The sequence below is a fragment of the Esox lucius genome, chromosome 2, assembly GCF_011004845.1.
Source record: "Esox lucius isolate fEsoLuc1 chromosome 2, fEsoLuc1.pri, whole genome shotgun sequence".
Taxonomy (NCBI): Eukaryota; Metazoa; Chordata; class Actinopteri; order Esociformes; family Esocidae; genus Esox; species Esox lucius.
Window position 1 is genome coordinate 11,347,003 of NC_047570.1, and position 72,089 is coordinate 11,419,091.

The window sequence follows — 72,089 nt, forward strand, 5'->3', positions numbered from 1 at the left end:
AGAGATTTTGTGTTTTACTTTAATCAGCTATGTAGAGCGAGATCACATACTAGTCCAGAATGACATATTAATGAAGCTTGTGACTGCTTTGATAAACTTGTAGATGTTATCAGATAAATTCAATGTATATTTCAGTCTATGTTAGTCAAACAAAATTGTAGTTTGTCATTGGATTCATCTGAAGTCTTCCTTTTTGGGTGAATGACTGGTACTTCTTTTTTGAGTTTTTTTTTCATAGGCAGGAAGCAGGAAAATATTGCCAAAGGGAAGGAGGGGGGTGGACTTATATTGGTTTTTATGAATGTAGTAAAAGGGATTTAGACTTTTGTTGCCTCAAGTTGCACAATTCACATGTTGGTAATAATGTGGTAAAATCCATTTATTTTTTATTAAAGTCAGCCACAAGGAACTTTGCTTTTGTTTCTATTTGCATAAATATTTTCAGGCACACAAGGATCTTTAGTTACTATTTAAGTTACTTAGCAGACACTCATCCAAAGCATGTTAAGTGCATACATTTTCATACTTTTGCTACAGGCTCCATTTTGGAATCAAACCTATAACCCTGGCATTGTGGTCCATCTGAGCAACACAGGAGCTTCAGGAAATGTTTTGCGTGGAAGATGTTAACTAGCTTGGTTGCTAATCTTTTTTACTTACAATTCACACCATGTACTACATGTAATGACAATTTGTGCAACAAGGAGTGGAATGTTAGTGTAAATAAACTGCTATTCCGACTACAGGGATGGAGCCCTGCGCACTCTAACTCCGTTCTTGGAGTGTTACTGTCCAGTAGGCTTTCACTCCAACTTCAGTCCAGCACGACAGATTCTAATTGGCCTGCTGAGTTAACTGAATCTGGTTAGTTGAAAACCTAGGGTTAGAGTGAAAACCTACAGTAGAGTATACTGACCATAACAAAGTTGGAGAGAAACCGAGGAAACTGTAAGGAATGTAATTTTCTTCTTACCCGACTATTCATTTTAGAAAATCCTCCAATCCACATATTATTTACTGGAACACTTTTGAAAAGATGGTTTACATGCATGTTAGATCCATTTGTTATGTTCTTTGTAGACAATGTGCATGGATTGGGTCCATCAAAGATGGGAGCAGACCAAGTATTGGTTCCAGTGTGTTGTCACCTCCAAAAAGTCAGTCAGTAATAAAAAAAAATCTTACCCGGTAGCATGGACCTCTCCAAACCCATTCTTTTCTCCACCCTCCTGGCAATGACCAGGAAATCAATGTACTATGTGTAAAAGTAAGTTAATCAAAATGTTTAAATAACAGAAAAGTGTATTTTCTTCTGTCAATAGTAAACAGCATTTGTATCGATCATGTTCAATATCAATACATAACATTGTTGATAAGCATCAAGAGTATACGTGAAATGAATTTTCTGCACAGGGCATGGAAAATACATTTTAGATTATCACACCATTTAAAGAGGCTAACAGATATGTGTTTTTCTATAGTGAAGTGGTTCTCAAACCTCCCCAGAAATCTAACAGTTGGGTTTATTCTAGAAATGATTGGTCTTGAGTTCTACCAAGGTCTTTTATTCTTTACATGCATGGGAAAACATAAAAATTACAGTCAAACATAATTTTGTTCAAATTATCTAGGTACAACAGGCTGATTTTGTATGCCTTACATGGAAAAAGCATACATAATCTACTCACAGTCTATTCCCCCTATTCCCATTCCTTCATAAAGAATTACAAACTCAAAGTATAGTATATGCTAACTATATAGGGAACCAATAACGGAAAACAATACAAAAGAAAGCCACCACTGCCAACTTCCTATTGAGCATTGTCAATAGCAACAGAATGTCAGACTTTGGTTCTCATGTTCAACTTTCCACCACAGCTTGTAGCCCTGAACTAGCTCAACCTAATTTAGTATCTAAAGGCTCCATAATTAATTGCCAGTTCATTCAGACGTGCTAGCTCAGGAATTTATCTAATACATAGAATAGCCAGGGGTCCCTAGGAACTGCCATAGTTCACTTTAATGGAGCAAAACTTTCATCATACATGTATAATGTTTGAAGTTGACTTGTGTTACCTGTTGACTTACTGTAGCCTTGTTTCTCAAAAGAAGCTTGTGACACAATAGTTTTGTAATACCAGAGACACGTCAGCAATTATGAGGCTCGAGGGGGTGTGGTATATGGCTCAGTGGGTGTGGTATATGGCTCAGGGGGTGTGGTATATGGCTCAGGGCTATCCTTAGGTATCATAATACTGGAGGTATAATGTTTTTGTTGATACAACAAAGCGTTCAGTCCATCAGAATCTAAGACCCTCCTACCCAGTTTATAAAAAACGTTTTCAAAAGGATGGTTCAAGCCTTGAATGATGATTGGCGGAAATTCCTGATAGATCAAATTGTCATACCTTGGGTATGATAAACATTAAAACAGTGCCCTCTACAAATATTGGGATAGTGCTATTTTCTTCTTCTTTTGGCTCTATATTCTACCCAGTTTTTGTTATTTCAAATGGCTATGTTCCTAACAACCAGTTACTGTTCTTTATTTAATGTTTTTTTGCCCCTACTGGTTTATCATTTAAAAAATATACCAAAACCATTGGGACAGATTAATATAACGTCCAAATCAAAACTGCAGTTTGCAATATCTGAAAATGTTTTATAATGACATGTATGTGCCAATAAATCCCTGCACTTTTAAACTTTGAATGTTATGGCGAAATGAGTTATAATAGGTATTCTTATAGATAATGCACATATAAACAAGATATTACACATCCAGCCCTAAAGGTCCAAAAAAATAATTGTTTGTCACAAAATCCCCACACTGCATCTTTCAGCATATATGTTCGGTGTTTGGCAGAATCGCCTTTACATGCAATGATTTGCGACCCAATTACCCCACAGTATGCTGAGTTTCTTCTCTAGTGATGTTCTGCCAGGCCTGTAGTGAAGGCATCATCAGATGTTTGTTTGAAAATCGTTTTGACTAAATCCCATCAGCAAATTAAAACTACTTAGTTGCTATGGGGTATGTTTGGGGTCATTGTCTTGCTGTATTATGAAACGCTCCCATGGGTTTAGAGGCATTTGTTTGTACTTCTGCAGACAAGATGTTTCTGTAAACTTCAGAATTCATATTGCTCCTACTTTCTAAACTAAGACAAGTAAAACAGTTCCAGTGGCAGTCTTACATACATTATATAACACCCTTTGAACCATATTTTACAGATAAGTATGGTTGGCAGTTCAAAAAACCTTCTTCACAACTCTCCACTTTCTTTTGTTCTGGTAAAAAAAATATTCTCTGCAATCTTCAGTCATCCATTATAGAGGCCTCACTTGACCAAGTAGGCCATTTGTGATTGCTGACCTCACCATGAAGTTCTTTCTTTTCTAACTTCATAAAAACACCTGTGAAGCATATATCATTATTTTGTTTTGATTCCTCAAAATAGAAAGACTATGTATAAAAAGTTTATTATTATCTGAATGTTGAAATCATTACACTATAGTTACACCAATAACCATTAAATAAAAGCTGAGAATCTCTGTGAAGGCCAGTATGCCAGGGCTAACGACCAAAGTTGGGTAAGTTACTTTTTAAATGTAATCCGTTACAGTTACAAGTTACCTGTCCACATTTGTAATCAGTAATGTAACTTTTTGATTACTCAAACTCAGTAAGAAAATATGATTACTTTTAGACATTTTAAGAGGCATTACCAGTGATTATTATGGCCACTGATGGATTTTCTAAACTCAAATTAAAGAAATAAACTGTGATTGAAAACCTGAACTATTAGCTTAAAGTAAATGACGTCAGCAGCCAAGGATAACCAATGTACACAATTTTCAGAGACGAAAAGCAAGCAGAACCACATGGCCTACCTGTATGGACAGAGTTGATGTGGCCGCGTCAAATACAAATAATCATCCTTTGGCAGAGTGCTTCCCAACACACCTTTTCTCCTCAAATGTCATGGTGAATTCTATGTTTTGTCTTGAAGGCAGCACCATGTTACAGCTATCTAACAAATAGTTGCCTAATCTATTAAATGATTCCTTTAAAAGTTCTTGCTTTGTTGTTCGGTGCATTTGACAAATACACCTTGAAACTTGAAAAAGATATAACACCAGGTAGGCCTATTGCCTAGCATTGTTCTGAGAATTATTCGTTGTATAGATAACTAAATAACATTTTATATGACTTGGCTACTATTATCGAAGATATACTCTGTTTTTACCAGCCATCAAACCAACCAAAACCGGAGAAATCTAAACTAGCGCCTCCTCAGTCACTAAACTGGTTATGCGTGTCCACCTATGCACACATGATGATCACACACACAAATGAAGAGCGCAATTTATATTTTGGTTCAAATAACAATGTTTTATAACATTAAATAATAAACTCAAACATACAACGTCTCATAATTATTTTGCGTGCCAATTCTTTTCCAATTGAAGTAATCCAAAAGTAATAATATTTTTTTTCAAAAGTATCTGTAATCTGATTATAATATTTGTGTTCAGTGGCGTTTTTATATGTAAAGAATTGGTGGGGCACAAACCATTTCAAAATATATGATACATACCAGTAAAGCTACAAAACTCCTTCTGGCTACTGATGTGTTTATTTAACACATCAACAAACAGCGTGGCTCCACCAAACACTTTTAACAAAAGCACGGCTTGCTTCTACCAGGTGTTGTAGTACACATACTGGAGAGAAAGAGAGAGAGACCTTGTGTAATTGCTCTCCTTCTCCCTTACACACATGTAAAATCACCACTGTCACATTTACAAACCTAAATTAGGAATGCAACCAAGCTCAGAACCAATGTGCCTACAGGGCCATACGAGAACAGCAATGAGCTCAACACCACTGAAGGCCACAACGAAGCGGAAAGACAACTTTTTAGGGATACAGATCCATTCTATGACAACAACCTTAATAGATAAGCATGAACACACTGACACTCGTCACCATCTATATCAATCAATCCAGCATAAAAACATGACCAATGCACAGATCAGCACCACAAAGGCAGGATGATAAAATATGCTTTGACTCACCAAGGCTGAGAGCACACTTGAAGAGAAAGGTGGCACGGCGGTTCTTCCTCTGGGCAAACTTTTTGATGACTTTGGGAATTAAGTAATGTATCTGCTGAATCAGCTGGCTTTCTATGGACAACATGGCGACCGCGTTGAGTCACGGCTGTCCCATGGTATTGTGAGTGAAGGTTTTTACCCCCTTTAAGTTGGAACAGTTCCTCTCTGACTCGGATGTCATCATAGGTGTTATGATAATTTTCAGCGGAGTGACAGTCTCAGCAAAATCCTCCTCTAGGTTGTTTTCATGGATGTACTGTCTTACCAGTGTGAAACTCAGTGTGGCAGTACAGAGTAGTCAGCTCAGACTTCAACTATTCCTTGTTTCCTAGAGGCAATAGTTTCACGACACAGTCAAGCTCAGATGCAGGGAATGACAGGACAAATTGTGGGAAGAGCGAGCTGTCAACCAGCTTGGCAGCGATCAGGTGGTCACTTGGTGAAAACCTCTGCTCCACATGGGAGATGACTGTGTCACATGCCTTCTTCATCACCGGCGCTGTGTTCGTTACTCGTCGGCCTGGCTCGTCTGTTCCATCGTGAATGGTGGCAGCCCATTCATCAGTTTGCTTTGGCATATTCTGGACATTCTCCTTGAAATGGGTGAGCGCACTGCTAATCCCAGATGCACCAATGCTCAGTTTTTGCAGAGTGTTGTATAAAAGAACAACTTCTTTCCGGCAGTATTTTTGCAAGGTCAGGTTCAGCTGGTGAGCATAGCAGGGCACAAACTGGGCATGTGGGTATGTCTCTTTTATTAGTGTCTGTACCCCTCAGACGGTTCCACTCATTACAGCCGCACCATCATAAATCAGAGTGAACAGCTTTTCTCCCAGCTTCAGTGGTTCCAGCACACCCTTGATGCAATTAGAGAGGCCGAGTCCAGTTTTATCTTTGAATGTCACAAACTCTAAAAACCTCTCTGTCACTGTATTGTCAGGCAACATGTATCACAACACAACCACCATTTGTGATTTACAGGAGAAATCAGTTGTCTCATCTGCCTGCATGGCAACAAATGATGTCTTGTCCACTTGCTTGGCTATCTCCTCCCTGTACACTTCATACATACAGTCACAAATCACCCTCACACATAGTCTCGAAAATGCATCTGAATATTCCAGGATTCAGGGGAGGCCACCGACTCGTTGTGCCCCCACAGTGCGGTTTCACATTTTGCACACAGTTTAATACGTTATGATCCGACTGAGAACGTACATGTTTTCCTCCACCTGTTTGTTATGCTGCTCAATGGAGCACCTGTATGCACTGTCAACTTGGGCTGCGACATTTACCCTTCCAAGTAAGCCCAATTACACAGCATTATCCAGATGACTCCCGCAGCTCTCATGTTTTGCAATCCTCTCAGAAAGATGTTTCAAATCATTGTAACCCATCCTCGACCAAGTACCATCTCCACCAAATAGTAGACATGGAAAACAGAAGAGTGCCTTCTTTTGTATGCTAACTGTTAGCCACTTTTTCTTCAAAAACCACTCCACGTTAAACCTGCGGTTACTTTTACCAGCAGTTGAGTAATGACAATATCCCAAGTCCCTTTACTTGAAGTTTCTCCTCCAAATTAAGGGTTTCAAACAGGTGCTCGAGTATGAAATCCACTTTATTCATCTACATTGATCACACTAACATTATGAGCATGCGTATTCATATTTTCACACGTACAATGTACATTGCATTGTGAGAGAGGGTCTAGCCCCACATTCACGCTTAGCCTATGGCTTACTACTGCAAACTCGATTCGGCAGAACACAGTCTGAAACAGCAATGCAGGGACCAATGAACATGAAATAAAATCCTAACACAAATGATATGCAATTTAGGAAGATGCTATATTCATAGATAATAAATTATAGGAAGTATTCTTCGAGAAATATAAAGAACATAATTTTGTTGCAGTTCTTTCTGTTGACAACAGGTGGGGCTGTGCTTGGATCGAGGGATGATAAGGAGGCCAGCAGTGTCAGAGCAAAGTGACCTGGAGTACTGGAATTGGGGAATAAGATCCGAGAGATTTGTGTTTGTGTTGGTAAGGTAACGGATTACAATTACGCCAGGCCCGGGGTTGGGGCTCGTATGCGAGTGCCTGGTGGCCGGGCCATTCCCCACGGGGTCCGGCCGGGTAATACCAACCCCTCTGGCTACAATAAAAACACATAAAAACAGACTTCTGGGTCACTATTTATAAAACTCATCTGTTTGAAAGGCAAAAAAATTGTTTTCAGGAAACATTTCTGCCATTCAGCATCAAGATTTTTTTTTTAAAGCATTATGAGATTTTGTGTCAATGGTATTTCCTCATACTTTCGTGCCTTTACTATCAAATTACACTGTAATTGGGTTGAAAATAATTATATAATAGAAGGTAAAAAATATAGGCACCCCCAAAAAATTTGGTTCTTCAACCTAGAAATGAAACACTATAAAATGAAAGATTATAAAGGAATATAAGGTTCCTTTAGGTGTAATGACAAAAAACGGCCAGCAGGTGGCTAGCAATTGATCGCTAGTTGCGTTTTGGACTTATATATTTTATAAACTCAGAAAAATTACCAACTTCTTCCCAAAAACTCAAGAACATCCCCATACTATTTTGACTAAATATTTATTTTTGTATCTTATATATAATACAAATGATGTTTTATGGTTCAAAACATCATATAAAGTGATGTACACGCTTGTAATATTTATTCTGGTGTACACATGAGCCTTTCTAAGATGCATTGGCAATGTCGTTGCCTGGTGAAAAGTTCTCATAGCAACCCAAACTATACAACTATACAACCCATATTATACATGGACAACCCCAATTATACACGGAACGCTTCAGGAAAGTGGCTACAAATAATATACAATTGGAATCGGACGATTATGGCGAATCTATTTTTCGAAATATTTATGCAAATGAGCACTGTCCGCGGTATCGCGGATGTCGACTATGGATGGTTAACCACATCAATAAGTTTGTAATAACAAGAATCCTTATAAAGTAGTGAACTTCTAGCCTTAAGTAAAACCATTTTTGCAGCCGGGGCCCCAACCTGGAGCCAGGCCCGGGGTTGGGGCTCGTATGCGAGTGCCTGGTGGCCGGGCCTTTCCCCACGGGGTCCGGCCGGGCTCAGCCCGAAGGAGCGACGTGGGGCCGCCTTCCCGTGGGCTCACCATCTGCAGGAGGGACCATAAGGGGTCGGTGCGTAGAGGATCGGGCAGCAGTCGAAGGCGGGGGCCTCGACAACCTGATCCCTGGACACGGAAACTAGTTCTAGGGATGTGGAACGTCACCTCGCTGGAGGGGAAGGAGCCTGAGATTGGGCGTGAGGTTGAGAGGTTCCGACTAGAGATAGTCAAGATCACCTCTATGCACGGCTTGGGCTCTGGAACCACACTCCTTGAGAGAAGATGGACTCTTCACCACTCTGGAATTGCCCATGGTGAGAGGCGGCGGGCTGGTGTGGGTTTGCTTATAGCCCCCCAGCTCTGCCGCCATGTGTCAGAGTTTACCCCGGTGAACGAGAGGGTCGCTTCCCTGCGCCTACGGGTCGGGATAGGTCTCTCACTGTTGTTTGTGCCTACGGGCCGAACGGCAGTGCAGAGTACCCGACCTTCTTGGAGTCTCTGGGAGGGGTGCTGGAAAGTGCTCCGACTGGGGACTCCATCGTTCTACTGGGGGACTTCAACGCCCACGTGGGCAACGACAGTGACATCTGGAGGGCCGTGAGGAACGGCCCCCCTGATCTGAACCCGAGCGGTGTTCAGTTATTGGACTTCTGTGCTAGTCACAGTTTGTCCATAATGAACACCATGTTCAAGCATAAGGGTGTCCATCAGTGCATGTGGCACCAGGACAACCTAGGCCGTAGGTCGATGATCAACTTTGTTGTCGTTTCATCTGACCTGCGGCTGTATGTCTTAGACACTCGGGTGAAGAGAGGGGCGGAGCTGTCAACTGATCACCACCTGGTGGTGAGTTGGATCCGATGGCGGGGGACTCCCACCTCCGGCAGAGCTTCGACTGGATCCCGAGGGAGGCTGGAGATATTGCGTCCGAGTGGACCTCCATTGTCGAAACTGCCACTCGGAGCTGTGGCCGTAAGGACTCCGGTGCCTGTCGAGGCGGCAATCCCTGAACCCGGTGGTGGATACCGGAAGTAAGGGATGCCGTCAAGCTGAAGAAGAAGTCCTATCAGGCCTGGTTGGCTTGTGGGACTCCTGAGGCAGCTGACGGGTACCGGCAGGCCAAGCAGACTGCAGCCCGGGTGGTTGTGGAGGCAAAAACTCGGGCCTGGGAGGAGTTCAGTGAGGCCATGGAGAAGGACTATCGGCTGGCCTCGAAGAGATTCTGGCAAACCGTCCGGCGCCTCAGGAGAGGGAAAGAGTGCCCTTCCAACGCTGTTTACAGTGGATGTGGGCAGCTATTGACCTCAACTGGGGATGTCGTCAGGCGGTGGAAGGAGTACTTCAAGGATCTACTCAATCCCACCGTCATGTCTTCCATTGAGAAGTAAAGGATGAGGGCTCAGAGGTGGACTCGTCCATCACCCAGGCTGAAGTTACTGAGGTAGTCAAGAAACTCCTCAGTGGCAAGGCACCGGGGGTGGATGAGATCCGCCCTGAGTACCTCAAGTCTCTGGATGTTGTGGGGCTGTCTTGGTTGACACGGTCGGGGACAGTGCCTCTGGGATTGCAGACCGGGGTGGTGGTCCCTCTTTTTAAGAAGGGGACCGGAGGGTATGTTTCAACTACAGGGGGTACTGGAGAGGAGAATACGGCCGATAGTAGAACCTCGGATTCAGGAGGAACAGTGCGGTTTTCATCCGGGCCGTGGAACACTGGACCAGCTCTATACCCTCTACAGGGTGATGGAGGGTTCATGGGAGTTTGCCCAACCAATTTGTTTTGTGAATTTGGAGAAGGCATTCGACTGTGTCCCTCGCGGCATCCTGTGGAGGGTGCTTCGGGAGTATGGGGTCCTGGGTCGTTTGCTAAGGGCTGTCAGGTCCCTGTACGACCGAAGCAGGAGCTTGGTTCGCATTGCCGTCAGCAAGTCAGACATGTTCCCAGTGCATGTTGGACTCCGGCAGGGCTGCCCTTTGTCGCCGGTTCTGTTCGTAATTTCTAGGCGCAGCCAGGGGCCAGATGGTGTCAGGATTGGGGACCACACGATTTCGTCTCTGCTCTTTGCGAATGATGTTGTCGTGTTGGCCCCTTTAAACCAGGACCTTCAGCATGCACTGGGACGGTTTGCAGCCGAGTGTGAAGTGGTTGGGATGAAAATCAGTACTTCCAAATCCGAGGCCATGGTCCTCAGTCGGAAAAGGGTGGCTTGCCCACTTCAGGTTGGTGGAGAGTTCCTGCCTAAAGTGGGGGAGTTTAAGTATCTAGAGGTCTTGTTCATGAGTGAGGGAAGGATGGAACGGGTGATTGACAGACGGATCGGTGCAGCTTCTGCAGTAATGCTGTCGATGCATCGGTCTGTCATGGTGAAGAAAGAGCTGAGCCGCAAGGCGAAGCTCTCCATTTACCGGTCAATCTACGTCCTTACTCTCACCTATGGCCATGAGCTTTGGATCCCGGATACAAAATAATAAAGAAGAGCAACGCTAAAAACTATCGACAGCTGTCTCTAATTGCGGACAATCAAAATGGCAGCACAGAAATGCCAAGAGGCACCACCGTGATCAGGCCCTGACTTTGGCCTCCAGGCACATAGAGATTCCTAGAGGCCCCCAGACAGGACCGGTGGGGGGAGTGCGCCAGGTGGCGGCTCCGGCCGCGGAGCAGGACATAGTGCTGGGACCGGTGGAGTCTCCACCCCTGCAGCAGGATGTGGCGCTGGGAATGGCAGTAGGAGACCCCCGTCATGCCACTACGGAGGCGGTGGCGGCAGTGGCTCATCGTATCACCCCTCAGGGGGTGGTGTCGTCGACTCTGGGGTCCTCGTGCGTGCAGCCGGCACTGGTAGTGGTACTGTCGACTTGGGGTCTTTGCCGCTTGGCACCGGTACTGAGGTTGTTCCGGAGAGGGGCATCGAAACCCGGTCACGAGGAGCCAGCACCGACTGTCGGCAGTGGAGCCCTAGTACTCGGGGCATGAACTGGTTTCACCAGCCCATACTTCGCCACCAGATACTTCACCCCTTCCATCGGCAGTGAAGCCCGCATGCGTGGAGCTGGAACCGGTTTTACCGGTCAGTGATCCAGACCCCAATGCCAAACTTCAAAAACGTTGTAGATCTTCTCTGCCGTTGTTTGCTGCTCTATCCTGTGATCGGTCTTTCTGTCACGGTCGTAGGTAGGCCGGATGCGTGGAGCAGGGCGATCTTGAAACATTCCTTTATTATTGTTAAATCTCACTTTGTAGCAAAATAATAAAGAAGAGCAACAAAGGTGAACTGAAGCAAAACGCAAACAATGACTGACAAAGAGAAGGCAAAGCAGCGTAACTTAAATAGAGTCCCCAATTAAAGGCAACACGGGACAGCTGCCTCTAATTGGAGACAATCAAAACGGCAGTGCAGAGTTGCCAAGAGGCACCTTTGGGATCAGGCCCTGACTGTGGCCCCCAGGTACATAGAGATGCCTAAAGGCCCCCAGACAGGACCTGACATCAACTGGATCATAAACTCTATCAAGTACAAAGATGTCTCAGGTAAAAACCTGATTGCCTTAGCCAGGAGGACAAAATGTCTAAGTGGATCTCCCAGCAAGAAAACGTAGTCTTTCCACATACTGTATATATTATTGAGGCCTGGTATTGGCTAAAATGTCAAACGTTTCAATATTAATAATTTAATTTAATAATTAAATGCTTCAAGATTAGATGATTTGGTGAAGGGCTGAGAGAGAAATGTGACCACAAACAACAAATAAAAACAACAAAGGCTTTTAAATGTTTCTACAAGATGAGATTGCCTTAAAAATACTTCTGAATGTTGCGGTGCAGAAAGGCTTTTGGCATTGTTCGCAAACATCAATCCAATTTAATTCCATAACATTTCATTGCATTTTGAATGTCTACTGCATAGATTAACAATAAATAAAATAAGTGCTCCTTTCATGTGTCTGCACCTGAAATAGTACTTCAACCCAGGTCTGATTTGTAAAAAAATTGGTAAAGCTTCATATGACACAAATGTTTTCTTGGTAGCATATTATGTATTTATTATTGGGGCATGGGTACGGCAAAACATCACAAATGTTTGTTCAATTACACTGCTCAAAGAAATAAAGAGAACACAAATCACAAATCGGGTCTCGATGAACAAAATATATTAAAGATCAAAATCTTTACTGTGCATTGTGTAATTCGTTGAGTACAAAATGACATAACAATGGTCAATGGAAATCAAAATCACCAATCGATTGAGGGCTGGATTCAAACTCACACCGAAAATCTAAGTAAACAATTGAAATCACAGGCAGAAGTGAGTATGGCCCCCATATGCCTGTTTCCACTCCAGACAATGTCTGGGCATGCTCCTGACGAGACGGTGGATGTTGTCCTGGGGGATCTCCTCTCAGACCTGGATCAGGGCATCAGTGAGCTCCTGGACAGTCATTGGCATCAACGCCTTCGTCATCCAGGAATTGTCTACACATTCTGGCCACATGAGGCCAAGCATTGTCCTGCACCACGAGGAACCCAGGGCTCACTGCACCAGCACAAGATCTGACGATGGCTCTGAGACTCCGTCATGTCTGTCACATGTGCTCAGTGTGAACCAGTTGTCTTCTGTGAAGAGAATGGAGAGCCAGGGGCGGACCTGCCAATTCTGGTGTTCACTGGCGAATGCCAATTGAGCTGCACGGTGCTGGGCTCTGAGCACAGGTCCCACTAGAGAATGCTGGCCCCTCATGGCCACCCTCATGGAGTTGTTTTCAGACAGTTTGTTTGGAAACATACACACCAGTAGCCCACTGAAGGTCAATGTGTGCTCCTCCTTTTCCTCCTTGCACAAAGGAGCAGATACCGGTCCTGCTGCTGGGTAGATGCCCTTCTACGGCCCTATCCAGCTCTCCTCGTGTAACGGCACGTCTCCTGGTATCTCCTCCATGCACTTAAGACTATATTGGGAGACATAGCAAACGTTCTTGCGACGGCACGTATGGATGTGCCATCCTGGAGGAGCTGGACTGCCTGTGCAACCTGAATGGGCTGCAGGTACTGCCTCATGCTACCAGTAGTGACAAGGACACTAGAAAAATGCAAAACTAGAGAAGAATCAGTCAGGAAGGATAAGGCCACTACCTGCAAAACCATTCCCATTTTGGGTTGTCACTTTCATTTGCTTCAAAATAGGTGACATTGATTCACAATCCCTTATGCTTCCTTACTGGACTGATTGATGTCCCTGAAGTTTAATTGACTTGGTGATATACTGTGATGATTGCATGTTCTGTTCATTTTTTTTAACAGTGTATTTCTCAATGCTTTAGGGGGTTAATGTTGCAACTGCTCTATTTGCCTATATTTCTCTCATGTGATGCATACGAGTGTTTCTCCATTTAACTGGTAGCAATGGGCCATCTACATTCTGTGGTTAAAAACAAATCAAAATATACAGAATTCATTGTGGTTTTACAGTGATTTTGAATCCTCAGAAGCGGTCATTGTTTTACAAATTCAAAAAGACAAGCCACGTAGCAAGCTCCCAAATGTGTAAAAGCAAATATCATCCCTGTGATGTAATTGGTTGAACTTTCCTTAGACAAAAATTCAAAAATGCTGCTGTTTATTATTATGTCTGAAACAACACCACAAAATTTACAGTAAATTTATCCTTAAACATAATTTTTTTTCACCACGTTCAAAATCCTTCTTCCATGTTAACAATGTCCCACAAATCACAAAAGCATGGTACTATGTTGTTGTAGTTTTCAAATAAATCTCCCATATTTTTGACTTAGTCTACATCAGCTCTAGCTCCATCAGCATTTGGCAAAAATCTAAAGCACAGGACTGACTCTGAAAAAGCCATTATTTCCATTGATGGTCTATGTGCTATGTGCTATGACACCCATGGCTGTTGAATCTTCCCCTCAGGAAGGAATTGTTTAAGACTCCATAACAAGGTGAGAAAATGTGATTTCCAGAGCCAGTCCAGTGGCCCTATTAAAGGTACTAAGGGGCCCATTGCTCAGATGTCCCTAGTCCGTCCTCCATCAACACAAGTTGACAGTGGAGCCTTGAATTTTGAGATATGCCCTTTCACACAGGTCCGGCTATGGAGGGGTCCAAGGATTGGCACATTTTCCTGGTTACATGAAGGTCACTACAAGCCTTTCTGCTCTCTCTTGGGAAAAAGCAGAAACATGATTGAGCTGTTTGTCATTTCCATTCCTCACATCAATTCCAGCTGACGTGCCTTGGAAATGGGTGTGTGGTGTTTATGTGCTGTGATTGAGAGAGGGAGTGAGAGAGAGTGGTATAGAGAATGTCAGAGCTACAAAGAAAGAGAGAAACAAAGAATGAGAGGGAAGCAAGCTGTTGATGGTTTTTGTGTGTAGGGGTCAGCCTGGAGCGTACTGTTTCTACTTGAGTGCCATGGAGAAACAGGCCGATCTAGGCCTCACTAAGGAGAGGGACAGGGTTCTTGTTTGCCAGATCACTGCAGTGAAGGTGGCACAGCACTCTGAGTCATTATAGAGAGCCATCCTCAGGGCTACAGCAAGGAGACAGATGGCCGCTGAAGCCATGTCCAAGCCAGCCTGAAACCTGCTTAAATTAGTTCTGGAACATAAATGTAATATGTCCTAAAAATCCATGCAAAGGCTTGAAAATTATTTAGAAATACAACATACTTTCTGTGATTTTCTTTGTCTAAAGTAATGTCTTAGCTTCACTGTGATTGTATAAAGTCAATGAACTTGAAGGTACTACTTTGTTGTGAACATTTAAATGATTTGGAAGTTATTGCATTTTTGAAGACTCACATTGATCAGCTACCCATAAATAGAGTAGGTAACATTTAAAATAACTACATGTAAACAAAATAATTACATAAAACAGATTTTAGGTGTGTGATGTCAGAGGACCCAGGCAGTTGGCTTATATTCCCTACAATGTAAACAAATACTGTAAAAAATCTATAATGGCAATAACCCAATGGTGTTCTGCCAACTTTCAATTAAAGAGATTATGCATTTACTTTTACAAATCAGTATGCAAAATCGCTATCCAACTAGCATGCTAAATCTGTATGTTAGTTATGTAGCTATGACTTAGCCAGTGGCAATCAACACATGGCTAGCAAGCTCCTTAGTAATGAATAGCTTTGACAGAAACACGGAACCCCAAGTAAGAATGTTATGCAGTCAACTTAGTCAGACAGCTATTGTTATTTTTGCCAGACCGCGTAAGGGGAGCTGGCCAAAAAGAGCAAATGTCTCTTACTGAGTTAGTGAGTGAGCGACTGACCGACCGACCGTCAGTCCACCCCTTGTTAAATAATGTAGTGGTTAGAGAAGCGGACTTGTGAGCTATAAGTCCCGTGTTCATATCTCCTCGCGGGCAAAGCAAAGTACGCATTATGAATTATTCTGTATAGACAAAAACTTCACTGGCTAAAACCGTCTGTGTCTTAGCGTTAAACAGTTTACGGTTATATTGCGACTGTTTATGGTGGATTTTCGAAGTACGCATCCGTGCATGCATTTTGGGTCATGATAGACGAACACATTTGCTGGCTACAGCACACAGTAGTTACGTTATAGTAAGACTTAACTGAAACTGTATACGGTTATATTACGACTGTTTCTGGCATGGAAAAGTTAATCTTCAGTCTTGCTAGCAATTGCTCAATTCTTATAATTATTCCTAGGAAGTTAGTAGATACTAGTAAGCCTATTACTGGCTAATGAGCTGTTAAAACGGCCAGTGGCAAAAGCAATAAAGTTCAGAGAAACTATGGTGAAGGTAAACTTAGAAGAAACGTTAGTCAGTTTAACACAATCCTCAATGGAGTCTAGCGACTGCTGTTGCGTAGTGGTTAAAGACAGTGTCTCACATGTGGAAGACCTAAGGTCGAATCTATTGAAAGCGAAGACATTTATTAATTATTTCTGGTAGATTCCACGATTCTCTCATCTTTTCACTTGATGAAAAAGTTGGTTATCGTCGACTTTATTGATAGTTATTGTGTAAACGTTATTCATGAATGAAAAAATATGTTGTTTTGCCATGAAAGAAAAAATATATATTCTTATGCCATGAAATGAAATAGCTTTGGCAGACTCGCTAGCAATTGATAAATTCTTATGGCTATTGTAATAAGTTAGTAGATACCGGTAAAGCTTATTACTGGCTAATACGCTGTCAAAACGGCCAGTGGCAAAACGCCATACATAGACGCTATTTGTGGTGGAGGTAACCTTAGTGAAAAATGTTCAATGTCATTCATGAGTGTCCAATTAACTGTTAAAACGGCCAGTGGCAAAAGAGGATTGGTACAGGATAGACACTAGAGGCCATACTGTCACCCAGTAAAAGTACAACGCTGTGGTGTAGTGGTTAACGAAACAGCTTTTCATGTGGGTGACCTGGGTTTGAATCTTGAGAGGGCAGCACTTTCTATTGGGAGGCCAGCTGAACTAGGCTTGCCTGATTACTTTTTTTAACCTATCCTGTTGTTAGCCTAGCAAATCACAACAGACAGTGTAAAACCAAGTTCCTCCCTCTAGTGTCTACTAGGGGAATTGCAAAACGCTAAACAGCTTTCTGTCTGGCTACAACGTTTGCTTTGGAATTACTGTTTTCACATATCCTCTCTATGGTATAATGATTATAGAGCAAACATTTTTGTGAACTTTTCCCAAGCTTCAGTACTATATCACCGCATAGGGATATATTATGGATAGCTTACAACTACTAGGTAGCTAGCTTGAAACTCATGTAGAACCTGGAAGGGCCAACAGCTTTATTTTCAGTTCCATACCCTGTGTATTCCACCATTGCTTTCACATCATTGCAATTTTACCTTGCACAAATCATGCACAAAAAGTCTAATGGTCAAAATGTTTATACATTTTTTCACATTAGGTTGTTTTTGATTACATTTCCATTTGCTACTTTCATGTGATATTAATTAGAACAGTTTAAGCCGCTTTGTACATTGGCTAAAATGTAGGTTTTGCTTTGAGATTTCAATTTAATTAATAACTCTTAATACATTTAGCATTGGAATTCAGAAGCATTTCAGAAGCATCTTGATGTTTCAAAACTCTGTTATAGAACAATATTTTCTCTTTAGGATATTGTCACTTTTGCTGGAGAGTCTGAAAATGTTTATTATTTTCAAGTTGTAGGGAACCAGACTGTGTCTATAACTGAGTTTATGTGTTTGACCACACTGCGTTGCTTTGGTGGCGGATTTGGTGAGTAAAATGTCATGCCACCTACCCTCTAAGGAAACTAAACCCAGTGGTTCTTTGGCAATGTTAACTGCTTTTACTTTATCAAAATGCCAACAATAGAGGTAGTAGCCCAATGTTAAATAAGAAAAGTCAAGAGACTCATAATGAAAAAAGTATTGGGAAAAAAGTTCCAAATTAATTAAAATGGATTCGGTTAAACAAGGCAAAGCTGATAGTTCAATTCTCTGTCCCTTTTCCCTATCCAGTTGGAGAGACATTGGGATGTTTTGGAGCATGAAATTAAATATTAGAGACTGCCATCATTGATTTCTTTTTCATTCTTTGGGAAAACCATGACGACTTATACAGGAAACGGGCAGGAAGGATTAACAGTTGAAGTCTTATTTACAGGAAGGCAAAAATAGTTATAAAACACCTTTATCTCTGATGGGTTTGCATTTACAAAAGTTGATTTCCCTGATTTCATATAAGTCCTATCCCAACTAAATGATAGGTAACCAACCCCAAAAAATTACCAGCTGCAGGCTAAAAATACATCTATATCTCTATAAACTATGTGCAGTGTAGGATTAGGAAGGTGAAGTCCAGGGCATTAAAAAAATATGTATAAAGTGGCTCTAGAAGTATTCACCCCCTTGGACTTCATCTGATTTCATGTTACAACAACATTTTTAATTGATTTAATTACTGTATGGCATTTTGCCAAATATTTTTTATTATTTTATTTTATCAACTTGAAGGTTTTATTTTATTACTTTCACATGTTTTGTGTTGATCTGTGGCAAAAACCTTGATGAAATCCATGTAGTTTTCATGTTGTTACGAAGTTAAATATGGAAAGGTCAAAGGGGAGGGGATCTTTATAGTGCCTTACAAAATAATGACAAATGATATGTAAAAATGTTGTCCTGTTTGATATTTTTGATATAAGCACTGACACTCAATATAATTCATTGTGAGGTGACATTGGTTTTATATATTTTTTTTTAAATCCTACCATATATACAGCTCTGGAAAAAATTAAGAAACCACTCCAAATTTTTCATAAATTAGCATCTCTACATGTATGGCAGCCATTCAATTCCAGTGTCTGTTCAATTCCAACACAGGCACACCTCATTTTACTTAATGAGGTACTGATTATGTGATTACCTGAACCAAATCTAATTTAATGAGGAAAAGTATGTGAACCATTGCTGTGGTCATCACTATCATCTTGCAATAGTACCAGCTGAATGGCAAAAACAGTCCAAGTAGAACCTCGAAGGTAATTGGAATGAAATAAAAAACTATTCAGCATGATAAAATAGTTGATAATAAAAGCTTTGAGTGAGGAAGGAAGGGTTAAATTCTGGCTTTACTGGAAGAGGGATACAGCGAGTGTCAGGTTGCTTCCATCCTGAAAATTTCAAAGACGGCGGTTCATAAGAACAAGGTCAAGCAACAAACATTGGGGACCACAAAACAACAGACTGGCAGAATTTGAAAATGACTGTCCACTGACCGAGATGACCGTCAACACATTTCGAATGTCACTCAACGACCCATAGGATGACATCAAGTGACCTACAAAAAGAATGGCAAACAGCAGCTGGGTGAAGTGTACGGCAAGGACGGTTTGAAGGCTCCTAAGGGAAGGGCTGAAGTTGTGCAAAGCTAGAAAAAAGCCCTTCATCAGTGAGAAGCAAAGAAGAGCCAGGCTGAAGTTCGTAAAAGACCGTAATGATTGAACCGTAAAGGAATATAGTAAGGTCATCTTCTCTGACGAGTCACATTTTCAGCTTTGCCCAACACCTGGTCATCTAATGGTTAGGTGGGGAGACCTGGAGAGGCCTACAAGCCATCGTGTTACGAACCCACTGTGAAATTTGGTGGAGGATCGGTGTTGCTCTGGGGATGCTTCAGCAAGGCAGGAATCGGGCAGATTTGTCTTTGTGAAGGACGCATGAATCAACCCAAGTACAAGGTTATCCTGGAAGAACACCTGCTTCCTTCTGCTCTGACAATGTTCACCAACTCTGAGAATCGTATTTTCCAGCAGGACAATGCTCCATGCCACACCGCCAGGTCAATCAAGGTGTGGTCAAAAAGAAGATGGATGGCCACAAGGCATCAAACAAAGCTAAGCTACTTAAATTTTTGTGCCAGGAGTGGCATAAAGTCACCCAACAGCTATGTGACAGACTGGTGGAGAGCATGCCAAGATGCATGAAAGCTGTGATAAAAAGTCAGGGTAATTCCACCTAATATTGATTTATGAACTCTTCCTAAGTTAAAACATCTGTATTTTTTTGTTGAAAAATGAATATGAATTTGTTTTTTTTGCATTATTTGAGGTCTGAAAACAATGCATATTTTTTGGGTTATTTAGACCAGTTGTTATTTTCAAAGAAAAAATACTTTAAATGCCATTTTATTCGGAATTGTATTTTATTCTGAATTTGGGATGTCACGGTACGGTGAGCAGCAGCGCCACCGTTCCGTGCACCCTCAGTTCCCGTCACTCATGATCATATCCCTGACTTGTTTTGTGTCACATGTCTTTAATCATGCACACCAGGTCCCTATCATATCGTTTGTAAGTGTTTAAATGTTTCCCCTCTGCTCCCCGCATTCGTGGATCATTGTTGTGTTTGATGTCATCGTGTGTGTTGCGGTTACATATACGTTTTCTTAGAACATTTGTGTACAGTCGTTTTTGTTGCATGAGACAGCCCTTTTCTTTTGTTGTTTGGTTGTGCTTGCTATTTGTTTATTAAAAGCCAAAATCGACCGCATTCCGCCTGCGCCTGGTTCCTTACTCCCGCAACCCGTGACATGGGAGTAATATTGTCAGTAGTTTATAGAATAAAACTAAACTGTTCATTTGACTCAAACACATACCTATGCATTTTAAAACCTGAGAAACAGACTTCTTAATTTTTTCCAGAGCTGTATATTGTTGTGTGATGGCTGAAAAGTACCAAATGGATAAATACTTCGGGGAGGCAAAAATTGGAACACCTGAGAGGGGAATCCCCCCAGGTCAAAATAATGAAGGCTGGGGAGATTCCAACAAGATCACAGGGGTTTTGATATAGGATTACCACAAAAAGCATGCACTGAGTCATACTTTGGATATATTCCAGTAATAGTAACAATTGAAACTTAAACAGTTTTATTTTAGGCTTACTATAATTTAGATGGATCATTTTGATTACCTGTGTTTACCTGTATAGCTTCTCGACATTAGATCATTTTGTCACGCATTAACATCATGCCAAGTTGGAATATTTCGTTAGACACTGTTAAGTATTGTGTTAAATAGTCGCAATATAATCATAAACAGTTTTATTTTGGGCTTACTTCAACATATTTACTTTATTTTGTAGCCAGCAAGGATTTTGTCTATCCTGAGCATATACTGTACCTATGATTAGTAAAACCAGAGAAACTGATGATTTTGCAATGGTCTCTTATTTCTTTCCAGTGCTGTTTATATGTAATGTTGGGTAGGATCCTTTATAAGTAGCTATAATCCGTTACAGTTACAAGTTACCCTGTTTAATCTGTGTGCTTTCATTTTTGTTGGTGACTTGAATAGGGCAAATATGAGGAAAGTTTTGCTGAAATAGCACCAGCACATTAACTTTCCTACCCATGGGGATCAGACTCATGACCAGTGTTATTCACAAATACGGAACCGCTACAAACCTCTCCAACACCCGGCCTTTGGTAAGGCGGAACATATCTCCAATCTTCTCCTCCCAAACTACAGACATTGTCTAAAACAGGAAGAAACGTTTTTCCGGGCCGTTCAATGCTGGAATGAGAAATCCATTACCACTTTCCAGGACTGCTTTGAAACAACAGATTAGCAGAAGTTCTGTGTAGCAACCAGTGGGGACACTGATGAATACACAGACTCTGTCTCAGCATATATCTCTAAGTGCATCGATGATATTCAACCTCTCCCTGTCTCTGCTTGCAGTCTTCACCTGCTTCAAACAGACCACCATTGTCCCTATACCAAAGAAACCTACCATCACCTGCCTGAATGACAACCACCCTGTAGCACTGACCTCCACCATCATGAAGTGCTTTGAGCGGCTGGTCAGAACTCACATCTGCTCCACCCTTCCTGACACCTTGGACCCCTTCCAATTTGCATACTGTCCCAAAAGATCTACAGGCGATGCCATTGCCTTGATGACACACACCACCCTCTCTCACCTGGAAAAAGGCAACACGTGAAGATGCTGTTTGTGGACTACAGCTCTGCATTCAACTTTGTTTTGCCTGCTAAGCTTGTTCATAAGCTCAGGACCCTGGGACTTAACACCGCCCATTGCAATTGGATCCTGGACTTGAAATAGGATCCTGGCTTGACCAGCAGACCCCAGACAATGGTAACAATGGGCAACCTCACCTCCTCTGCACTGTCTCTGAGCATCGGAGCCCCCCAGGGCTGTGTACTCATTCCCCTCCTGTGGCCACACACAGCTCCAATGTCATCCTTAAGTTTGAGGACAACACAACCATCCTGGATCTAGGGTTGCTCAATATTGACAAATTGTGATATTGCAATTTGAATCATAAATACTGCAATATCTATATCTAATATCTATATGTATTTCGTTATTTTTAAACATATGTAAAAACAAAATGTATAAGATAACATAAAAATAAAATATGAAACAACACGTTTTCATACAACATAAGGGTTTATTTCAACAGACAGTCATATTGGACTGGTACAACATTAATAAAAATATATGAAAGTACAATAACATCAAAACAAATACTCAAATGAAAACATCAAAACAAATGAATACATTATAATAAGAAAAATACAAAAAAAAATACAATAAAAACACAGGAAGCTATAAGGCTAAACAGTGTGGTTAAATTTAAGTGCTCAATCATAGGCACGTAAGAAGAGAAGTGTTTTTAACATGGATTTAAAAATGTATACGTTTGGGGCACGTCTAAGATCTTCTGGTAGTTTGGAGTAGAGGAATACTAGTGAACTCTCAAAGAGGGGCAATTTAGTTACACAAAGCTTTGTAGGCTACCACAAATGGAATCTGAACACTGTTCGCTAGAAAAGTCCAGTGTTTCAGCCTATGTAAAGCCGGTGCCTATTTTATTTCTTGGGAGCACATATATCATATGAGATTTTTTAAATAGATAAAATCTCAAATCTACTGCAAAGGCATTTTAGAAGCATTTCTGCTATAGCTAATACCAGACACTCATTCATTCTTTATCATCTTCTAAACTCCCATCTCCATTTAATGCCAATATATTTATATTTATTTTGGAGTATACTTTTGTAATCCTTTTTGTGACGTGGAACAAAATGACAGTTACAGTCTATCACGGCCACTAACGTTTCCTCTTCCATCTTCGTTGTTTTGCTGCCTCCCTGAGCCACACTTATCTTCTTACTTTTCTGTCATTTCTTATCTTTCGCTCCTCACTCTCTCGAGACTCGCTTTGCGCTCTCTCTTTCTGCGCTCTCAGTTTCCGACTTCAAGTTCCTCAGTGTGTTCATCAAAGATGACCTCACCTGGTCCAGGCAAGCAGACTCGGCAGTAAAGATGACCCAAAAACACCTATACTTCCTGAGGAGACTCAAGTTTGGCATGTCTGCAAAAACTCTCACCAACATTTACATGTGCACCATTGAAAGCATCCTCTCGGTCTGCTTTACTGCCTGGTACGGCAGCTAATAGCATAGTGGTTTGAGTGGTGGACTTACATGCAGAGGGATTGGTGATTGAGCCTCGACACGGCCAAAAGAAATCATGCATTAGGATATGTTCAGGATAGACATAGTTACTACCTTAAGTAATTATGTTAAAGTAAACCTAAAATAAAACTTTATGAACATATTGCAACTATTTAACTCAATACTTAATGGTGTCTAACTAAATATTCAAACTTGGCATGATGTTAATGCTTGACAAAAATATCTTAATGGCGAGAAGCTATAGCGACACTGCACATTATCCATCTAAATTATAGTAAACTTAAAATAAAACAGTTTAGATTCTGTTTAGATTCCACAGGTTTTCAATGGGGTTCAGGTCTGGAGATTGGGCTGGCCATGACAGGGTCTTGATCTGGTCGTCCTCCATCCACACCTTGACTGACCTGGCTGTGTGGCATGGAGCATTGTCCTGCTGGAAAAAAAAAAATCTCAGAGTTGCGGAACATTGTCAGAGCAGAAGGAAGCAGGTGTTCTTCTGGATAACCTTATACTTGGCTTGATTCATGCGTCCTTCACAAAGACAAGTCTGCCCGATTCCTGCCTTGTGAAGCATCCCCAGAGCAACACCGATTCTCCACCAAATTTCACAGTGGGTGCGAGACACTGTGGCTTATAAGCCTCTCCAGGTCTCCCCACCTAACCATTAGATGATCAGGTGTTGGGCAAAGCTAAAAATGTGACTCGTCAGAGAAGATGACCTTACTCCATTCCTCTATGGTCCCATCATTATGGTCTTTTACAAACTTCAGCCTGACTCTTCTTTGCTTCTCACTGATGAAGGGCTTTTTTCTAGCTTTGCACAACTTCAGCCCTGCCCCTAGGAGCCCTCGAAACATCCTCGCCGTGCACTTCACCCCAGCTGTTGTTTGCCATTCTTTTTGTAGGTCACTTGATGTCATCCTACGGTTGTTGAGTGACATTCGAATGAGTTGACGGTCATCTCAGTCAGAAGATGATAATTTTTGAAGTTTTGTTGTCTCCAATGTCTGTTGCTTGACCTTGTTCTTATGAACCGCCATCTTTGAAATGTTCGGAATGGAAGCAACCTGACGCTCACTGTATCCCTCTGCCAGTAAAGCCATAATTTAACCCTTCTTTTCCTCAAGCTTTTCAATTCGTTTGTCATGCAATATAGTTATTTTTTTATTAAAATTACCTTTGAGGTACTACTTGCACTGTTTTTGACATTCAGCTCGTCCCATTGCAAGAGGATAGTGATGACCACAGAGTGGCTAGGCCACTCCAAGACCTTAATGTGCTTATTCTTGAGCCAACCCTTTTGTTGCCTTGGCCGTGTGTTTGTGGTCATTGTCAGCCTACTAGACTTTTCGGATCTTTCAATGGCCCCATCCATCATCCCTTTGATGCAGTAAAGTTGTCCTGTCCAATTAGTAGAAAAACACCCCCAAAGCAAAAAGTTTCCACCTCCATGTTTGACGGCGGGGATGGTGTTGTTGGGGTCATAGGTAGTATTCCTCCTCCTCCAAACACGGCGAGTTAAGTTGACTCTAAAGAGCACAATTTTTGTCTCATCTGACCACAACACTTGTTCTCCTCTGAATCATTCAGATGTCCATTGGCCAACTTCAGGCAGGCTGCTTTCTTGAGCAGAGGGACCTTTTCGGGCGCTGCAGGATTTCAGTCCTTCACAGCGTAGTGTGTTACCAATTGTTTTCTTGGTGACTATGGTCCCAACTGCCTTGAGATCATTGACAAGATCCTCCCGTGTAGTTGTGGGCTGATTCCTCACCGTTCTCATGATCATTGCAACTCCACGAGGTGAGATTGGGCATGGAGCCCCAGACCGAGGGAGATTGTCAGTTATTTTGTGTTTCTTCTATTTGCGAGTAATTGCACCAACTGTTGTCACCTTCCACCCTTGTGTAGGTCTACAATCTTGTCCCTGACATCCTTGGGCAGGTCTTGGCCATGGTGGATAGTTTGGAATCTGATTGATTGTTTGCTTCTGTGGACAGGTGTCTTTTATACAGGTAACAAGCTGAGATTAGGAGCACTCCCTTTAAATGTGTGCTCCTAATCTCAGCTTGTTACCTGTATAAAAGACACCTGGGAGCCAGAAATCTTTCTGATTGAGAGGGGTTGAATACTTATTTCACTCATTAAAATACGAATTAATTATTAATTATTTTTTTGTTGTTATTCTGTCTCTCACTCTTCAAATAAACTTACCATTAAAATTATAGACTGATCATTTCTTTGTCAGTGGGCAAACGCACAAAATCAGCAGGGGATCAAATATTTTTCCCCTCACTATATATGTACAGAACCGTACATGCACACTATTTGGGCTCCCAAGCCCTAAGACCTATCATTTGAAAGGGAAAATACATATTTTCCATGGCAAAAACAAGAAATTGGCAAGAAAGTGTTTGGATTTTTATTAATGTGTGAAGGTTATACCACAGGAATTCCCAATCATTGGAGAGAGGCCAGAGCAACCCCTCCTGAGTAAGAGTCGAGAGGTAGGTTTCAGTTGTGGAGAGCATTCATCGAAAAGGCAAAAGGAATACAGGCTAACCTGAAATAGCCTCTGTCCAGGCCTTGTGCATTCCATCTGGCTCTAACTCAATGTGTTTACCTTCCACAGTGTGGCCCATTGGCCTACTTTTTATATCAGCTCTTACCATGAGCTCAGCCCAAACTGACTGAGAAGAAAGCTCATGTTTACATTACATTGACAGAGGCTGGAGCTACACTTCTTTGTCTCAAGTCTTTAAACAGTTCCCATTTTTGGGTATATGTGTAACTTTTAATATTTTATTGACTGGCTGATACAGCTTCTTACAGTGTCAAAGATCCATTTTAAATGTTTCCCCATCTTTAATCACATGGTGGTCAGTCCAGTTAAGCATGACTGTATGTCACATCAACTTTATGAAAAACACCTGGACATCATCCAGCACCTAATTAGAATGCTGGTGTGGCGTCTGTCCTTTGGAGACTAAGGTCATGCCAGCGTACACCATGGGAGCTCTCATCAGAATGCATATCACTGCAATCATCTTATTTAACCTTCATTTAAAATTCTAAAACGCCATCATTTGTTTCCCAAGCTGAAGTGATTGTCTATTCTCCAAGGACTCCAGTGAATGCAATGAAGCTTCTATCCTGCCCTTTAGGAACTTAACATTTCTGAGGTTGTGTTTCCTTGCTAACATAATTTGCAATGAAACATTATTTTCCCAGCAGAAAGTGACATAAGTGCAGTTTTTGAGGCTTCCTGCTCCGTCTGTCAGGGTGAGTTAGCTGGAAGAATGTGAACGAAGAGCTAAAGCTCAGCGAAAAGGAAAACAATACTACAGAGAAAATCAGTAGAAGAAAATCAATTTGCTTTCATTTGCATTATAAACAAATTAATGTAATGGATTTCATGTAAATTACTGAAGACAAATATTAGTCGTTGGGATATATTCTGTACATGCATATCAAGGCAAAGCATATATTTGCTAGACCCATGGTGTTCTCTGCAGTTGATTGTTAATGACTATGGCTCCCCATGCTATTATATCATAGCAGACGGTTGGACAAAGTAACACATCCACATAATTGGATGTACATTTTTAGAACATTATTCATGATAAAAGCACTTTTCCTTCATGTAATCCATTTACTATCCAAACCCTTCAGAAATCTGAACTTAAATATGTGGTTTAATTATCATGAGTCTGAATAGGCAGGGAGTGTACTGGAAGTGGTGCCGTACTTCGAAGTGGTGGGAGGAAATCCCATTGTTTTGTCTAAACTGGACAGGCTATAAGAGCATATTTGTCTTAGAGTCCTGAGTCTGATCACTGGGGCTCGGTGTCACGAATACAAATACAGTTACTGAGAGGCCTAAGATGATGGAATGCAGGACAGACGGACAAGGCTTTCCCTATTCCTGGCCTCAAAGTAGAATGTCTGGAAAAGCCATCAGTGTCTCCAAATAGAGATCCTCTGTTGGAGTCTGTCATGGGGCAACCAGAAAAATCCCAGCATTTTACCACATTTCTAGTTAGCGCAGATTACATTATCAGACAGGGCAGAGACTAGATACTGTTTAATCATCTGAGCAAATCATTTTTGTGCATCTAATTTTAAACAGATGTTCATCTCTGGTGCTTAGGGAATAAACCTGATCTGGACTGAGTGAAAATTACCCTTTAAGTTCAGAAGATGTTTTCTTTCAAAATGGTAGACAGAAGAAATGACTGTTGCCTTGGCGATGAACTTGGGTATAATTTTAGGTTCTCATCACAGCAAATTTGGAAGTAGACCAAAGCCTATAAATCTCCACAAGCATATTTTTTATATATATATATATCTCACTCAAGTTAAATACATCAATATTTCAACAGTATTTCAGTAATTTGTATTTTCAATAACTGAATGTAGTAGAGAATGCAGCACAAACATCTCACCTGGCCATTTGAGCTATTCAATTAGGGAAAATAAATGCTGTTTTGGGAATGTGCGTAGACAAAATGTTTGTTTCAAAAGTCTATGCAACATGGATTAAAATGATGACTGCTTCAATTACTTTTGTTGTGTCAGTTATTTGTTGTGTCAAACTATGAATATTTAAATATGTACATATTAAAATAATGTGTTAACATTGTGGCCTGGTGCAGTCCTCAAGCCTGCAAGTAGAGCAAGGCAGACGTGTTGTTCTTAGACTAGACAGTTAACACGTGATCACTGTGGCATTGGATGAGAAGATAAAATATGCCAAGCAAAGTGTATGCGTTTTTTTTATAGATATGAAAACACTAGTAGTCAAAACCCGGTAGAGCTGCCTGTTTAAGGTTTAATCTGTGAACCATGGGGATTCTCCCTGGAGGCCTACAACATGGTGATTGTTAACACATTCACTATAGTACACAGCACAATTATAGTCTACAACAAACACATTCACAATCTGCAAGATAAGAACCAGTAAGAAAAGAGAAACAAATGGGGGAAAAAATGTTGAAAGATAACAGTTGTGTTTGCCTGTCAAGAGAGCAGCAGGATATGTCATATCATTTGTTTGTTGATATGTTTGATGTCTGTAATGACCTCAGAATTGAGACACAATCGCTCTATGAATCTGTTTCGGTTATAAATAATCTCAGTAAAACACACATCAACAAATGTTGTCTTAATACGTACATTGGGTCAAGATACAAAGTAAAAAACTTGTTATTCTGATTATTTCATAAGATGTCTTATATTGGGACTTTGTTTAGAGCTGACCAAAGACATGATGGAAGCCAGAAGAGTTCAGAACCTCAAGGGTCAGAGTCAAAGAGTGGACATCTCTACGAGGCACTAGGGGCTAAACTTCACAACCAAAGAACTATACTGCTTTCGCAGGGAATCAAGAAACCTCCATGAACTTACAATGTATGCAGTGAACAAAGGAAAGCTTGGTACAATTTCCAAATGTGGAAAAAGCTGTTGGGATCATTTTCCATATAACTGGCTGTCATCAACATGTTGAACTCTGGTAATCATCAGCATGGAGCTTATATCTTTTTGCTATAATAACATATGAAGTGAACTGACATTAAAATTATATACAAACAACATAACACAGGGGCTGATTCTTTCCCAGCTTTAAAGAGTTTTAGAAAAAAGTCAAGGTTGTTTAACCTCAGAAAATTTCAACTGAATGGTATGATGTGAATTAAAGAATTGGTCTCGGTTCCGTAATGGGTTTAAAAATTATGCATGTCTTCACTGGATTTTCACAATGGGATTTGTCTAGTACTTAGTTATCATGTCTATAATCTTTGTCTTTGGAAATAAATGAATTGTGGCAATATAACTGAGAACATCATTGCCGCAAGATCTATAAATTCACTGTCTCTGTAAAGTAACTGTTTATTCAATACCTGCAGATCCACAGCACTCATTATTTCCCTTTACTGTTTTTATCATTAAAGATGTATTCCAAATTACAGAAATAAAAAAGGATACTACCTCTGAGGATTCTTTGACGTGTACCATAGCGGAACACTTACCGGCACGATACAGAACCTTTTCTAAGGTCCCATATAGCAACAAAAAGGGTTGTCTTATGGTTGGCACCGTTTTTGGGGTTAAACAGACTATGTTTTAATGGTTTCTCAATCTGAATGGTTCTTTGTAGATACCTTTTTCCACTTTTTCTTTAACCCTCTTCTTCAATATTATCTCGTAAAAATGCAATATGTGTTATTATTAGATCTTGTTATTACAAGTCAGCCTACAGGGAGGAGGTCAAGTATCAGGTGGCGTAGTGCGCTAATAACAACCTGGCCCTCAATGTTAAGAAAATCATGGAGATCATTGTGGATTACAGGAAGTCTAAAGGTTGCAGTCATGGCCCAATTCTCATCGATGGCACTGAGGTGGAGCGTGTGCCCAGCTTCAAATTCCTGGGTGTCCACATCTACAAGGACCTCTCCTGGACCCTCAACATGTCAACCCTGGTCAAAAAGGCCAGTACCTTTGGAGGCCCGCCTGTCTTCCAAGATCCTTGTGAACTTTTACCGCTGCACAATCAAGAGCATTCTGACTAACTGCAACACAGTGTGGTTTGGCAGGTGCTCCCTGGCCAACCAGAAGGCCCTGCAATGGGTGGTGAAAACCACCCAACACATCACTGGTGCCCAGCTCCCAACCATTGTAGATCTCTAGTGCTAGTGGTGTCTGCATAGGGTGTGCGGCATTATCAGGGAACCTTCACATCCATGCCACAAACTATTTGCCCTCCTACCATCTGCCAGGCGATACAGGTCTCTTTGTTCCCACACCAGCAGGCTCAGAAACAATTTCTTCCCAGCTACTGTAACCCTGCTGAACACTGTACCCAACACTATCCATATCCATCCACCCAGTGCTTAGTACTGCCTCTCAGGGACCTTGTTGCACTACTCTCTTTTTACTACAGGACTCTGGCATTACCTTGCAAAGTCTGATGTTTTCAGTTGCTACATATACATTTCTACCTCGGGAATCTCATTGCTGCTATCCATGCATTTCAGTTCCACATACTACATTGCACCTTCAATTTGCTTTCACTGCACATTCCCGAATTGTCATGTACTTGCATCTGCCTTCATTGCACATCTGTACATCCCAGTTGTAACATACATTATACTTAATTGTTTCACTACTGGTTAGATGCTAACTGCATTTTGTTTGTACTGTACTTTTTCAATTACAATAAAGTTGAATCTAATCTATCCAATCTATTGTGTTAAATTAGGTTAGCAACCCCTGGAATAAGTGGGGCTGAGAAGAGAAATTAAGAATTGGGAACTACTGACTAACTTAGTCAACCATTGCCAGTTGATGCAATGCGAAATCACTGTTGCTAATAATATGTAATTGCATAACAAAAACACTTTAGCTAAACTGATGGTCCTCTCACGATTGGATGGAAATTGTTAAGACCGAATAACGTCCCAGAACCTCTAATGAGCATCCTCTCCTCCATTTTAACCATCACTAAAAGAGCAAGGGAGCTGGTTGTTAAGAGTTTTTTGAGACATTATGGTTCCACATAATCACCCTTTTAGTAACTAACCCCCTTTTAGTGTGGACGGTGTGTGAATCTAGCTTTTCAGTTTAACTTTTGTCCAAATAGCAATCTTTAGTACCAGTGCTGTACTTCGGGTTAACTGGTAGCCTACCACATAAAAACTTGGCTCTGATTATAATTATCCAGCATCCACAGAAATTCTACTAGGATTAGAATTTCACTCAGCGCATTTGATTTTTAAACTTTGTTATTTCAGAAAGAGAACGACTGTGAGAGGTTCATTAGGAGAGCAAAACCCCCCCCACATATTTTCCATGTATGTGTGCTAACACTGTACTAAATCTGCAGCCAGGGCTTCATTTTTCGGTGGTGGTGGGAGGGACTCTAGGGCCAAATTATATCCCAAGCCTTCTTGAATTGCTCAGCTGCTACAACAAAAATAAAGAAAGCAAAATATTCCACCCAGGGCTGTTTCCCAAAAAAAACAAATGAGCCAGGAGGTAGAAGCCTTGCGCTCGGCAAGCAGGGGACGGCTCAGCTCTGACGATTTGGGTTTCACAAAGTTTGGCCAGACGGGCCCCGATGCGTTTTCTTCATTTTAGTCTGCTTTGTGGCTTGTGGGCACTGCGCTTGTCCAGGAAAATGACTACCTTATAATCTGGCTTCAGACCACACTCTTGTGTCTCATACAGCTTCAAAAAAAAAATGTGTGCCTGGTTTCTAAAATGTCAAAAGTAGCATTAACCTGGGGGATTTGGCCTGTGTGCAATAGTTAACTATTCATTGTCTTGTTGTGAACTAACTTTATTTCCACTGAGGCAAACATTATCAGAGTATATCAGATTATTATCAATGTGTCTTATTGGCTCCACTGACAATACACCATGAGTGACATAATGCATGTAGACGTAAAGCAACACAGTAACATTGAACCATCTAATCCCTATCTATCACACTGTGCTGTTCCCAGTCCTCTGCCTTTGATGCTGCAGTTGGAAGCATGTAGTGATGGCCCAGCTGGCTTGTGGGTAATAGAGATGGTTGTTTTATGAATGTGTCAGGGGGAGCACACTAACACAGAGTCTTCATCTGAACATAAACTGACAGGCGTTGCTGCTCCATCTCCCCTATGTAACATGCTCCCTAAAACGCAGCAGGTTTTCCGTGCTTCACTTTCAGGCCATAATAAAGTCTGTTAGACCTAATGCAATATGTCACATGTCTGGAATATGAGGGGAAGCCATCAAAGAATCTGAACTGACTGGAATTTGTCACTGAACACCAACAGGCTGCCACATTGTGCTATTGCACCCAGTCAACTAAAATAATACTACGATCCCTGCCGAATGTAATTACTAGGGCTGTGAAATTATGAAACATAATTGTGCAATTAACTACTTAAAGTTGACATATCCCTGGGTTACGTGCGATAGATGCATACTTTTTTCAGAGTGATATCAACAATTAACATGCTGGTATAATGCATTCACACTGAAAGGGGCTACATGGTTTATCAGTGATACAGTATGTTCTAGTTAGACAACTGAATAATTTTTTTTGTTAAACCCCAAACATGTGAGCCATAATGGCATATGAAAGCAGGAAGATAAGTCCATGAAAGTTGTCTCCTGTGACTTTAACTCACTTCGTCAGATCAGTTCATTTATTAAAGGGGTTCAAGGATTGCCCAAATGCATGCTATGATGATCATGGATCCTAAGCACGCTACAATCGAGTAATATATTACATATTAATGTTTTTTTTGTTGAATCATGGCAAACAAAATTAATGATGTAGTAAACAATCGGTTGACCGAGAAAAAAACAAATGCATTCATCGCTACTGTCTGCATCTTACTCAGCTCATCTTTAATCAAAATTTTTTAACTTAAATTTGGCAGTAAATACATATTTTTTTCATGTAAAAGGCAGCATGTTGCGTTAAAGACCTACTATGCTTTGAAGTCTTGTTAAAGCTTGAGGCATTTTGAAAGTAGTTTTGCTGTACAATTTCTGATTATAGAGATGACTACGTCAGAGGAAAAGAGAACTGGCTCTATGGATCAAAAGAAGAAACTGCTTTTAAACTAACAAATATGTCGATGTGAAACAGTGTCTGTATATGATAAATGCATAAAAGCAGTCCAATCTTTCTAATTCCAGTATTTAAGATTAGGGCTCAAAATGGTCAATTCACAAATTCTGAAGAATTAGGAGTTTATGAGGTTTAATGCTTACAAAATGCATTATAAGACGTCCAAAGATACCCAAATCCTTTTTTACGGTAAACATCTTAACACATGCTATACGCTAAAAAATTCTTCCACACCCTCTCTCTTTTTACACCCTCATACATTGTCTCCAACACACACGGATAATGCAGTCTTGCGTGTCTTACATGAAACATCTCTTTTTAGTAGTGTTAGCCTATCCCTTTTCATGTCTTCCCCTACCATCCAAATGGCTGTATTGCCCTGTAGTCAGTTGTCCAATTATGGAAGTGTGAGCTTACTGGGCAAAAAGACACAATAGTTCAAATCAAACCAAAAAAATACAGCTGCCAGCAAGTAATTGAAAGCAGCCCTCTGCATCGTAAATATAAAATGCACACAAATCCGCGACAGAAAGAACAAACATTGCTCTGGTAATGTTGGTCACTTGAATGATTTGGACTAGAGGCACAAGGTTTTTAAGCTTCAAGCATTCACTGTTTTTCAGTGTTGTACTTAAAAGGGCCCATGCGAATTTGTGAGTATGTTAAACCAGTTCCATGCGTTAAATAAACGTAGGCACAATCTGGATGCGATCATCATAAAAATAACAGCCCAGTAATTAGCTGCAATCCCCAGTCCCCTATAAATGATTTTCTCCTAAGTCTCGAAAGGGTCAGACACTCTATTTAATGTTGTTGCTGTCATTTTGTTTTTGCTTGAATCTTCACTGTAAGCATGCTTTTAACATACAATCATGAGAGATGTTTTGAAAGGCATGTCGGACATGTCCGTATGAAAGTACTGCTTTATTGCACTTGCTTATGAAGAAAAAGACAGATACACACCCTCATTCACACTGCCATGTATCGCACCAAGCACTGAACAACAGGCTAAACTAAATGTAATTCAATGCTGCAGATACAGCCCACCTGATTCTCAGATACACAGATAAGAACCTCTGCAATGTAATCTAAGAGTTCAGCTCCTTTCTACTGGTGCTTCTAAGATAAATTGAGCGCTGAACACAGGTGCTGCTCAATACTGCATTACTTGTTTTTTCCTTCTCTACCTCCTTCTGCCAGACAGGTCTCATCGGATCAGTGACAAAGTGACTCCGGACATGATCTTTCTCTTAAGACTCAGTGGGTGAAAGATGAGCTCTAGGAGTCAAACGGACATGCCCCATGCAGACTGTCTGTGGTTCTCTCTCTAGATTCGTTTGCTAGTATGGTGTGCTGCAAGTTCTGAAGAAGGAATCGGTGACTTGGTTGTCTTTTCTTTCTTGTCCACACAGCCAAACGAAAATAAGGTTACGTTAATTTGGACATGAAAATAAATTCACAGATGAACAAATAGAGGATAAAAGCAAATTTAGTCCAGGCACACACAGTCACTCTGCTGTGAAGTACCCAGTGACCACATCTCTGAAAAAAAAAAAAAGCAGACAAGAAGCGCACTGTTTTTGGGCAGCCTGCAGGGCCTTATCAGTGCTTCTAAACTAAGTAATCAGGGGATGTAATTGCACACCCAGCCTTAACCTGGTGACTTCTCCACTGTCAGAACAGTGTTGTGCCTGAGGGAAGTGGGGCTTAGTCCAAGGAGAGACCCAGACATACTGCCCAACGTAGCAGGTGTGTCCCACCCCTCGTCCTGCTTCTTTGTCCTACTCCCCCTTGCAGTCGAGAAGTCCTCTCGATAAGCACTACGAGTATTTACACTCATTGCCCACGACTATGGATAATTGTACATTGCAATATATGAACGGGTAAAACACCATCATGAAAAGTCCCATAAGCTCACTTCTTCCTGAAAGTTAATTTAATGATCTGACTATTTTGCCAGTTGTTACACATTAACAGATATAGTTGAGCAGTGTTCAAACTACCACCATTAACTAGACACTATATGTATGATAAGGTGTGAATGGGTCATTTTATAATTTAATGTCATTTTGAAATCCATTCATCCTATACATAGAGCTTGCCCAATATTGATTGAAGTATTTTCTTTGCATGAGATTAAGATTATGAATGAGTTCCCTTAGTCAATAAATTTTCTCGATTTGTTTTTATCTTGATAATAGATAAATACATTTTGGTTCTATTAAAATAAAATAAATATTGAAAAATGCCTTCCTTTTTAATAATTATATACGGCGCTTTCTAATTCACTGCAAAATAAATAATTCAGTGTGGCTGTGTGTGTACATTTACGTTGGAATTCTAATGAAATTCAACATCACCGCCACAGAAGACAAGGGTTCATTTCTCGCTTCCGTCTGTCTCACTTTTGTTCTTTCTTAGTCTCCTGCTTCCACTGTGTCTAAATAAAGCATTAAAACATATTTTCCATTAGTTATTGTCAGTAAATATTAGGCTGTTAACCATTTGCAATTAACCATATCGTATGATTGTATGAGAGACACTATATGATGCATTAATGCTGCATTTACATGCACGAAAAGTCCCTAAAGTATTTTCAGAACACTTTTGAAAGCATGCACAAATTATTCAAATAGAAAAAAAAAGAGTGCTTCAGTGTAGTTTTAAATAACTTTTGGGGGGTTAGCACAAACATGTCAGGTTGGGTGCACTACTTTTCATGGATTCATTACACAACAAAGGTATTTTGAGTAATTCTATTTTTATAGTCTAATGCTGAATATTTACCATGTTCTGGAATTAAATTGCACTCATGATAAGAAAGCTGCATAATGCTCCGTATAGGTTTAAGCAGGAAAAGGAATATTTCATTTTAACGAGAGAATGAAATGTCTCACAGCATGTGCCAATTATTTTACATGTCTACAGAAGCCACAAAGGACAAGGGCAGTGCCTTTTTATCAACATTTGAGTTTTCAATCTATTGTGGAACCCAGCCAAAGACACAGGAAGGAGGATACTGTACTATTTCAATGTGAAATCCCATCCATCCCTGATCCTAATGGTAGCTCATCTATATCAATGAGTCTCTTTTTCGCTCAGCCTGAAAGATTTCTCAATTTTCCAGCAAGGGGAAGCTGTGGGAATCTTGATTGGAGAGTGACCTTCCACTGATTCATTGTCCTGGGAAATATATATTTGGAAGCCAAAGGACAACATGCTTTTTTCTTTCCCCACCAAAGCCGAACACTGAGGTAATATGTTGAAATAAGGTTGTGAGTTTTGTTTATCTTGGCTAGACCACTCCTAGACATTTTTGGGGAGGGGAAATCATTCTCTATTTCCCCTCAGCTAATAAATTCAATCATCTCTAGAAAAGCCAGTGCCAAAGACCTCAAAATAGGACCAACAGAATAACAGGAAAAGCATGATTAAGTGTGGATGTTTGCCCTTATGCCCTCTCAGCCGAGTTGAACCCTGACCCTCAGCATACCAATATTCCTCCCACAGATCTTTAATGGTGGTAAACACCTATTGCATTACACAGTTATCTCTATCAGTCTCCAGAATCAAACGTTGTGTTCATTATACAGGGGGATAGACAAGAGGAGCAGTCCTCCCACATTATCAAAGGACTTGAGCAGCCTTGGTAAAAAAACATTTTTTTTCATAATTGTCACAATACGTCTGTTTATTGAACTTGTTTAATAAGGATTTTCCTAGGATATTTAGAAGGGAAAATATAGTAAGTCTGCATATTAGTACTGACATGGATAGCAGTTTAGGAAAATATAATTATTGTTTGGCTAAAACTGACAGGTATTATATTTTCCTTTAGGTCAAAATTAACCCTAATATAGCAACAAAAAGACAAAAAAGTCACACATACGATATTGGGGTGTGTTATCAGAAAGATGTTCTATAAAATATATACTTTTCATACATACTATTCACACAGCTGAATGTTTTTTACATATTTATCAAACCTTCATGAGCTGTTTTCACTGCAAATCAACACATATCTAAGTTCATTAAAGTGGTGTACACATTCATACCTCATAAGAACAATTTATAACCATTGGCAAGAAAATCTGGAGCAATAATTCTGCAGATGATGTCTGGTCACGATCACTTCAACAAGTCGCTTTCCCCAATCTGCTGGTATTTAAAATGTGTTATATATATGGATAAAATAACATCAAAGAAGAACCAAATCATATTATCTTTCATTTGCAGGTATAATGTAACTGTATGACTGGGATCAAAATGGTTTCAAAAGATATTCCTCTGTTACTTTGAAAGAGCACCTTGTGACTTACAGTATTTTATGTAACTGCATCTTGCTCTCACTTATTCTATAGTACCTTTGTCATTTGTTAAAAACACCTAGCTTGGCATGCTAGCTAGGGTGACCACACGTCCAGATTTGCCCGGGACTGTCCCGGTTTCAAGCTGGATGTCCCAAGTAACGTGCGGTTACTTAAGGGTCCTGGTTTGGGGGTTTGAAAATGTTAATGCTAGCTAATAGTACACATATGGTTCACAATTTAAATGTTTATAGCCTCTCCTGCTCGTGATATAACAATAACTGAGCTAAGAAACATGATTTGTATGCCTATCCTATCTTAGTGGAGCCAGACCGAGATGGCTAGGGATCTAAATCCTATGTTTTGGAATTCCCATTTTTACAACTCATCCTGCCCATGATATTATACATACAGTGGGGAGAACAAGTATTTGATACACTGCCGATTTTGCAGGTTTTCCCACTTCCAAAGCATGTAGAAATCTGTAATATATATCATAGGTACTCTTTAACTGTGAGTGACAGAATCTAAAACAAAAATCCAGAAAATCACATTGTATGATTTTTAAGTAATTAATTTGCATTTTATTGCATGACATAAGTATTTGATACATCAGAAAAGCAGAACTTAATATTTGGTACAGAAACCTTTGTTTGCAGTTACAGAGATCATATGTTTCCTGTAGATCTTGACCAGGTTTGCACACACTGCAGGAGGGATTTGGGCCCAGTCCTCCATACAGACCTTCTCCAGATCCTTCAGGTTACGGGGCTGTCGCTGGGCAATACAGACTTTCAGCTCCCTCCAAAGATTTTCTATTGGGGTCATGTCTGGAGACTGGCTAGGCCACTCCAGGACCTTGAGATGCTTCTTACGGAGCCACTCCTTAGTTGCCCTGGCTGTGTGTTTCGGGTTGTTGTCATGCTGGAAGACCAAGCCACAACACATCTTCAATGCTCTTACTGAGGGAAGGAGGTTGTTGGCCAAGATCTCGTAATACATGGCCCCATCCATCCTCCCCGCAATACAGTGCAGTCATCCTGTCCTCTTTGCAGAAAAGTCCCCAATGAATGATGTTTCCACCTCCTTGCTTCACGGTTGGGATGGTGTTCTTGGGGTTGTACTCATCCTTCTTCTTCCTCCAAACACAGCAAGTGGAGTTTAGACCAAAAAGCTCTATTTTTGTTTCATCAGACCACATGACCTTCTCCCATTCCTCCTCTGGATCATCCAGATGGTCATTGGCAAACTTCAGACAGGCCTGGACATGCGCTGGCTTGAGCAGGGGGACCTTGCGTGCGCTGCAGGATTTTAATTCATGACAGCGTAGTGTTATACTAATGGTTTTCTTTGAGACTGTGGTCCCAGCTCTCTTCATGTCATTGACCAGGTCCTGCCGTGTAGTTCTGGGCTGATCCCTCACCTTCCTCATGATCACTGATGCCCCACGAGGTGAGGTCTTGCATGGAGCCCCAGACCAAGGGAGATTGAAGTCATCATGAACTTCTTCCATTTTCTAATAATTGTGCCCACAGTTGTTGCCTTCTCACCAAGCTGCTTGCCTATTGTCCTGTAGCCCATCCCAGCGTTGTTCAGGTCTACAGTTTTATCCCTGATGTCCTTACACAGCTCTCTGGTCTTGGCCATTGTGTTGAGGTTGGAGTCTGTTTGATTGAGTGTGTGGACAGGTGTCTTTTATACAGGTAACGAGTTCAAACAGGTGCAGTTAATACAGGTAATGAGTGGAGAACAGGAGGTCTGTGAGAGCCGGAATTCTTACTGGTTGGTAGGTGATCAAATACTTATGTCATGCAATAAAATGCAAATTAATTATTAAAAAAATCATACAATGTGATTTTCTGGAATTTTGATTCCGTCTTTCACAGTTGAAGTGTACCTATGATAAAAATTACAGACCTCTACATGCTTTTTAGGTAGGAAAACCTGCAAAATCGGCAGTGTATCAAATACTTGTTCTCCCCACTGTATGTATCTTTAGTATGTACTACAAAGGGGTAGCCCAATCTCTTTTGTTTTAAATGAAGAAGCTAAGACCTGTTGCTGGCTTAGCTTAATGCTTATAAAAGAACATAATGATAATGCCATTTGATAATGGCTTTTTAATGTAAATTGTGCAATGTTCATGTCAAGGTTATTGTTTGGTAGCCTGCAACAAAGGAGCTGGACCTGTAGCCAAAAGGTGTTTGATTCGATTACCAATCCAGACAATAGAATAAAATTGGAATTTAAAACAGAGAAGAAGCAACCTTACCTTGGAGGAATTACGTGGGCATATAACTGTGTTGTAAATCGCAATTTCATTCAGTATAAACATAAATCAGTGCCGTTACGTTTGTTATCAACATATCTCCACCCTTATGGAGATTTACCCTTAAATAAAGATATTATTGCAATGCAAAATGTATGTAGAATGTATGCTGAATATATGTCAAATACATTTAACTTGATTCAAAATACATTTCAGGTATCAAAATGTATTTCACCTTTTATTCTGAAATGTATTTAAAAATGTATACATACATTTATCCTTATCCAAAATAAATTTTAGGTATCAAAATGTATTTCACCTTTTTTTCTGAAATGTATTTCAAATGTATAAATACATTTAACTTTATTCAAAATACATTTCAGCTTTTAATCTGAAATGTATTTGAAAATGTATAAATACATTTCAGTTTTGTCCAAATGTACTTCACCGTCAATGTTCTCATTACAATTGTAATGTATTATAGAAAATTAATTACAAAATGTATTTTGAAGCCCATTTTTCAGGTCCTGTGAAAGTAAAAAGATGAAATGTAATTACCGACTAATTGATTATATTACATTTAGGTTTTTTTTAAAAATATATTTAAAATACATTTATTTTCCGTATGGGAAGTGCTATTGGTCTTTACTGACTCACTTTCATGTTGTAACTTAGTGTTTTGCTGTTATGTTTGTCCTTAACGTAATCAATTCAAAGTGAAAAATGGCTCATTACAAATAACATTTACGGTTAAGTACTGAGGCAACACCTGTCTGAACAATACAATACTCCAACCAAAAATTTCTCATCTCTTGCTGGAGTAAAAACAGGAAAAACAGAAAAAAAACGACATTCGAAAACAACACAACTTCCCAGCAGCCTCCTGATGGTATCACACCATTGACGCGGAAAATGTCCATTCAAAATCCCCAACCACAACGCCCTCACAAACAGCAACAGTACTTAATCATGAATACATTTATAACTGCCCCATAGCGACAAGTTCTGATGGTAAATGTCCTTCTCATATGTTGACACTGAACTTAATTGCAAGTGATTAAGGACCAATAGCCCTAGGCTACGTTTATATTGAACGTAATAGCACTGTTGAAATGTTCATACTGAACGTAATCACGTTTCCCAAAATAGTTACATATGCACATTATTCCTGCAACGATGTGTTGGGCAAAAGACACATTTCCATCACTCACTGTATTGTAGTTTCTGATTTCAGTGTTATGGGATGTGTTAGAAGACAGCCCTGCTTACGACTGATGAAAGGAGATGACAGGCAGCAGGCAGACCATTGTTGAAGGTGCTGTGCGCTCCAGCCCCACATTCCACCCTCTCTCCCTCATTAGCCGAGGTCAGCAGTGGCCCGCCAACACATGGGGATGCACCAAAAATCAATAACCCTCCACTGGAGCCCCTGAGTATCTCTGCCCCCTCACAACCCCTCTCTGCCCCCTCACATCCCTGGCTAAAAATACAGCCTCTGAAAGAAGGTTAGTGTCGCAGCATGGGTCACCAGCACAGAGGCTAAACAACAGCCGAAACAAGCAGCTCCTTACACACCCACAACACCAGGCAGGTTCTTAATTGTCCATGGGGAGCTGTTCGGGTAGCGGGGTAGCACAGAGCAATGAGACAGCAGGAAGTAAAGAGGCCCACTGCCTGTCTGTGCAAACTCCAGACTTTAATAAGATCTTAGCACGGATATTAGTTTTCTTGTAATTGCCATTGACCCTTAATCATATTAAGCTTGGACTGATCTCCCTCGTTGCTAGCATTCAGGTGATAACCGTTACCTACCCGTTACTTACCCACTGCGTGCCTCAGCCTAGAAGCCTATGGATCATAGCAGATGTTCAAAAGGTGAAAAAGACAATTGTAAAGAAGACCACAAACATAGCAAGACAGTCCACAACCTCGATAAAAATGAGCAAAGGCACTCAAAATTATCTATATAGTAGATTTACAGTATGAGGGATATATTCTACTTTAATTACAGATTGAAGGGAATCAATGGAATTCATGCTAAAACGATTAATGCTGTTAATAAATATTGTCTGCAAATTCTTGGCAGCCTTATTTACACTTTGGTACCCTTTTTGTACCCTTTTTTTTTACCCTTTTGTACATTGTGCACCCTCTTTTTAGTATGATAACAACTGAACATTTTATACTTAAAACTAATCTGATTGGAGAATGCATGGGAAGTGATCCCATTCCTTATTACAGAATATTTTCTGACCCTTGTGAACCTTCAGACCGCAGTAGTGAAATGTCTATTCAGTCCACACTTTTTAATAGGATTCAAGTTCAGAGTCTGAGGTGACCATTAGAAAATGCTGATTTTGTGGTAAATTAACCAGTTCATTGTGGATTTCAATGTGTGCTTGGTATACTTGACTTTAGATACCATCCACTTGCGGACAATTTGCAGCCTTGTGGTAGAGGTTACCACTTTCTTGGTAAAGCAAAATATCCTGGTATTGGGTAAGTTGATAATGGCGTTATCCTTAACAAGGGCCTCTGAACCAGTGAAAGCCAAATAACCCCAGGACACCAAAACCACCAGCATATTTTGCAGCAGGTACAGTTTTGGGTTCTTTTCTGCGCCTGCATTCTCATTTCAACCACAAACAGATTTCTGGTGAGCCTGGCCAAATCAATATTTTCAAGTAATCCGACCAAAACCCTTCACTTCAAGTCCCAATGCTGTTTTTATTAAACTCCACACACTTTCATTTGTGTCTTTGGCTATGCACACCAATAATGAAATCAGTGTAAGCATACACAAGATACAATGTTCAAAAGAAACAGAGGTGACGTGAAAGTACTTGTTGCATGTCTTTATCTAACTGGATTTGTATTTCCATCACTGTGAGCCCACCACAGGTTATATAGCAACTGTCTCATTTAGTTCCACAAATCAAGAAGATGTTGTGGGTTTATAGTGTGTGTTCCTCTGTACATTAGGATATGGGAAAAAATTGTTAACAAAAGGTCTGCATGTTCCCCTATGTTGTGGAGGAATGGCAGAGACAAACGTCCTCTGCTGTTAATCATATAGTTTCTGCTGGTTAACAGTGTGTGTGTGTGTGTGTGTGTGTGTGTGTGTGGATGTCTACAGGAAGAACTGGCTAAACTTTTCCAGTAGCCCAGTGAGGCCATGTGGAAACATCGGCATGAAAGGTATTTCATTGTACATGGATTAGTTTAGTCAGAATTGAATTCTGATTGTGTTTTCTTCATCCTTTTTTGTGTTTTTTTCTTGTCCTTTGGGAATACCATGACTATGTACTGTCTTGCCAACAAAGCTTAAACAGACAGACTGTGAAAAACGTGTAATATCAATTGTCAGCACACAGGGTACTAGTTAGTCCCATCCCAGCTTTTTGAACACCTGCTATACCAGTGGTTCTAAAACCCTGTCCACTGAGACCCCATATGTTTCACTTGTTTATAGGCCTGCACAAGCACATCTAATCTACCCAGTCCAGGGCTTGATAATTAGTTGACAAGTTGAATCAGGTGTGGTAGCTCTGGAGTAAATCCAAATGCATGGAATGGCTGTGTCCCCATCAAGAGTTTGAGAACTCTTGTGCTATGCTATACACAACCTTAAGGCTGTTTGGCGCACATGATCACATAAAGTGCATAGCCCTTGGCAGTGGTCTTTTTGAGAAGACACTTGTTTTATTTTAATTATATCCATACACTTGAAGGGCAAACCAACTCCTTTGAGAGGTCGGTCTTTCAAAGTTCCTGCATACACTGTAAAGTCCTCTATTTAGGATCTGATCAAAATTCTTTTTATTTTTCCTGTAACACTTTTTAAACACTTCAAGGCATTTCAAATTGTATTACGTTTATTCTAGACATTAACCAGGGGTCTTCAACTGGTTGATTGCAAACCACTTCTAGCTTGCAAGCCATATATATACGTGTAGCTCGCTAAAAAGTTGTGAAGGCAGATCAAATTAATGCGATTTATTCACTTAATGGAGAGTTTATCGCTCACATTCAATTATGTCATTTAATTCACATTATCAGGTAAGGGTTATTCGTATTTAGTTAGGGTTAATATTATTATCAGAGTAATGGTACTAGTTAAAGGCTAATTTCGAGTCAACCAATCATATTAACATCTCACTTCAGGGCAGATCAGCCTCCAGTACATTTGAGTATAGTAAAACTCATACCAGATTTTATTGTGACCCCCCCAAAGTAGTTTACCAAACTTTAGCTGGTATACTGAGAGAAAACATAATGCAGTACTATTTCTTGTATACAACGGAGCAAGGAAAAAAATTCAAAGCATGCTGATAGGAATGTGAAAAAATACAACGCCCAAAAACATTGGAGATCTGCTGCAAGCCTCCTATTCTAAACACTGGCTGGGGGTGTTGTTGCATCAGTCAAGGGTGTAAAGCTGTATTAGCATATTTTCCATCGATGACTCTGTTTGTTAATGACAAAGATATGGTTGTTGCATTCAATAACCTTTTTCTAGATGCTTCAAAAGTCGACTGTCTTAGTGACTACAGTATGTTACAATTGAAAGTAAAACTTTATGACCACATATTTCACATATCATTAGGTGTTCAGTTGTGGCATAGTAATCTTCAACATTCTGGTCTAAAAATCCTAGATCATGGGCCACAGTTGACTTGCAATTCTAAATATGTTTTTGCATCATGTATTTGCATTATTTAAGAATGTATGTCATATGAATGTGTGGTTTTGTGTCAATCACCTCTTTAAATGCATTCTAAGTAGGACGATTGTTTAAAATCTGAAACTTAAAACTGATGGGAAAAAAACTCACTATCATGTTTAATCTTGAATTCTAAATGGCTGTTTTTAAGATGCTTAAAACAACACTTCCTCTGCCTATCTAAATGCAGGTTTTAAATGCAGATGTTTAGTTATCATGGTTTCACAGTACAATTTCTGGCTCATTAATCCCTCTCTAAGATAGTTATATGAGGTCCTAAAAAAACAATCTATCCTAAACTGTTAGAATAGCTGTAGATACGATCTGGTACACTATGCTGATTGACACTACTTCCTATATGTGATAAATGGATGATACATTTAGATGGGCTTTTACCTGGGATGTATTCTATCTTTTAAATCACCACTAGAAATGACAAATTAAAACATCAAGGAACCATAAAAGGCTTAATCTGTGTGGACTGCAGCCAACCGGACAAGCTCTGCTGCTGTGGTAGTATCACAAGAAAACAGTTTTTACTCCCTAACAGGTTTAAGACATTGAAAATGTATCAAAATTGCTCAATCTTTACATTCACATTGACACGCTCACAAAAAAAAAAGTATTTTCCGCTTGTTTTTTTTTTTACTTAGAAAACTCTGGTAGGATATTTAAAAATGCCAGTACACAAATACAGTTTGGAATGTGGTAGCATGGTGTATCTGTTGGATGAATATAACCATTGTACAAGCATGTTGCATGCGGCTTGTGGTCTGCCTCAGTGTCAGGAAAGTAGTAGGGAGATGGTAGTACTGAGAAATGTACTAATGTAGCCCTACTGTATATACAAGATTGACATTGACAAACACTTGCTACCCCCAGCAGGAGTTTATTCCCTTCCTGTTATGTTAAGTGGGTTGACAACTCTTGAATTATTATGGTAACAGCTGCCCATTCAATTCTGTGTCATATTTACATGAATAGTTATATATTAAGAAAATATATGATGTAATTCCTTCATACTGCGTACAGTAGCGTATATATGATTATGTGTGGTAGAAACTATTGCACACCACTCCAACCCCTCCATCCTTAGTTAAGGTTGTTAAATGGCAAATTATCTTTGAGTTAACACAGATGTCAACCAGCTCTCTGCTTTGTACCTTTGAATTTGATTGCAGGCATTGATACTTTGGACCACAGTTTTCATCTTGACAGCCCACAAGAAATGTATTAGCCTTTTCTAGTTCTAGTTCTTAACTGACTAAGGACCTGTTTGGCCCCCTCAGTGACCACAACTCTAGCAAAAAAAGATAATACGTGGCATTCCACAAGGTTCAATTTTAGGACTTGTAGTTTTTCCGTTCGGACGGTATTGTGCTACTTTAAATTTCTGTGCCAAAAGATTATTTCAGCCCAACAGACAACTTATTCCACAATATTATGATAACAAGATAACAAGGCACTCATTGTTCAAGCCGAAGCCTACTGAGAGAAACTAACCATATTAATGTACCGCCATTGAAGATAAAGCACCAAGCCCAAACCCTGGATGTCCTTTAAGATTTTGATCTGAATTTCATGCATTAGGAATGAAACCAAAACATTACCAAGGTACAGCCATTTATATCTGAGACTGACACTGAGAGATTAACCTCCGCTATTATTACTAGTAGGCTAGATTACTGTCATGCTCTCCTGTCTAGTCTACCCCAAAAAGCCATTGGTCAACTGCAAAACATACAAAATGCAGCAGCATGAACAAGACCAGATGGAGAGTCTCTGCATTGGCTGCCTGTGACTTTAAATCGCTTCACAAGTATGAATCTCAGTACAGTAGATGACGGACCTAGGTCATTAGATTTTTCCTAGGGTGCTCATAAACATTTAGTCGTTTTGTTCTTTTAACACGTAATATTCAGTTAATGTGTGTCCTACTTTGTCCAATTGGCTTTTAATTGTTTTTGTTTAACAATACAAGGACCTTGAGCATTCCCTCCAATGACTTCTCTTGTTGGAAAAGAGGTCTACATTAAAGGAAATTGGTAGCTATAATCACACCATTTTTAGTATGTTTTACATTTGAATTGTTTGTGTCTAAATCCGAAGTATTACTTTGGTGTCAGCCATTTATTTAAAATGAAGTGAAGTAACAATGTGAGCCAATTATGATATCACTCCAGTAAATGATTTGTAAAGGATTAATAGAATTTGTGTCTTCCATTTCAATAAATTCATAATTTGGTGCTTAATCATTGGTATTCCTTCTACAATGGCACAATTGTATCATAATGGAAGTTATTAAGCCAACAAAAATAAAATGAAAATACAGAAAAAGTTTTATGTCATGCCCAAATCGTAAAAAAAAACTACCCATGCTGTTACAGTTGTGGTTAATATATGAGCTCCAGTTTCAAGTGACTAAGAGGACATGTGAGATTAAGGTTGTTTTCTTTCCATTGCCCCACTTGAAAAAAGTAAGAGTCACTAGCCATAAATAAGACTAGATAAACACATATCCTAACCCCAAACGTTTTGGATTTCACCGTGTAAGATTCTAATTTGACCTTTGACCTGTTGAAATCGGCTTTATGGTGTCATACATCCTGACTGCGTTTGACCTCTTCCACCGCAGAGTGAAATGATCTCTGACCTAAACAGAGCACATGTTGTTTCAGTCTGTCTTCAGAGTTCAGCCTCATTAGAGCAGCGAGCAGAGAGAGAGAGGAAGCAGGAAGGAGTTGGAGAGATGAGACTTTAACAACTATTAATATATCTAGCAATCTGAGATAATTATTCAGTGAGTTTCTCTTAGCTTTTGTTACATTTTTACAATGTTCAATGCTGTGGCAATGGGAGAAAAAAGTCTTCAACTATTTTCAGGTGAATTAATTTTAAAGAATAGGGGAAACGTGTCTATTGTTGAGCCTAATGTTTCTTTCCTCGCAAGCCATGTGAGGCATCTTCAGCAAGACTCTGTGCTTTCAAACAGATGCCAGCAGACGTAAAAGTATGTGTAGGCGATGTTCCCTTTGAGGTGCTGGTCTAAGATACAGTACCCATGTGTTTCTTCTAATCGCTGCTCACCATGTTTCATCCCCCACCTTGAGAGCAGCATGACAGCACATGTTTATTTCTGTAGGACACTATTCCCTAATTCCTTCCCTTTTCCTTTTGTTACTATACACAGCAGATCCTGTTCATGAGTCTAAATATAGTCAGACACCTCCCAGGCCATATTTGATTTTTAATTGGGTCTTCTCTGCTCACTGCTGAGATGAAGGCACAAAGCAATTAAGGGCCTGTGCTGCATTGCAGGTAGTATGAGCTACTCGTACAGCTACTCACTGCAGTGCACTTGTCTGCCGCTTACTGCTAGCTTTCTGACTGCTGCTAGGAGTCACAAATGCACACAAACTTGCCGTCATGTCTTTGATGACTGCTATACTTTGACAAGGCTTCAAAAAATCTGCAGCTACAGCTACAGTACACAGTCTCTGCCTCCTGTCTCCAAAACAAAGTGAAGAAACATTCTCAGATGTCTTTAAGGGGCGCATCTATTTCCATGTATTTAATCTCTGGGAAAAAAGCGGGGAGAAAAAAAAACTGAATTAGTTATACATTGACGCTCTGAGTCTTGTGACATCACAGCCTGGGCTGTCAGTGTCTGTAGACTACACGGCCCGGGTTTTATTTTGTCTTTATTTATCTTCTTATTGTTTTATTGATCTGTCAAAAAAGGGTCCTCAGAGAGGAGAACTATAATTGAAGTCATAACAGTTTTTCCTATCTCTGAGGGAGTCTCTCCTTCCTCCTTATTTCCTTCCTCTCTTTCCCACTGTGAAGTTTTGTGAGGGATTTTTTTCCACAGTCAGAGCTATGAGCTCTAGCCGTGACTCCATAAGGCAATCAAATAACACAATCCTTTCCAAATGGAAATTGCTTGGTGCTAACAAATACACTCTGGTAAAGACCAGGTTTCTTAACAGCCATTGAAATTATTCATTGCTCTTTGATTTGCAGAAATCAAACATCTCTTTATTTGAGTTTAGATGAGAGAGAGGTTTTGGATCTCAATAAACTGCGGATAGCATGACATTCATCGCTGATATGTATCCTTAAAACTTAAATCAATGGCTGTCGATGGAATATACATTCAGTCATTCTGAAAAAGGAATTCTGGGAAAGTTTGTCCGCATTCGTTTTTCTTTCTCCTGCTGGGTTATGAGAACAAATGTGTAATAGGGTGATTGAAAGTTTACCATTTCGAAGGTTACTGATGGGACAGCTAGGAAAGTGAGTGCAAGTCGGCCTATACTTGTTGTGAAAAATGAAGGCTATCATACGAGAAATTGTCAAGAAACTGAAGATCTTGCACGATGAAAACCGACTCTAACCAGAATAGAAAGAGGAGTAATACATTTGAGAGTCTAATTCAACACTACTGTTGTTTGCTCCTTGGGGTTTAAGGCCACGTGTTTAGTAAAAGCACTTTGTGACAGCTGCTGATGTAAAAAGGGCTTTATAAAGTAATTTAAAACTAGCAGTGTATTTGAGTGATGCACAGGTCTAAATCACTGCCTCAGAGTACAAATTATTGTTTCCTGTTCAAATCCTGAAAGTGGACGTGCCCAGGATACATATCGATTGTCCCCTCTGCCTCACCTGCAGTAGAGTTGTTGCAGCAAGGCAAGGCCATAATCGCAAAATTAATAATAATGTTTCTGGTTGATTTTTTTCTAATACACAAATGGATATTAATTATATCTGGTAATATAGATAATAATTCCTGTTGCTGCATGTGTTTTCGTCCATGTTTAGCAAAAGTAGCTCAAATGAACATCCAAATATGTAAATACAAAGGTATTTTCTCTATCCATGCTTCTAATCTCAGTGCAACAGACGTCTGCTCTGTTCTCAGTCCTCCCACCATCTTCAGTCATGAGGGTATTCTGACCTTTCTTCTATTTAATCTCAGGTCATTCCTGAGCCATTTGTCATGATGGTCATGTAGTGATGAAGAACTTCCATTCATCTGCTGTCCTTGGCTCTTCCTCCCACAGTGTTGTGTCTGTGTCTCTCAGTCTGTTGGCCACAAGGCCCCCAAACACGTTTCATCCACTTCCCAGAAGTGCTGATAGGCAGCACATCTACAGGCTGAGCCTGAAGGCGAGAGAGCAGAGAAAGAAAAGGCTCTTGATACCAAAGAATTAGAGTGTAGCCAGAGGCTGGCAGGTGAATGTGGAATGTGACCTTGCCCTCCAGGGTGAACCCCAGGTCCCTCCTTCGAAGGACAGACGGGTGTAACAATAGCATAGTCAGGAAATTCAAATGTGACGACTGTTTGGCTTCAGAGACTAGACAGGATGCTCGATGTCCAGCATATGCTCGGAGATTTGGTTAATAAATTATTCAATTAAACAAATCCCATCTGCTCTTAATTCTGCAGCAGAGAGAGCAAAGGGAAGGAAACCAGAGTAGCCCAAGCATACAGCTACATCGGCCTAACCCCGCCAGAGCCCACTCCTGTCCTCACCTCGCTTACCTTTGCCACCATACAACCAGTACCATACAAGGGACGGACGACTGACAACGGAAATAAACTGTAATGCTTGAATTATTCATCCATAACCTTTGGATGACAAAATAATTAGATGCCATACTTAACATCCCGTTCCTCTGCTCCGCTCCATTTTGAACTTAGCCAGGGTTAATTTGCACGCTAATGAATTAGATCTAATGAACTTGGCACAATGGAGATTCATTTATATTGTCCTTAAATGTTAACTTTTTCTCGCTCCCTCTCTTTGGCCTCTCAAGGTCGCACAGTGGGCAGTTTCCACGATGTTTAATAATCTGACACTGCATCACTAGCCCCCCCCCCCGAAAGGTTACAAGCAATTGTTACAGGTAATTATTACAGGTAATTGTGAAGAGCCGGAGAAAGGCAATGGTAACTCCACTATAACATGTCTTTGACTTTCGCATAATTTTTTAAGCTCCCCGTTCAATGATTAATAGTTTGCAGTCTTTTGAAAACAACTGTATATAGAATGCATGTTCAGTACAGTACATGTTGAAATTCTTGAGAAAGGTCACAACAATTTAACATTCGATGACTCACTGTGATACAAATACAAAAAAGGATCACACAAAACTTGAGTTGCTGTCTCAAGCATGTGCTGAGCTATTCATCCATCGAAAAAGCGCAGTGCACAAAAGTCCAAAATGGTGCTCTGAGATTGAATATGTTACTCTTATTGTCATTTTAGTTATAGACAAGGCTTTGTTTTGACAGCCTCCATCCAAAATACTGTTTGTTGATTTTGGGAAGTTTCTGAAGGCTGGGTTGACTCTATGCTTGGCTCAATTTTCAGCCTCTTGCTGCACTGTAAGCCACTGGCATCAAACTCAGCAGTGTGCCAATGTTTGCTCCTTGGGGTTTATGGACAGGTGATTTGTAAAAGCACTTTGTGACATCTGCTGATGTAAAAAGGGCTTTATAAATAAATTTAATTGATTGATTGATTGCTGCTCGCAGATGTCATCATGTTAACTGATTACACATTTCTGTGAGTAAAGGCTGTATTTTAGAGGCCAATGAAATGGGTGCTGGGTAGCCTGTGACAACTTGACCGCGGTGCTTCTGTGATTTTGATCATACGGCATGAGTAAAGCCCATAGAACGCTGTAACATTGTTCGCAGTTGTTGTTTTTTCTTTATACCCTAGCCTAATACGACCCAAACATTTGGTCAATAATGAGAATTAAGGAGACCCCGGGGAAGACCTAGGACTCGCTGGAGGGACTATGTCTCCCGGCTGGCCTGGGAAAGCCTCGGTGTCCCCCCGGAAGAGCTAGAGGAAGTGTCTGGGGAGAGGGAAGTCTGGGCATCTCTGCTTAGACTGCTGCCCCCGCGACCCGGCCCCGGATGAAGCGGAAGAAGATGAATGAATGAATGAGAATTAAATCGCACATGAAAACCAATTAGTAAGAAATTGAGAGGATTGTACTGAATACACGTTGTACTGTTCTTTTACCACCCAGGTAATCAAATGTAGGAATGAGGTATTCTCTTCTCTATGTAATCAAAGGTCTTCCATTTCATCCTGTTCTGTAATGGTGCTTTAGGGCGGTTGACCAGTGACATGATAAGGTCAAGTAAAAATCTTACAGGAGCTTCATTTAATTTGAAGCCTTGTTAACATTTTCTTCATAAAATACATGATTTCACTGTTGGCTGCACATTAGCATAAAGGCATCTTTCCAGTTGTGTGAAATAATCAGGGATTTGAACATAAGGTTTCCAGAGGCATGAATCAACCATGTAGAGTGCATTACCTCATCTTCATCTCCACAGGCTTTACTCACCTAACTACATATTCAGGCAAGAATGCTGATTGGCTACTCAGTCTTGACTCTCCAATCAGGGGCGTAACATGGGGGGGGGGGGGGGGGGGGGGGGGGGGGGGTCATAACCAGAAAAAGAGTATGTCTTCAGGTATGGAAGAAAACTGATTGTAAATTACAATGTGTCATTGTAACAAAGAGAAATCATGGTATTTAATTTTAAGTATGTATTACCATTTAATAATGCATGAACACAACCAGTCATAATGTTTTAATCTGATTGTCTAACAAACCACTTCAATAAGTAGGCTACCAGCTGTCCACTCCAAAATAATTCCACCAGCTAAAACCGTGCTCTGTCCCCTCTTGCCATTAGAGTCTGTTACAAAACACCACAAAGTCTGCTACAAAACACGCAAATTGTGTCTAATGATGTCTATTACAAAATACCACAGTGTGCCAAATGATGTCTGTTACATAACACCACACAGTGTGTCTAATGATGTCTGTTACAAAACACCACAGTGTGTCTAAGGATGTCTGTTACAAAACACAACAGTGTGTCTAATGATGTCTGTTACAAAACACAGCAAATTGTGTCTAATGATGACTGTTACAAAACACCATAGTGTGTCTAATGTCTGTTACAAAACACCACAAAGTGTGTCTAATGATGTCTGCTACACAACACTACAAAGTGTGTCTAATGATGTCTGATACAAAACACCACAAAGTGTGTCTAATGATGTCTGCTAGAAAACACCACAAAGTGTCTAATGATGTCTGCTTCAAAACACCACAAAGTGTGTCTAATGATGTCTGCAACAAAACACCACAAAGTGTGTCTAATGATGTTTGCTACAAAACACCACAGTGTCTAATGATGTCTGCTACAAAACACCACAAAATGTCTAATGATGTCTGCAACAAAACACCACAAAGTGTGTCTAATGATGTTTGCTACAAAACACTGCAAAGTGGGTCTAAAGATGTCTGTTACAAAACACCACAAAGTGTGTCTAATGATGTCTGTTACAAAACACCACAAAGTGTGTCTAATGATGTCTGTTACAAAACACCACAAAGTGGGTCTAATGGTGTCATTCAACGATTGCCATTAGGCCTACACGCTTGGTTGACAACTCTGTGGAAAGAAAGTGTTTGAACTATGACAGCAAGCAGAAAGGGGCTGTTTCCTTTGGATGCTTTAATTTTCATTGTTATCACAGTAAAACAAATGTACCTCTTTTCTGTAAAATATATTTACAACTTATCGACATGTTCACCATTGTAAAACAAATTCACCACTGTAAAAAATATGCATTTATCACTGTAAAATATTCACTTCTTTAAAATATACTGTGTGTTCCACTGCATTTTTAAACAATAGGGGAACATTAGCATTATTTTGAGACTCCACCAAGGTACAGTATAAGGAATGAGACAGGATGGGTAGATGGGGGTTCGGGAGGCTAATTCACACTCTGGATGGAAACTTCCAGTTACTACTCCCACTGCTGCATGTGTGAGACAGACGCTGCTCAGTGTTGCACGGCAGTCATACACACATTGTACAAGACTGGATACACAACACATACTGTACACTGTAGTTCACCATGGAAACCTGTGGAAACCTTTGGCGTTTACTTCATATTGAGACTTGAGAGTTGTCTTAGAAAATGTTAGTTGGCTCCGGGGTTTGACCTGAGGATTTATTGGTTTATCAAGCAGTATTAAAGCTTAAATGAAAAGATCAGCTATAATCAATGGGTGTATTCAGCATAGAGACTGGCAGCACCCTGCCCTTCTCAAACAATATTGATGCAATTATAAATATCCTACAAGGCTTCACAATGTTCTCTGCCCTCCACCAGTGTGCTTCCCCCGTCCTCTGACCTCTGGCTGTGCTCTCTGTGCTGTCTGTCCCTACTGAGTGCTTTATTGTACTGTATAGAACCACCTGCCATACCGCCCTCTCATGCTCTCCCTCTTTCTCACACACACACATATTGATTTAAACAAAGGTGACTCGCCAGTCGCCACCAGAGCTGCTATGCCACCCGAGCTAATGAGAAAGAAGCGGTTCCCATTCCCAGCCGGAATCTGTGGTAAGATGAAGACCACCGACCTCATTCCCAACTGGAATCTGTGGTAATAGGGAGACCACTGGCACGTTTTCAAAAGAAATGGATTGTTTTCTTCTCCTCTTTTTCTTAGCCTTTCATTTCAGAAGTTTGTTTTTCCAGACGTTTTACCGCCCCCTTCCTCTCTACTCTAAAAGACCTGCGGTGTCGTTGACGGCCAGTCATTTCTCGCATGATGAAATAAGAACATTGTGTTGTATAGAGAAGAATGGTTTGGACACATGGGCTGCTTCACAACAACTTTCATGGAAATGAGAAGCAGAAGACCTGTAAATAAATATTTAGTAACATCGTTTTTGATATGCAAATATTTCAGAGATTTTTCAACATCAGAACAACCTGGCAGAGAAACTTTATTTTTATATTGTGACATTTTTTCTGAGTATTGACGCAGTGAAGGAGCTGAAAAATGTCAATTCTATGTTTATTTACTACCAATTGAAGGAGCCTTCATTATTAAGTATATTCATTCAGTAGTGGATCATATGGATCATATAAACCCTATGGCATGTATTATGGCATGTATGTGCCTTATATCTTATAAACAGACACTGCCCAGGAAGGCATGGACTGGAATGTGTACACAGATAAAACATCCCCCAAATACACGTTAGGTTATAACAAATATTTTCTTGAGTTCTCGTCAGCCTCTTCTGGAGAACTTTTGTCTTTGGTACATGTAATATAATTGTATACTCTCCTTAACTTTTAAATTCACTTGTGCTGGAGACATTGTGCTGGAGATACAAATTAATAACTAGTTCAGTTTTTTCAATATTTTACGAAAAATGCCATGTCCAACATTATTCATACCCCTTGATATAGTTGCAAATGTTTTAGAAAATTCAAGTTTCTATACCATTTAAAATGGTCTTGTAATTTCCTCCATGAGAGAGCATTCTAATCACCAATAAATTGAGAACAGCTGAACAGCAGTATTTCTCTAGTCAGTTACTAGTCAACTGCAAGTCATGGCTAAAAACTAAAATAGTTATGTTATTCATTTGTACCTCCAACACAATGTCTTGCCGTGTTTTGTCACTTGTTTATGTAATTTATAGCCAAAAGAAACTTATTGGTCAAATAAAAATTCACTATGGCTCCAAATTTTGCATGGGTATGAATATTTTTGCTTAACTTCATATTTTTGCTTAACTTCATATTTTAACGTTCCATCAGCAGTGAAAATATTTGTACTCCTACCCAGCAACAGATTAAACCTAGTGCGGGACTAAAAACGAACTCAGTGGAAAATCTCGATAAGAATTCCATTTTAGTCCTGGACTAGGCTTAACCTATGTACAGGAAACTGCCCCGAAAAGTATTGGATATATATAGGCTTCCCCATTTAGAAATGACAACAGTTCCGTACTGTAAAGGTCTTCCTCTGCCTACCTGGTGGATTGTGATTGTCAAGCTCACAAGGGATTGTTATTTTCACTGATGTTCCCTAGCTATTGTTTTTGGTAAGCTTATTAAGGTTTGGGCTCTGTCAAGTATTTTTTTTCAGCCACAAAAGCCCTTCCTTTACTTTTACTGACACCTCCTTAGTCTTACCAGAAACACCTGTCAAGCCAAATGCCCCAATCCTTTTAGTGCAATGAAGTAGTAATTTAAAAATGTACCCTAAAAAAAATAACTGACAACCTGAAATATAGCCTTATAGTCACTGTTTGGAGTATAGAGCCAAAAGAAGAAAAATATCTAATTTTCCCAAATCTCTTGGAGAACAGTGGTTGGGAAAAAATGATTTTGTAGCTTTTTTCAGCTTGATTCGTCTTATTAAAAAGTTGAATCCTGAAAGATATTTTTGGAGATACGATTCCATTCCATCAGATTTGTCTAAAATCATTAATCAGTAATGAGTATGGTCAGTTATACCATAAGGACCCCTTCTTCTTCTAGTTAATAAATAATGAAGTACTTTATATAAAAGACAAAAAATCTAAATTATATCAGTAGAAATATTTGTAATATTCTCTGATTTAATATAATAATGGATGAAATAACTTCTAAAAGTGGGCCGTGAATTCTTTAAAAGGTATCAAAACATTCTTTAAAAGGTCTCATTTGACCATAGTATCCCTGCCATTTCACAGGCCTAATGCAGGTAGCATTGGCGCAAGATGTCAGTCGGGCTTCCTTTAAATCATTCTGCATCTTTATTCAGACAAACTGCTTCATTATTCAGGATCCATAACCCCTCACCCCCATCCAATGGGAAAGAACAGTTGGCATTCTCAAGGTGGCTGTCAGGAGCTGGGGGTGAAAAGTTAAAAACGTCACGCCTGTTGGCATCGATATAAACCGTGTCCTCTGATTCCTCCCATCATTAGACGCACCCTGGCAGATCTTATGCATAGCAATCAAGATAGCGATGGCACCTCGCATTTTTTAAACACTGAGCTCTGTGATTCTTCTCTTGTCACTTCTCAGCCCCCGCATGACATCTGCTCTCGCAAACAAGAGAAAGGTGAAAGAAAAATCACAGAGTTGTCACCTCTTTGAAATCCAAATTCTGATTTCTGTAATAAGTGAGAAAGAGCAAGCAACACTCCTACTGCAGAGGGGAGTATAGTGAAGTGTGTATTTCTCCGTATTGCCTTATACTGACTTAGCGTTACAAAGCACAGGAAATTGAAGGTTGGTTGGCTCAAACATTCCCTTTTACCTGGTTATCAGAAAACACCAACATACATACATTTCTGAAATGAGGCATCGGGCATGAAGCGTAGAAAGCAAAAGTGGCATCAGAAGTCACCCTGGTAACCGTGTCTGCCAGGCAAATGAATTCATCTGAAATGCAATCCCAGTGTATAACTGCTTTACCTGAGTGGTCTTTCCCATCCATTTCCACTCGCAGCGGCTGGTTAGATAGACGGATGGAGGGATGATAAGGTGAGATTGTGTGTGAGCATCGCATTTACAGAACATGGTGGTGGAAATTGGTGTTGGCATGAGCATTTTCCCACCTGACAGAACAAAAAAAGAGAAATGTGAGTGACGTGCAAAGGAGAGGTGCTGTTGGAGCGCTCTGTATACATCTAATGACTCGCCACTCAGGTGTGACTGAGGTGGGAGGGGTTCTCACAGTTTCCCCACACGGCAGGAGGTGGGCAAGTTAAGTTGAGAAGAACAAATCACAAACAACATCGGCTCAGCTAGAGTTGACAAACATTTGCAGCCAGAGAAGAAAATCTTGCCTTGTTACCCAAATAGTTTGACCAGACCGATTTCTCCGGCCAAATGCCTGCGCAATAAATCTGGTGTCGACTCACTCTGCAAACCTTCGACAATGCGGAAACATTTGGACCGTCAGACTGGCGACAGAATGAGACGGGTTGGGCCAGAATACATGATTAAAGCAGTGTTACAAACGTGTCATTGGCTTGTATACTGTGATTGGTTAGAAAATATCCAATCTCTGATGACGCCCCTTGTCTTCAGTGATATACTTCAATGACAGCAGATACAAAGCATGTACTCCAGCTACCCATAGAGTAGCAAATACTCATCAAAAACAAAAAAAGACTTGAATGCTGTCGTATGTGTCTGCACACTCGTATTGTGAGTCGGTCCACACAAAACAAAAATAAATAACCTGATCCCAAGGTGTGTAGTACAAAGGGCCAAAAACCCTTCTGCACACATGGATACATTATGTTCACACTGGTCCTTATGCGCTACCTCAGGTTGTTTTCGCGCTCTCTCCATAGGCCATCTCTCAGGGGCTGTGTGGGAGGGAATCGATCACCGCCCGCCTCTTCCCTGTCGCTGTGAGATGAGAGGCGCTCAGCTCTCCACCTCTGTGAAGAGCGTTCAATCAGCTTCTCTGCCTCTGTCTGTCTGAGCAAAACCTACTTTAGCCTTCCTGTTCTCCTCTTGAACCTTCTTTCCCCGCAGCCCCCCACAATTCCTCGTCGTTTGTTTTCTCTCCTCAAAATATTGGTGCACAGTCTGGTTCTGTCTCATCGGCTCAACCTCAAACTCAACATCTGGGACTGTGAGTATGTTGAGCGGGAAGGCCGTTGATGTCTGATTGTGTCACAAAGGATTACCCAGCATCCCTGGAAGCCCGGGTGGCACTGCAGCCTGCGGAAGGGCGGGGACTGCGTGAACTTTCCCCTCCGAAACCCACTGTCAGAGCGAATCTCAGCCCGCTGCTTACAGGAGGGTGATGGGCCAAACCAATGGAGCTGGTTCCAGGATCCCTGTCTGTGCTGAATGGGCTCCCCAGGACTCAGCAGGGGAGACCTGTGATCACGGGGTGTCTCCAATGGCTGGCTCTGCTCAGCTGGAGACCCACAATGCTGAGTGGAAGATCATCTGTGCATGTAGGCCACCGAGGCTGCTTCACCAGCCAGCAGTCACCAATTAGTTCTTATTGAAATTCTACATCAAAGAAAGGCTGTGGTGTTTCCACGGTGATTCACCACCGTGTGGTTAGAGAGCAATTCTAACATTGTTCTGTGGGAGCATATTCCAGATCGAACATCTGCAAGCCTCAGTGTTGCCAGATTCATTATTTAATTCCAGCCCTCGTCTGACATATTAAGTCCAGCCCTCGTCTGACGTACCATGGCGTCCGTTGCCAGTTCTTGGGGAGATTGAGCATGGATTTATTTTAACCCTGTTGTTGTGGCTCCATTCATTAAGGGGGCTATTGTCAAGCTTACTCAAAGGTGCTGCACTGTGCGGTGTAAAACACAAAGCTAGGCTTTGGTGTGACACAGGGCACGCATGCTGTCCGAGGACAGGGAACAGCTGCTCTGACTCAGAGCTCCCTGTCTCAGTGGGTTTGACTGAAAGCCACTCAGGGGACGCTCTGGGGGGCAGGGGGAGGGTGTGGGTGGTTAGACGGAGGAGCAGCATGACCTTCTGGGGTGGCGGTCAGTCGGTTGCATCGCCCGCAGATCCAGAGGACAACTGAAAGACACAGACGGGAAACCGGATCCCAGGTTGACCTGAGTCCCAGTCTAACTCTCGCATCCTGTCTCTGGGTGGACGAGGCCAGCCAGGATGATGTCTCACCTTGGGCTCAACACAGTTAGTGAGTGCAGGCGGACCAAAGCAAATTCCCAGACACATTCAGGAGGGACGGGCACTTTGAAATCACAGGTGTCTTTGGCACACACCTTTGCAACATGATTCCTTCAGCTATAAGTAGGACTTGAACAGAAATGCCTCAGTTAAGCCATGTAGGCACATTTGAAATTGTACAGTGCATTGGAAATGAATTGACAGGCAGTCAGTCAATGAAGTTGTCTATGATATGCTTAATTCCCTTTCCAACGGTAGATCTAAATACAGTTGAACGTTTGCTCAGCACGGCCAACATGAGTGGGGCACGCGCGCCACCACATCAGCTGAAATCTGGTGAAAAGAGCACCGATATGTGGCGAACAAAAGAGCAGATAAGCCGTTAGGAAAAAGCTGGGAGAAATTGCTGTATTTGCTCTCTTTCAGCAGGTAGATTGTCCTTCACAGCTTGATGAGCTATATAAGAACTTGTTATAAATTGGAGAGTACCACGAGGGGGAGGGGGATTCGCAGCAGAGCGGTCCTCATAAATAACACACACCTGAGACTGGGGAAGGAGTGAGAGAGGGAACCAGGACACCAGGCGACTGAATATACATGTAGTTTACAGACTGTGCGTGACTGCCAATAAACATAGCCCAGGTTGGGTAAGAATCGATAAAGCACCACACCAGAAACGACTCCCGCCTCACTGCCTCAGCCCATCTCCAGGCTATGACAGCCATTATCATAAACCCTACTTCCCTAGTAGCAGCACTGTGACCCCCTGCTTCCTTAGCCACAGGCGTTGGGCTGATTGTCAGTTCACATGTTCACAAGGAACAGCCAGAGTCATACACTATATGCTGCACCATTAGGGACACGGATGTAGCGAACGGCAGTGTTATGTTGCTGCCGAAACAGGCCTATCACAGCATTTCTGCTGACTCTGCCAAGGGCAAGGCGCGAGGGTGGGCGGACGGGGCGGTTCTCAGGCCTGGATGGTAAATTTAGCTGACAGCCATGTTGTCCCCACTCCACTTCTCCATTTCTACCCAATCAAAATATTTAGACTTGCAGCCAAATAAGAAGAATGGAATAGTTTAAATATGGGGATCCTCATCCGCCTACTATGCGGAGGTGGGAGGTCCCTTCAGCACAGATGTGACACACATTTTTCTGTGTGGGAGACTCATCCTCCTTCAGTGGGAACAAAGCCTTGCTCCAGGGCTCAGTACATTTACTGGTAGGCTGACTGTCTGACCTGTGCTATCAACCTTGTATCAGCACAGCGTGTGAACCAAGGAGAAATGAGTCGTACTGGGCGATTGTGAGCCTCCATTTTATTTTTCCTCATTCCTCTTAAGACAGAGGGAGGAAAAAGCACACCAAAGTATGAAAGGGAGGTATTAAACCATTCTCTGGTAATAGGACTTCTTTCTCTCTCTCTCAGTAAAGGGTGACTCCACAGCACACATCATCTCCGACAAGTTCTACCAGACAGACAGATAACAACATTCCACTGATAACACTGGCTTTATAGTTCAGACATTGCATATTCTGGAACGTCTAACGTTAAGGCGACTTTATTTAGTTGACCTCTCAACCAGGAAGCCAACAGGGACCCAAATGGTAGAGAGTCTCCCGTGGAGCTGGAATGAGGGAGGCAGACAGGCAGGTAGTTTGCACAGCCAGCGCCAGGTTGGTGGTGGTGCCTCCAAGAGCTCCTCCGCTGTTTATTTTGTCCTTGAGCATGAGGATGACATCCGCCTGCTGGCTGCCGCTGGCTGAGCACCGACGGGGGAAGGGTTCGAGTGTAGGGGGTCTGGCGGGTGAGGAGGGGTGAGGAGGGGTGAGTAGGGTGGTGGCAGTGGAGAGGGGATGTTCCCCAGCTGTGTTTCCGCACCCTTTGATCTCTCGACCCTCGGTGGCCTACGGCGCAGGCTCGCGTGTTCTTTAATAAGCGGCCGAACGCTTTCACAGCCCTCAGATAAACAACTAATGAAATCCCTCTTTGCTGTCTAATCTAAATACCAGCATGCACCTTGGGCTCTGGAGCGGGAGCCTGGCAGGAGCCCAACCTGCTGCTAGGAGCCCTGCCATTACCATAGCCCTTCCCAGCTTCAGCACAGCCCTGCGCGGCAGCACGCTCCACACGGAGGCTGTGCATACGAAAGATCACCACTCTAACCCGACACAGTGGGCCTAGATCTCCCAAACGGTCAAATCAGGGCTGGCCAAATGGCATCAACAGAATAAGTAAGTCTCAGATGAAACCGGCAAACTTTTCAGTGACAAAGCTACGTCATGGCAACCTGAGAGAGTGGCTTTGTTACAAATGGTGACAGAGATGAAATAAGTTTGTCAAGTCTAACAGCCCGGTCTTGTACCGAGGCCATAAAGGGGCCGTATATTTTGCATGAATGACAGGTAACGTGGCCTTAAATCATTCAGATGCACCATCTCTCTAACACACAGAATTACACCCCCCCCCCCCCCCCCCCCCCCCTTAGTCCCCTGCCTACATCTCCACCTCTCTTTCTGTTCCACACTCTGTGCTGGAATCACTATTGGCAAATCGAGCGAGGCAGGATTAATTGTAATTCAAGGTCTATTACCGTTGGCGATGCCTGGTTTGGGTGCTGCACACAGTAGGTGGGTGTGGGTAAAGGGAGAGACTGCACTGCAGGCAGCCTGCTCTGGCCCTCAGATTGTTAAATAGCTTTTTGATCGAATTGATAAATCACTGGACCCTGTCTCACTGTAACTCACCAAAAAGATCTCAAAAACTGACAAAATGAGTGAGGGGAAAGAAAAAGGGGTGAACCAAAAAATAATAATAATAGGACTGAAAAGGGGAACCACACGACGGTATACTATGGAGAGATGCTGCCCCCGTGAGGAGTGGCGAGGAACGGAGTGTTTAGCGTGTTACCAGGGGAATGTCATTACAGTGTGCGTGCTCATGCTGATTCCAGCTGTCTCCCAGCCAGGCATCCTGGAACGGCTCCGACAACTCGCCCCACTTAAATGTCACACTTCACATGGACTGTGTGATCCACCCTGATTGGTGTTTACCACAAAAAAGGCCTGCTTATACAAAGCAAGGGATTAGCATAACAAAGGAGGCTGGATAGTTGACCTCTGCTAAAGGGGAAAGGGCATGGCTGGCCTGTATGTGGCTGTACTGTAAGGCTGGTCACTGACAGAGAATGTGAGTGGATTGGTTTCCTTCAGCTCTTGGAGTCCCACAGCCCACAGGGATAATGTTGAGGCAGTGCCATGGCCTATCAATGGCATCATATCTCTTCCCCAGCTGGGCCCTCTGTGCATTCAGGTGATTGAGTCAAGGCTTTTACAGTAGTGTTAAAGACTACAGTAGAGGAACAGTACACTGATTATTGAGTCAGGCTTATAGCATCGTGATGGGCTGTCTGGGAAAACTGAAAAAAATGGCAGCCATTGGGTTACATTGTGAAAATTATTAGATGGCCCCAAAAAGAAAATATTTGATGTTCTGCAAACATGCATGTGGACTAGTGAAAGTAAAGAGTAGTTCCTTTAAAAAGTATTCAGTGTAAAAGTAATTGTTATTTTCAAAATAAAAACATTAACCTTGCTAATTTCCCTACAGTTACCAGCATGTATTTTTTTTCTGCAGTCAATAGAAAAGGATCGAGAGGATATACAGCTTCAATTAAGTAAGTTCATTAACTCACAACTCAGCCTCACTCACCATGGAGTGTGTGTACTGAACTTTAATGACATTTAATTGAAGAAAATGTGAAATGACTGATACTCTGACAAGCTACCTACAATAGCCTAACAATAACAATGTACTTACAGATCATTGTCTGGACCTCAAAAGATTTGAGTATCCTAGCTTAGATATACAGTTATATGCATTACTAATGGATCTTTTAGCCAGGCTTTTCAGTTTGGGGATGATAGGCTGTTTGTGAACAAAATGAACAACCTATCTGTAATGCATAGACCTGTTGATCTAAGCTAGGTAGTAGGAAAGGATTAACAGATAGCAGCAGCTTTAAGAGCACAATGACATCATCATTCTGAGCCACATTACATTATGGAAATTATATACAAGTCTGAACTTTCAAACTCTGTTCTTAGTGAAATGTGAAAGGTGAAGCAAAATACATTGTGGCTTCATTTGGAGCAGTAAAATACTGCTAATATTTCTGCTGCTCTATTTCCTTTGAAGTACTAAGGAAAAGCTTAAATATTTGTTGTGATATATCAAATTACACAGACCATTTTTCAGTCAAAAGGATTGCACTTTTGTGTTCTCTGAACTATTTCAAAGAGCAAAATACATTTTGAAATGCAACGCCAATGTGAAACTTTTTCCCTCAAGTGGGTCTGTTTTTTGTTTTCGAATATTTCAAACAGTCTAGTATCAAACACTTGCCTTGTGGTGAAAAACAAAGCTTTTCAGTGTGTGTTGTACTATTGCAATTCATAAGATTTGCATTGCTTTATGAGGCTCCATATTGTCCACAAAACAGCCTTTGCAATGCCCTACCCCGTGAGAAGGAAATATTTTGGTTTCATAAGAGTGATTACCTGTACTGAATAGATAAGACTAAAGAGTGTTGGGTTGAATTGGGAATACCTGGTGAGCTTGTTCTTGTCTCTTGGGAGCAATAAACACTAGCCACAGGCTCTCCACAACTCATCTTCATTCATATGTTTGCACAGAGACAGACAGATTTCAAAGAGGAACAATAAGCAACACGTACAATGATTAGAGTAAAAGCCATACTATCACAGACTCAGAACTAGGCTACATGAAGTATAAAATTGATGGATATTAGTATTCAAACACTTTCTTTCAAGCATTTGCCGAGTCATTGTTATTATGGCCATTTGAATATGAGTGCTTGGGTCATAATAGAGTTCCCTCCATTTTATTTTGAGGAAGGCAATTGTATTAGTTATTGCAAGCCATTGATCATTAGTCGCCTAGACTTCCTTTCTGAAGTTTATTACATATTAAACCAGTGAAACCCCTGAACCAAATGTACATTTCCGAAAGTAACACAATTCCATACCCATGCCAGTAGCTAACAAATCTGTAGAAGCGTCTGTATGTGTTGATTGTAATGCATACTATACATGAAATCATTCATTCATTGATAAATAAATGAGACTCCCTCCCCCTAATTCAGTTTAACAGTGTTCACTCCCTAGGGGATTGGTGGCTTCACTGTAGATTTACAGATAACACGGTTAGAATTCACTTACAAGGATATCTGCTTCCTCCTGTGTGAGGCGTTCCATTTGTTATTGCCCCTCCGTGCAGCAAATTTGGTTGCCACATGCAACGGTGAAGGCACACCCACGGAGATCCCATTGAAAGCGAGTGGCTGGGATGAAGGCACACCTTCATTATAACATTGTATTATTCCCCCAATCATTTACTGCCAGTCAAACTTTGTTCTTATTCCTCTGTTATTTTTCAATGACATGATGTGATTTAACTACGGAAATGAGACTATTTTTTGCAGATGTACGACCAGCAGTTTAGCATTTTTTTCACATTTCACATTAGTACCTGGTGAAGGTTATAGGAAATCACTGTGCCCCATTACCTGTCTGTACATTTTTTAAGCACTGCTGAGCCTTTTAGCATTATGTTTTGTGCTTCTCATGAGAGTGAATTGAGGCATATCATTATTGGGGACAATCCCCAGTAGGCAAGCAGGATGAAATGGCATGACCCTCTTTTAGTTACCATCATTCACAAAATGTCTAAAAGGAGCACATCAGAATTTCACCCGGAGGCTTTTCACAGTTTTCTGAATATCGTCACTTGTTAAGGACTTGTCTGTCTCCATAAGAGCAGAGAACATCTTTCTTTTCTCTTTCTGAAGCAGCGTCAGGGGGCCATCTATCCACGGGGATCCTGAATTCATATAACTAAAGAGATGAAGAAGGGTAGCGTTGCCAGCTTGCCTCTATAAACATGTCTATGGAGGCATCAGCCCAGCAGTGTGATAAGCAGGATCTGCTGGTCCTATGGTTGATGAATGGAAAGAAGGCCCCCCAGAGAGGCGGATCTTTATCACAGTCAGTCTAATTTGCGACAAAGCCAGCCAATGACAGGCCTCATCAGCCCAATTTGTGTCTGAGCGACCAATGGCAGAACTCGTCTGCCCAATTTGTGTGCATGCAACTAGTCGTCTGCCTCTCTCTACAGCTGAGGACCTGGTGAGGCGTCGCTGCCGGGGGAAACAAGCATTCTGTCACGCTGGAGCGAGCAGGGAGCCGCTGTGGTGTTTAAAAAAAAGAAAAAATAATTCTCTCTCATTATCATGTATCTGTTAATGTATTCACTCTGTCCAGCGTCGTCTGTACCTGCGTGTCTTTGTGGATGTTTGTTGCATTGCCTATTTTTTTTAGAGGGGCAGGAATGCAGCTAGCGAAGGGGCTGTTTGTTTTTACTCGCTGCCACTGACAGGCGACGCAGTGTAATTCAAATCAGAGTGTCTCACAGCGAGCGGCCACACCACACAACAACATGGCAAACAAGTCCCGCCATCGTGGATGAGGGGCACCGAAGAAGAGCCCGCCGGGGAACACTGGGGCCCAGCAGGGAGCGCACTGCAAACCAGCCACTTTGGATGACAGCTGATTAGACGTGGCCACCTCCATCCCTCCAGCTCAGGCCTTCCTTGGTCCCTGCGCTCACTCCGAATCCCTGGAGAGGCAAGCTGCTGTCTCTCATTTACGGTCCGATGTCAACGCACCCGGTGTCCCTACACTGAGAGTGCCAGTGAGGATGGTCATCAGGCTGTGCTCTTCAGTGTGAAGTCCCCTGTCTTCGGTGGACAAGCTGATCCCGTGTAATACCAAAAGGGCTAATTGTGTCACAGATACTACACGTCAGATTATAGAACTCACAATAAAGTGTGGCGTTGTACCACGTCACTCCTGGTAGCGAACGTGTGTTAGTTGTCATTATGGTGGGGTGGGGGGGGGGGCATCTCAACCAGGCGGCTCAAGTGTTGGAGCTTAAAGGTGCACTGTGTAGAATGCTGCCTGTAAAGTTTACAAGGCTGTATTTTTACAATGAGACGACTTCCTTCCTCCTCCCCAGCCCTTGCCAAACGAGAACGGAATCATACTACCTAGTATATGGTGGTTTATGGTGTGGGGGTAGTACTGCAAATGTCTAAAACGAGAATGAGGCGACCCCAAATCAATGCAAATAGATAGATGGGCCAGCGGGAAACATTAAATGGGGAATATTTCCGACACTCTGAAAGATGTGGTCGAAAAATCGACTGCAGACGTCTTCTGGTCATTTATGCTTTATTTATACTTGTAGTATAGTAAAGATCTTCCATGGACCCTGTAACACTGGCCATCTGTCTCTCAAAAAAAAAGGGAATAACATTGCAACATAGCAAAGGACACTAAAATTAATAAAATGATATTACAAATATTCCAAAGAAGTACATCAGATATTCCTGTCCACTTTGGAAACATAACACGTCCAATTATTACCATGATCAAAATAGCTGGATGATCCATCCCTAAGTATGCTTGTAGTTGATGAGGGAGAGTTGAAAGCAAGCAATGGCAGAAACTTTTTTTAATCTTCTCATTGATCTCTTGCACACAGACAAGATAATGCATTTCAGCTTTTTGCATCATCCAAGCGTAGCCTAAATTCCTTGTTTGCTAAGTGATTTGATTTTAAATTATTCCCACTTTGAATTGAAATTGATCTGAAAGCAAGCAGCAATTAAAAAGCACACGTACAGGCTTTTTTTGTGCATTGTACCAGATGTATTATTGATGATTGGGCATATTAAAACAAATTACCTCCATGGCTCAAACACGCGTTTGCTAGGAAAGCAGAAATCAGGATTTTGTTTTTCTTTGTACTATATTACTCAACATAGTTGGTAATTAAATTTTGGGTACTACAGTACTGTCATCAAGTAAGCATATTGGTTGCCATCTTTGTTATGGAGGTCTTTTGTAATCTTAACAGTATTTTTTTCTCTCACCATTACTGGAACCAGACTAAGTGTTTTAGCAAGTCTTTATCATTTTGGGACTGAAAACGATGTAATAGATTTGAATACAAGCACCACTGTTGAATAAATGCAGAGACATCAATGAACTAAGAGCGCATCTTGTTTCTCGTCTCTAAATGCATCATGTCAGAGCAAGTCGAGGGCCCATTTGCAAGAACACTGGGCTTAATTGTATTTTAATGTGGGTTCCCTATAACAGGTCAAAGTCTCCCTCATTTCATCTCTTCCAGCATAGTTAAACCATTAACCCTCATCAATGGATACTGCTCAGGCAGGAAGGCAGCTAAGTGCTCTGCTTTGGCCTCGTAAAAAACAGCCTTGGGATCTTTTCAGAGACACAGTCGGAAAGAATCACTCACGCAATCATGCGGGACAAGTCAATCAGTCCGATAGGCTTGAAACACAGTCTGTAATAAACGGCTGCCCCCCTCCCATGCCTAGCATAAACCCCGACCCTCCTTCCCAAAAACGACCATCACGGCGCAATCTAGCAAGGCCTATCAATCTGGTCCAATTGTTGACTGTCAGTCTGGTAAACCCACCTGGCACCAGTACACTCACCACATGCAGGCAAGAAAGAGCTAGACAATACTAAAGGTGAGCGAATCTTAAGGGTAGGATGTAACACCAGGCCCTATAAAAGCCCTTAATTTACTCAGTCGATGACTTCTAAATACAAGGTTGAGTTGAATTTCATCTCCTCCTCCCTCCCTCTCGCTTCTCTCTAAGGAGTTGCTGAGTTATCAAGGACGCCAGTGTGTGCATGAAAGGGTCACTAAAGATTTCATCTTGTGGCGTAATGTCTGCCTGGGCTTGGTGTTAGAGAAAGGCCGGCTCCATTAAGAAGCCATTGTCCACAGCCCAATGCCATTTCATTTGTCAGATTCCCTGGGTAAGTGCCTGTGATGTATCATCTCCCATTGCCTTCCTGATAACAGGAATGAAAACTAAGCACTTTAAATGCCCCTTTCCCAGAAGCCTTAGCTACAGTAAGGCCAATATTAAGAAGATAATATAGAGCGTACACAAACACACAAGTGCTCACAGCAGGTTTAAAAATACAAGTTAACCCCTTCCCCCAATTCTGAGGAGGCTGGTGACTTGAACAATTTTCGAGGGCAATACACGTCAGTCTGTTTGAAAAATCATTCGCAAGGACAAATTATACAAGACATATATGTTTGTACTTTTTTACCCAGTTGTCTCCCCGGTTCTTTTGACGACTTTGGCCTTACAACAACTCCACAGCAGGTACGGGAGAGTTGAAGTTGAAGCCGTTCTGCTTCACAGTGCTACAATTGCCAGGAAGACAGTGCCACTTCAAATGAGCTTGCAGGTGCCCAACCAGCCACAAGGAATCGCTAGAGTGTGACAAAACAAGGCAGACCTGTCTGACATCAGCTCAGCCCCCCCCCCCCCCCCCCCCGGCTCCATCCTCCACTGGGTGCTTGGACACAGTCTGGGTGCAGCAGGATTCAAACAAATGACGCGGCTGTTCTGTCAGGCAGTTATTCTCGAGTTGGGCAAAGACCAAAAAAAATTTGTGACTTGCAATGAATACATTCATGGCAAAACATTGTCAACATTCGTTTTACAATTTCAAATACATGTTACACACTCTTAAAATGAGATTGTGAAAAATATATCAAACTGCTTCTCTTGACCTAAGAATGAAAGTCTCATATTTTAGTCAAATATATTTTTAGATACAGGGGGACTGTGCCATACTAAATTTTGTGGGCCAATCCCAACTTAAAATCTCTGAGTTGAGAAGTGCCAGCATGAGATTTAATATAACCCTTACCATTTTATTCTGTGCTGCTTGCAGTTTGCACTTAATGATTTTTGGGGAGCTACTGTACCAAGTAGAGCAAGCATAAACATAATTATACTACACTATTGAAAGTATTTTCAAGGTAGCCTTAGTCATAAAAATTGCTTTTTCTGGCAGGAAATTTGCATTTCTTGCTAATTTTGGCAATAACTGTCTGTCCCGTACTCTACCCAGTCAAAAGTCTGTCTAGACTGCTACCTAAGTACCTGACACAGTTTTTAGCTGTAATTGCTGTGTCACCAACCATGACTTTGAAGCCTGGTGATCTACACAACTTGATATTAGAGGCTAATATCATTCACAGTTTTCTTCAAATTAAGAGATAATTTGTTATCTGACCATGAGTTGTAAACCGGGCTGGTTCTCTACTATATCTTTATATTTTTGTGTGACCAAAAGACTTGAGTCTTCTGTATACTAAAAAAGCTGGGTAGGAGCAGGTGGCATTCATGCTGTTGTCATACTAGATAATATGAAGAGGGGGACCCTACAACACTCCCTTGAGGCAGTTAGCAGCTGATTAAACCTGTCTCAGATAAGGCACCATTGACATTGATTGCCTGATCCCTTAATGACAAATTGAACCACTCTAATGCACCACTGCTAAAACATCTGTCTTGTTTAATATTGTTAGTTCAAAACTGTAATCCGGCATCAGTTGAATTCAATTTTCCCAAACCAAATTGCATCATACATTAGCCTATTATTTCTTATATGCTTTTCAATTTTTTCATAGATGATCATCTCCAGGACTTTGGGCAGGACACCCAGAACGCTGACCGGTGGTTACTTGATTAAACTTTATCACCTTTCTTCTGTAGTGGTAAAACCTGAAGTTGTTGGTCATTTTGGACCCTCCCTTTCTTGATAGACAGATGAATTGTGTTGGTAATGCAGGGTGAAATATGTTCAGAGGCATCTTTTTCAAACCTGACAAGCAAACTGTGAGTGACTTCAGAATGGTTATTTTAGAATATGTCAGCTCAGATAACCTCTGCACTGAGAAACTTTAGTCAGGCAGAAGGAGTCCACTAGCACCCCCTGCTGTGTGTAATGGTTCAGCATCTGACTGTCACCATTCAGCCCAGGCTGATCAGGCCGTTTCTACACAAGGTATTCAGCTACCCAGTGTAAAGGGTTAAATCTGTCCTCCAACTTGTTGTGCGATACCATCCTCCCATTGATGCTCAGACTGATTTTACTTGTCTTAGTTTAGAGCTTTTTGCTGTAGCCCAGCTGTTTTTTGGTATTGTTCATGTGACCTTCCAATTTGATAAGAAGTAACACCTCTTTGCATTTTTATCAATCTGAAAATTGTCAAATCAAACACGCCGACTTCATAAATTTGTTTTGTTAACGGCTTAATTCATCCATGTTTCTGCCATTTGCTTGAGTGTTTGTCATGAGTCAACAACATTTAAAAACATCCCTTATGCATTATCTCAGTATTATTAAATAGCTGTATAGGTGACCAAAAACCTTTTTGGCTCTGGCTTTACATTGTGCAATAAATGATTGAGTGTTCAGTCCTACCACAACCCATGACCCGACTCTGAGGCATCATAGAGCTGTCAGATACCAACGTTTGGTTTATAACAGTTTTACTACTGTAGCAGAGGCGGGCATGTTCCTGAATCAGCTGAAACTGATTGAATGAATAACATAAATTATTAACTGTTTTGAGCAATTGTTATTCCAGTTAGAAATGTTAGGTTTAAAATATCCACTTACAATTACCTTAGAGCTCTTAAAACCTGTGTACTTGAATCAAGTGCCTTGCATTACAGTGCTTCTAAAATGTTTTGGGGGCAAAGGACCCCTTTATGATAGCAAAGTCTCCAGGGACCCTTCACAATCAGAAAAAAGGCATGCAAAGATATTTATTATGACTTTGGCGGAACCATCCAAGTTTTGGGCCCTGGGAAGGAACATTTAAAATGCCAAGCCCTTGGCAATGAAGAGAAAATCTTTCAGTTGTAAAGCTGATTTCCTGCAATTCTATTTGCTGTCATGGGGCAGAAAGATTTTTTGGTTTTGCAGCTTTCAAGCTTAAATCTAGCAATTCTACACATTCTACAAAAGTTTTAAAGCCTAAATTCCAATAATTTCTGTTTTACATTTCTTAGGGGAAATGCAAGAAGTAGTCCATTCAAGATGTGATTAGTGGAGTATTGTGGAAACTAATATCTCTGTGATGATTATAATATCACGTTGTATTTGTTAAAACCTCTAAACATATTCCACAGAGCCCCCCAAATTCTGTATAATCTGCTTTGTTGTTGGTACAGCTCCAGCAGAAGTTATGTTGGTTGGGGGATCTGTAACATGCACCAACTAACATTGGTTTCCTCTTGGGTAATAGGAAAATGTCCACCCAAACAACCGTGACATGTTCATGCTTAAGATATAGTCTCTTACTGCCATTTAACTCTATGGAAATATACGTTTTGGCATTTTGTTTAAAGAGGGTACAGCTACTTTCATTTTATTTGACACTGTACAAATGTTTTAAACCAGTTGAGGCAGCCTCCTTTCTGATGGCCTGCTAGGCACAGAAAGCTACAGAAATGCCCACCTCTCTTTTTGTTTTTAGTAATGGAGGGCGGTATGTTTGGACCACTTATTGCATCTAAACCATTGCACTTCAGGTCTGTTTAGATATTTTTTGTTTCTCCCGCCTGGCGTACACTGCTGTGCTTCACAAATTCCAATTATGATTAAAGGATCAAATCAATAGCCCAAGTGTCTAAATCGCTGGTGGACTGGACAGCTTCTGGATTACATTTTTCTCTATAATGGTGAAGGGACCTCCAGGGACAGCTAGTTTACCCTCGTGGGAACTGGGTCTGCTTTTCCCACCAATGAGATGACAGCTAAGTGCAAGTCCACACAGCTTTTTAGTGGCAATGACAACTCAGGACTGAAGTGATTTTTTTCCTGCCGCTTTTTTATATTTTTGTGTGTAACCTAAGGACTGTTTTGAGGTGTGGAATGCCACTCAGTCCTTAACGAGTCTTGGGGCTTTGCAGTGGGCTTGTCACCTCTCACCTTCTTCTACTATTGAGTGAAATGAAAGGTTGTTGGCAAAGACCAGCCAGCCACGCAAGCAAAGTACAAATTCAGTTTCCAGGGCCAGAAAAGCACAAACCTATATAGTCCTTGCATATAGAATGGCGAGGACAGACAGTGCCACTATAAATTCCAGTGTAAACCCTTTCATTACATGTGTTTTTATTTTGAGGACTGTCTGAAAATAACTTATTAACATTTTAATCTACAGATTTGTCTGTTAACAGATTCTCCCATGCATCTTCACAGAACGTAAACCTGGATAGCTCCGTGACCATACTGTCTTCTACATTATTCTGCAGGTAATCGAAGCAACAGGCACGTGAAGAGTTGTGTGTCGCTCAGTGAGAACGAGCATTGCACTTGGCACACCAGCACTGTGGGTTTGATTCCCAAGGGCCACACTATGAAACCATATGCACTCATTACCATAAGT